At 44.3% G+C, this 71,268-nt stretch overlaps 2 protein-coding genes across 6 annotated transcripts; both read left to right on the top strand.

Annotated features, from left to right (window-relative positions):
- Positions 1-19,460: 19,460 nt before the first annotated feature.
- Positions 19,461-37,095, top strand: PLIN3 (perilipin 3). 2 transcript variants are annotated; one of them, XM_036768454.1, is made up of 8 exons: positions 19,461-19,654; positions 23,556-23,635; positions 25,852-26,047; positions 26,548-26,630; positions 29,588-29,885; positions 32,981-33,180; positions 34,091-34,216; positions 36,183-37,095. In XM_036768454.1, exons 2-8 carry the CDS (start codon positions 23,573-23,575, stop codon positions 36,546-36,548), a joined length of 1,332 nt encoding a protein of 443 aa, XP_036624349.1. In that variant the 5' UTR covers positions 19,461-19,654; positions 23,556-23,572; the 3' UTR covers positions 36,549-37,095. The 2 variants fall into 2 exon arrangements, with proteins under 2 accessions (XP_036624349.1, XP_036624357.1); XM_036768462.1 differs by having other exon boundaries at positions 19,469-19,654; positions 36,186-37,095.
- A 9,730-nt stretch (positions 37,096-46,825) lies between these two features.
- TICAM1 (toll like receptor adaptor molecule 1) lies at positions 46,826-62,541 on the top strand. 4 transcript variants are annotated; one of them, XM_036762588.1, is made up of 4 exons: positions 46,826-47,156; positions 47,741-47,910; positions 49,725-49,919; positions 57,153-62,541. In XM_036762588.1, exon 4 carries the CDS (start codon positions 57,283-57,285, stop codon positions 59,386-59,388), a length of 2,106 nt encoding a protein of 701 aa, XP_036618483.1. In that variant the 5' UTR covers positions 46,826-47,156; positions 47,741-47,910; positions 49,725-49,919; positions 57,153-57,282; the 3' UTR covers positions 59,389-62,541. The 4 variants fall into 4 exon arrangements, with proteins under 4 accessions (XP_036618483.1, XP_036618491.1, XP_036618499.1 ...); XM_036762596.1 differs by lacking the exon at positions 49,725-49,919; XM_036762604.1 differs by lacking the exons at positions 47,741-47,910; positions 49,725-49,919.
- The last annotated feature ends 8,727 nt before the right edge of the window (positions 62,542-71,268 follow it).

Below are 71,268 nucleotides of genomic sequence, written 5' to 3'. Positions count from 1 at the left end.
GGCATATAGTAAGCTCTTAATAAATACTTCTTCATTCAGTTACCTATTTATTGATCCAAATTACCTTCAACTGCAGGGCATGGGGGAGAGAGGGAAAAGGCAGGTGGTGGGATAGAAAAAAAGAGCTTCACGACATTGGGAATTGCTAGATTCTGAAACAGATGACCAAGGGCAATTGATTTCCTGACAGGTGAAAATAGGACAGAATTCCGCCAGAATGTAGTAGGCGCTGGGGGCAAGGGAGTGTTGTTGTTGTATATTAGAAGACTGATAGGGACCATCTAGACCTGCATTTCTCTAACCTCCTGATTCTGGGATGAGAAGGATTGGTTGGTGAATAATAAGGTGATAATTATGGATATTTATATAGTGTTATAAAGTCTGCAAAACACTTTACATATATTATCTCCTTAAGTCCTGGGAGGTAGAGACTACTGGTATTATCCTCATTTTACAAGTAAGTAAACTGAGACTTGCTCCAGAGAGCCCTCCACCTCCCCATCCCCCATAACAATTGGGTAAGTATGGGGGGGGGTCAGGGGGAAAGACAACTTTACCCCTTCTAGAATCCCCAGTTCCTCAACAGGTGTCAGTAAATATATTAAGCGTTAAGGGTGGGTTTCCTGTGTGGTGGGAGCTGGGGTGGGGTTGGTAACAGAGGGAGGCCAGGCACACAGGTGGACCAACTGGAAATCCTTCTGAGAAGCACTTAAGGGACCGGCTTACTTCCTGCCTTCCCTGGAGGGCTCTCACACACTCATTGCTGCCCCCCCCCAACCCCATAAACAGAACCCCCTAAAACCAGAAGTTTTTCTAGAACCACCAGTCAATCCTCTGGCCAAGCACAGATGAAGCCACTGTGTGGTGGAAAGAGAACTGGATTCAAATTCTGCATCTGAGTCTTGGACAAATTCCTTCTTCTTGCTAGGCCTTGGTCCACCCCTCCTCCCCAAATGAAGAGATTCCTTCCAGTTCTAAATCCTAGGATCTGGTATGGTAAGTAATACGTGGAAGAAGTCCCTTTGAATGAGCATCCTGCCCCTCCCCCTTCCCCCATTTGGTCCATCAAACAGACATTGGACAAGCATTGTGCTCTTCTGTCTCAGCACATATAGCCCCTTCTATCACGGGGCTGAACCCGCCAAATTCGTAGGCCCTCTAGGAGAGGAGTCTGGCTTAGCGGTGCCTATGGATGGATCCTTGGCACCGAATTTTCCCTGCCTAGCTCAAAGGAAGGAGCAGCTGCCTCCCTGGAGCCCTGGGGCATCAGTCCTCCACTGATGAAGGGAGAGTGGAGGAACCCCCCCTCCCCATTCATGTCCTGTTCCCCCATAACCAGAAAGGGACGGACGGGACTATCAGGCTCTGAGGTGAGACTTCCTGTCTCAGTCCTCATTCTGAAGTGTGTGTGTGTGTGTGTGTGTGTGTGTGTGTGTGTGTGTGGAAGGTGTGTACTTGATCTAGGCGGCCATGCTCCAGGCACTGAGAACAAAGGAAATTTCCAGGTCCCAGGCTGCCAAGTACACAGCCTGTACTTTTTGGCGGGACCAGGGCAGCTGCCAGTCACCGCAGAGAGAGGAGGGAGGGAGGGCCCGGGAGCAGAGACCTCCCTCCTCCTTCCATCTGTGCACTAAGTCTCCTAGGGAACCGCCAGAAGTCCCCTCTTCTGAGGCAGCTTCTGCGAGGTCTGACCCACATCGGCTGTTCTTCATTCAGGGGTCGGGGTGAGAGTTCAAGGACTTATAACAATGTGGTAGAATCAGAAGATGGGTTCGTTCCCGTTTCAAAGGCTAAACGAAGGGTGAGATGTTCTCTTGTTGCATTATAGATATTTGCATCCCCCTCAGTCTGTCCTTCACCCCCATTTCTACACCATCCAGAGTCGCAGAAGGTTAGAACTGGAAGAGGCCTCAAACCATCCAGTCCAATCATTTTTTTTAAACAGATAAGGAAACTGAGACCCACAGAGAGGAAGCAATGTGTCTAAGGCCATATAGCTAGTAATGGGCAGATGTGACCGGGCCTTCTAGTTAGAATCCAGTGTTCTTCCAACTAATAAAAATAGCTCACATTTAAATAGCACTTTGAGGCTTACAAAGCATTTTCTTCCTAACATCCCTATGAAGTCAGTAGAACAAGGATCACTAACCCCATTAACCCGCTAACCCCAGATGAAACTGAGGCTGAGACTAAAGAAAACTGAGGGCTGGCTTGGGGGTCATAATATAATTTTAATGTAGATATAATTTTATAATATTCATTTTCATTTCATTCTTCATGAAAGCAATTGCTTTTTTTTCCATTTCTCAAAAACAGATCCATGTCTAACAATTATTTTTAATTTCCTAGATCAAGAGTACACTACAATGGTTAAAAAAAAAATGTTGGACTGGGAATCTGAAGAACTTGGACTCAGATTTATCAACTATGCCTGTGATCCTAGGCCAGTCAGGACATACCCCACCCCTCAGTTTCAACATCTGTAAAATCAGGTTAATAGCATCCCCTACCTCTCAGGGTTGCCATAATATATGGATGGAATGCAGCTCTATAAAGAGGAAATGTGAGCTATTATGAAATTACATGAGTGCCTGGCATATAGTAGGTGCTTAATAAATGTTTACTGATTACTGATTGATCGATGAAGGGGGACCATGGGAATGTTTGCTCTACACAAGACTCTGAGACTTGTCCCCAAATATTTCACAAAAGGTCAAGAGTGATCTTTTAAATTCATAGGTTTAGATCTAGGATTTAGCAAGACCATAAGAATTTAACTAAATACAGGGACTATGAGAAAAGAGAAGTATGCTAATGTCTCCTGGGGTAGAGGGGGGAAATGGGAGAGGCAGGGCTGCCATCACAGCGGGGTAGAGTAGAGAGGGGGAGGGGGGTGACAGCTCACTGATTGCTCACTTGGACAGGAAGGCAGCTAGGACAGTCATCAGATTACATGGGCCTGAGCTCATCCGGTGACTAATTGCTATCCCCATGCAATTTAGGAGCACCAGTGGGGGAGAGCTGGGGCCAGATGGGGAATTCTCTCAAACTGGGCCCCTCATCCCAAGCACAGGCTTGACCTTACCCACAGGAATATTTTCATTTTAGAAAACAAAAGATGTCAGTTGGATACAGCAGGATCCAGTGGCAAGAGTATTGGCTCTAAACAGCGATTCATTTGTGAACTTGGTTTTTAAATATCTATATTTTGATAAAAATATTTCAATATAATTAGTTTCCTTTGTTATCCCTTACATTTCACTTTAAGCATTTAAGAACATTCTCCTGAGAAGGAGTCATCCTCTGGGCTTCACCACACTGCCAAGGGGGTTCCATGACACATAAAAAGTTAAGAGTCCCAAGGCAGGTTCAAATTCTGCCTGACTTGTTTGCTCCCTGTGTGCAAAGTCACAAGCTTACCATGCCTCAGTCTAAAACGAGGAAGTGGGAGTAGCTGGCCTCTTGAGATGCCTTCCAGATTTTGATGTATGATTAGGACTGGAAAATTAGGGTTCTGTGGCCCTTTCTTTTCAGGTTTTCACACTTTTTCCCTTCTGGGATCTATGATTTTTCTCAGTGTGGCTATTCCCCTCCACCAAAACAGACTGCAGTCCTAGTCCAACTTCATGGTTGGTCCTTCCAAAGTTGTATGACCCCAACAAAAATATCATGATGCAGCCAATCTGAAAACAGGCCTCCCTGAATCAGCTGGCTCTGGTCCTCTGACAAGACACAGTGGAGTCCTATGCTGTGCCTTTGCCACTTGGCAAGACCTGTTTACAACAAGACATCAGAGCAGGATTTTAGTAGACAAACACTGGCTGGGAGTCAGTAGCACAGAAAAAATCATCTTCCCCTCAAAACCACCTTTACACAAGGACGCTCTCAAGAAAGAAAAAAACTTTTCAGGTGAATCATATCTGCCTCAGCACAAGATGGCCTTTATTCTCAAAAGACTTTATGCTGCTGATGGGCGAAACCACAGATGGCCTTCCCAGGTAGCCCCCGAACCTCTCATAATGGCCCAATCTGCTTCCCTGCAGAAGCCTACAAGTGAGTAAGTTGATTCTGTAGGCAAACATGCATGGCCAGTTCAGATCAATGATCCTTTCTTTATTGTCATCCAGGTAGCCTCAATATCAGGACAGAATCTCTCCTAATAAACCTTTTTTTGTGTGTGAGGCATTTGAAGTTAAGTGACTTGCCCAGGGTCACACAGCTAGGCGTTATCAGGTGTCTGAGGCCAGATTTGAACTCAGGTCCTTCTGACTCCAGGGTGGTACCTTATCCACTGTGTCACCTAGCTGCCCCTCCTAATAAATTTTTAACGAAGCCAGCCATTCAAGTCAATATTAAATATCTACTACGTCCCAGCTCAGCCATTGATTTATCCGTGTGAATTTGGCCAAGCCACATCTACAGATTCTTCATGTGTGTGTGTGTGTGTGTGTGTGTGTATATGTATATATATATATATATATATATACATATATATATATGTATATAATGAGCGTATATATATAATGAGTGGGACTAGATAAGGTGTTCTTACCTTGGGGCCCACAGCTAGGTGGCACCATAGTGCATGGTGCCGAGGCCTAGAGTCAGAAAGACTCATCTTCCTGAGTTCAAATCTGGCCTCAGACACTTACTATCTGGGTGACCCTGGGCAAGTCACTTAATCCTGTTTGCCTCAGTTTCCTCATCTATCAAATGAGCTGGAGAAGGAAATGGCAAACCACTGCAGTATCTTTGCTAGGAAAACCCTAAATGGAGTCATGGAGTGTTGGACACAACTGAAATAACTGAACAACAGCAATAACATGAATCTGGATGGGAAAGAAACCCCATTGTTATTTCAATATAACTGTTTTCCTTTGTATTCCTCAGTATTTTATTTTATGCATTTAAAAACATTCTGGGAAGGGGTCCATAGGTTTTACCAACCTGCCCAAGAGGTCCATGGCAAAGGAAAGACTAAGAACCCTTGGAAGAGAGGGTCCCTAAGGTCCCACGTAACTATGATCCTGTGCCAATCACTGTGCTAAGTTCTGGGGAAAAAAGAAAAAATGAATAAAACAGTCCCTTCTACTAGGATAGGAGAAACAAGTAAATACAACCAGTGAGTGGGATAGCACTAACAGCTTTGTCCCCCAAGCTGCTACTCATCATTTTTTCCTTTTGCTTTTCCTTTAACTTTAAAATTTTTTTTATTTGTTTGTTTTTTGAGAAGAAACAGGATCTGTGATTTCTCTAGAAGAGGGAATGGACATCCTTCCATGTTATCAGCTCAATATGCATATGACCCTGTACATAAATATTCTCTTTCTGTGAAGAGGGGCCAAGAGCTAGAGAAAGATGACTCTTTGGTCCCAGGCCAGATGTTAGAACAAAAATGAACCACTGGTGGCTTGGGCCCGCAGGAGGCCTGAGAGGATCTGCAGTAGGCCGAAAGCCGGGCTTCTCTTTCCTTTCATCAACTGTGGGATTTTCAAAGACCCTGGCCATCCAGTGGAGCTAGTAAATACCTTTGAATATATCTAAACAGACTCCATTCCCCTGCAGAGAGCGCATGTGTCTGGCCAGTCCCCTCCCCCAGCCCCTCATACCAGGTCTGCATTCCTGCCCTGCGGCCAGGAACACACAAATGCTTGGATCAAATGAGCTGGGCGCAGAAATGCTTGCATTAAGTGGTTTTGGCGCCTGCTGCGAAGGAGCTCTGGTCAGTCGGACATTAAAACGCTGGCCTTAAACCGATGGCTGCCTGTCTTACTCGAGCAGAGATGAGGGAATGAACATCATACTCAAAGCATCAGAAAACCACAGACTGGGTTGGCGGGAAGTGAGAGACTGAAGTTGTCCCCAGCCTTCCGGAAGCCTCTTATGGGTTGGGATTGGGAGGGATGGGAGGGTTGAGAGAGGAAGGAAGGGAAGGAATTTGTGTCCCTAAGAAGAAATGTCCTGGTGCACTGGGGAAGAGGATTCTGGGTTTGAGGTCAGAAGACTTGAGTTGTCTCATGGCTGACTCAGCCACTCACCACTAGCTGTGTGACCTTATCTCAATGGGATGTGACCGTGTGTACATGTGGTGGGGAAGTTACAGCACAAAGAGTGTCTCTGTATTAGGCCCTAAGGTTCTTAGTGTGCTACTTTCCAACTCGACTCATCCACAAAGGAACTTATCATCCTCCCTTGAAACTAGCTTCTCCTCCAAACTCTCCTGTTTCTTTTGAGGGTGCCATCTTTTTTACCATACTCTAGGTTACCACATCCTCTTCTGTCTGGCATGGAAAGCCCTTCCAAACCTGGCCCTCTCCTACTCGCTAGACCTCTTACACTTTACTCCCTCCCATACATGGACACCAGCACAGGTCTCATTGCTGCCCCTTGCATCCATCTCCAGACTCCAGGCATTTTTACGGGCTGCCCCCCATGCCTGGAATGCTCTTCCTCATCTCCATCTCCCGGCTTCCTTAAAATCCCAGCTAAAATCTCACCTTCTACAAGAACCTTTTCCCAGTTCCTCTCAATGCTAGTGCCTTCCTCTGTTATGGCCAATTTATCCTGTCTATATCTTGCTGCTACATAGTTATTTGCATGCTGTCTCCTCTGTTAGACTGTGAGCTCCTTGAGGCAGGGAATGGTACGTTCTGTCTTTTGCTTTAGATTGTATCCCCAGAACTTAGCACAGTACCCTGGAAGGAGGAGGCATCTCAGATCAAGAAGATATGAGGTGCACTTCTTTAGAGAGGAACATGGACCCTTTAATAAAGTACCATTGGCTCAGAGCTCTGCCTCAGTTTCTCCTATTGTAAGTTGGATAATTTTTATCCCCACATTCTTCATTATTGTTATTCAGTGGTTTTCAATTGTGTCTAACTTTTTGTGACTTTGTTTGGTTTTTGGTTTGTTGTTTTTTTTTTTTTTGGCAAAAATACAGGAGTAGTTTGCCATTTCCTTTTCCAGTTTATTTTACAGACAAAGGAACTGAAGCAAACAGGGATAAGCGACTTACCCCAGGGTCACCTAACTAGTAAGTGTCTGAGGTCATATTTGAACTCAGGAAGATGAATCTTTCTGACTCCAGGCCCAGTGCTCTATCCACTATAGCGCCACCTAGCTGCCCACAACCTGGCTAAATAAAAGCTTGTTGACTGATTCACAGAGCTACTACCCCAGTGCAGACCCTCATCAATTTCTTCTCATGGCAATAGCCTCCTAACTTATAGTTTTTAACTTATAGTTCACAAACTTGGTTTTTTAAAAAAAATACTTGTTTTGATATGATAACTGTGTTTCAGTATAATTGATTTTCTTTTTAATCCTATATATTTTATTTTATAGGGACAGGCAGGTGGCACAGTGGATGGAGTGCTGAACCTAAAGTCAGGAAGACTCATCTTCCTGAGTTCAAATCTGGCCTCAGACACTTCCTAGCTGTGTGACCCTGGGCAAGTCACTTACCCCGTTTACCTCAGTTTCCTCATCTGTCAAACGAGCTGGAGAAGGAAATGGCAAACCACTCCAGTATCTGCCAAGAAAACCCCAAATGGGGTCAGGAAGAGCCAGACACGATTGAAACAACTGAACAATAACAGCCACAGTAGGCTGTGCCAGATCTACTTGGCTACTTGGAAGCAGCTCTGCTAAAAGGTGCGACTAAACAACAAAAAATTTATCTTATGCATTTAAAAACATTATCCTGAGAAGGAGTCCCTAAGTTTCACCAGACTGCTAAGCCACAAAAGGGCCAAGAATACTTGTCTTAACAGAAATCCTTGCTTCCTACCTCTTCCCTCTCTAAACCATACTGCAAAAAGCTGCCAAAATAATCTTCCTAAAACACAGGTGCAACCTTTCTCACTCATGAAGCTTCAATAGCTCCCTATTACCTCTAAGAGAAAACAAAAACTCCTCAGCTTGGAGATTAAAGCCCTCCATTGTCTGGCTCCAGCCTCACCCTCCAGACATATTTCATATTACTCCTCTTCACATGCACTATGTTTCATAATCAAACTAGAGTACTTGATATTCCCCAGACTTAGTATTCCATCTCCTGCCTTTCAGACCTTAGTACACAGACTTCCATGTGTTCCATGCCTGAGATCTCCACACTTAAAATTCTCTCTCAATTTGTCCTAATCGATTTTTGGCCAACCTGAAATGCTGGTCCAAGATAAACATATTGAGGCACTAAATTGATGGGGTAGCCCATCTCACCACATGTCATAGTCAGGCCAGTATCTGTTTTTCATCCATTTGGCATTTGAGTGTGAATGGTTAGACCACTCTCTTTGGCTTTGATGGGCATTCTGCTGAGGAGGCTTTGTAGTTAGTTGGTCTGGGGTTTAGTCTACCAGCAAGAAACCCTTTCCATTTTGAAATATAGATTCTATCTGGGACAGCTTCCAGAACACTAACAAACATTTTTAGACATTCTTCCTATTTAACAGAATATTCTACAATATAACAGTGGTTCCCAACTGTCAGGGTCTTGGTGTTTCTTAATGTTCTCTCCCACATCTATGAACTATTATTATTCAGATGCAAATGCTGGTGTGATAAATAAAATACAACTTCATTTAAAAGTGTGTTATTGAATTCACAGCAACTTACAATAGGCAGATACAATAGCATCTATTCCATTGTATCCAGGAGAGCTCGATAATACAGCCATCCAGGTCAAACTACTTCTGGGATTCTTTGTCTAGATCTGGGCACCACATTATTAGGAAGGACATCAATAAACTGGATGGCAGTTAGAAGGATGGAGGACTCTAAGATCATGCCATAAGGAGTCCATAAAGGAACTGGGAATGTTTACCCTGGAGATGAGAAGACTTGGGGGAGGAGGGTGGGGCATATGGGATGATATGATAGTTACTGTCAAATATTTAAAGGGCTGTCATGTGAGAAAGGGCTTAGACTTGTTCTACTTGGTCTCAGAGGACTGAACTAGGTAGAAGTTATTAAAGAACCAAATATAGGCTTGATGAAAGAAAAAAAATTCCTACCAATTATTGGTATTGTTTTTACTTATTATAGGCAATATTTTTTAATATCAACAGTCAACATTTATTAAGCACCTACTACATACACTAGGCACTGTACTAAGTGCTGGGGATAGTTGGTTTGTTGGTTGTTGTCCTTCGTTCTTGAAGAGGACCAAAATGACATCACTATGCTAGAGTCAAGTTTCAATGTATCCGACTGTGGCTGATGAGACCAATACGAGCTCGGAATGCTCTACCACAGGTGGGGCACAAACAGTTCATGTGAACATTTGGGATGGATACTCTAAATTGGCATATCTTGCATTTCCCTTGCGCTGTTTCAGTTCTGCTTGGCTCATAGAGCATAGTACCTTCTCTGATGTGGGCAAATAAGATGGTCCCTCCCCTCAAGAGACTTACAGTCTAATGGGGAAGACAACACACAAAAGGAAGCTGAAAGCCTGGGTGGTGAAATGGAAACCAAGTAGAGCCAGTCTGAGCCTTCTATAAAGCAAAGCCTTGGGAGGATTTTTTTGCTCCAGTCTCTGGTCCTCCATTCAGAGAGGAGAGGAAACTGAAGGTATTAAGGACCTGTGGAGTACCGAAGCTAAACCAACTCGAGGATGATGAAATTTCTGGTGATATCAGAAGACTGATATTGGAGGATCAAGCAGAGCAGCTGGTGGGAAATGAGCTATCCATCTATTGACATTAATAATAGCCACTCATTTGGGGGGAGGCGTCACAACCTATATAAGGGAAACTAAGGCAGAGATCAGTGACTGTTCTATAATTTATCATTTTGGACAACTGGCTTCCATATTAGGAGGTTAAGTGATTTGGCCAAGTTCATCTTCCTATCCCCAAACCCCAATGTGTTATAAGAGGCAGGCTTGAAGCCAAGCCTTCTCTTTTTAAAGTTGCCTCTTGCTTTCAGGTCCAGAAGAATGTTTTACATATATTATCTCTATGATCCTCACAGCCCAACTACAAAACATATACTTCTGAAAGACAGAGAATGTTATGGTTTTGGTTTGTTCTTCAAATGTTGCTGGAATAGGATTTCACTGGGCTAGTGGTCTCCAACATTGATTTTTCATCGATTTGAAATTTCATCAAGGAAAAGCTGAATGACTTGTCAGGAGTATTATGGGGAGATTCGTGTCCAAGATGGGGATTGGATGAGATAGACAAGGAGGCCTCTTCCAACTCTCAGATCATGTGGAGAGATGGCCCTGAAATTTTTCTTCACTGAAAAGGGATCTTCATACTCAAACAAGGTGGGGAAACTCCAATATAACCAAAGCTGATAAAGTATTTCTTTGGTGCAGAGACCTGGGCTCTGCTAGAGAGATACTAAAATAGAGAATTCGTGACCAAAGACAGAAGAAGAAAAAGAAGAATAACCAGCATTTCTATGGTACTCTAAGGTTGGTTAGTTGTCCTTTGTTCTCAAACAGGACTAAAACAACATCACTATGTTAGAGTCAAGTTACAGTGTTTCCAATTGTGGCTCATCAGACTAACAGAAGCTCAGAATGCTCCATCATAGGTTGGGCACAAATAGTCCATGGGCACATTTGGAGTGGATTCTCTAAATTCACGCATCCTGCATTTCTTGGAGCAATTTCTATTCTCCCTTGCTCATAGAGCACAGCACCTTCTTTGATGAGGGCCCACCATGCTGGGTGGTCCTTTGCCAGTGTCTCTCACATTACACAATAAATTCCAAAATTTTCCAGAGACCTTGAGAATGTCTTTCTATGCTTCTTCTGATCACCATGTGAGTATTTGCTTTGTGTGAGTTCTCCATAAAATAGTCTTTTAGGCAAGCATATGTTTGGCATTCAAACAACATGGCCAGCCCATCAGAGTTGCATTCTCTGTAGTGCTTGACAGTTCATTTGAAGAAAGGACCTCAGTGTCTGGTACCTTATCCTGCCAGGTGATCTTCAGAATCTTCCCAAGACAATTCAAATGGCAAATGAAAGCCAGCTTACCAAAGTTGGATATGTTTTTCTGGGGTGGCTATAGTGAAAGGGAGCGCACTGTCAAGCTGGCATAGATTTTTCAATAAAAACGAATCTACTGAACAAGCTTGTATACCTATCAAAAGGAGTGAACAACGAGTTCATGACAATTTGATTGCCACCTGCAGAAAAAGGCCAGGCCACCATCATCAGTGGCTATGTTCCCACCATGACAAGCCCTGATGAGGTCAAAGAAAAATTTTATGAGGACCTGGAGACCCTCATCATCAATGTGCCAAAAGAGGATAAGCTTATAATTCTGGGTGACTAATGCTAGAGTAGGCAGAGACTACCCGACATGGCAAGGAGTCCTTGGGAGAAATGGAGTTGGAAACAGCAACAGCAATGGTCACTTTTCGTGGTAGAGACTTAACAGAAAGGCACCAATAAAATTTTATAAAAATAAACAAATAAGACAAGGTCCCTATCCTCAAAGGAGTTCATAGCCTGATGTCAACACTTCCGCTGAAGTCAATACTCAATAGATCTGATTTTTCTGGGACTTCCTCCTCCAATCATGGTAACATTTCTTGAAAGTCACACAAAACTCTGCTAAATGGTTTTGGTTTATTTCAAGCTGGTCTCAGGCAATCTGAAGATTCTGTTGAGAATAAACTTATCTTAATCATGCTTATTATAGGGAGAGGGGACATTGAAGACCTACTCCAATCCCTTGCCCTTCATTCTATTAAGAAGGATTTTCACACAAGACCAATTCAAAGCCTACAATGAGGATGAACAGCAGCTCCCCTGGCCACTTGAACAATCACCCAAGGAAATTAAAGACCAACATCTTGGAACAGAAATAGGCAAAGGTCTGCCTGTGCCTAGTCTCTCCCTTCCTACTTCATCTTCCACAATCTGCAAGGCAATTTTTGGAGTGTCCCTTTGAATGATTATGGCCTGCCCTCCCCTACCCCACAGCTCAAAAACCTTAGTGCCTCCCCATTACCTATAGAATCAAGTCCAGCCTTCTTCATCTGCCACTCAAGGGCCTTCACAATCCAGCCCTAATCCAGCTCCAACTTTATCTCACTCTCTTCCCCTCTAGGTACTTTCCAGCCAAATTGCAGATTGCTAATCTGATATGTTACCCTCTAGGAGAGGGCTAGAGGACTGTGCCCAGGTATGTGTATAGTATCTTTGTGTTCAAATAGGTTCTCTTCCATTTTTAATCTTTTTCCCACTCAACAGTATTTTATTTTTCCAATTACATGTAAAGAGTTTTCAACATTCATTTTTATAAGATCTTGAGTTCCAAATTTTTTCTCCCTCCCTTTTCCCCTCCTTCCTCCCCAAGACAGCAAGCAATCTGATATAGGTTATGTATTCACATACAACTATATTAAATATATTTCCACATTAGTCATGTTGTGAAAGAAGAATCAGAGAACAAAAGGGAAAAAATCATGAGAAAGAAAAAACAACAAAAAGTGAAAACAGTATGCTTCAATCTGCAATCAGATTCCATAGTCCTTTCTCTGGATGTAGACAGCATTTTCCACCATGAGTCTTTTGGAATTGCCTTTGATCTTCATATTCCTGAGAAGAGCTAGGTCTATCATAGTTGATCATTGCACACTGTGGCTGTTACTGTGTACAATGTTCTTCTGGTTCTGCTCACTTCACTCAGCATCAGTTCATAAAAGTCTTTCCAGGTTTTTCTGAAGTCCACCCGCTCACCATTTCTTACAGCACAATAGTATTCCATTACATTCATATATCACAACTTGTTCAGCCATTCCCCAATTGATGGGCATCCCCTCGATTTCCAATTCTTGGCCACCACAAAAAGAGCTGCTACAAATATTTTTGTACATGTGGGTCCCTTTCCATTTTTTATAATATGACTAGTATTTTAACCGGAGCCTTTCTGAAGACAACTGTCCCACTTGTCTATGCCATTTACGTTGCTAATGGGTTTTGATGGTGGGGATTTCAGACCAGGTAGGACAGTGAGCTAGATGTCTTCCCTTCCAATCACTGCCCACACATGCTTTGTTCATTTGCTCATGAGCATCCCTTTTCTCACCTGAAATACCTCCCCACAACCACCTCTCTATTCTCTGATTTGACTTCTCTTCATACTTAACTAACCATTCTTGGTCTCTTTGCCTCCTCCCATTCCTTAGTTTTGAGCATTCTCCAAGGCTCTGACCTTGGTCCTTTTCTCTTACTACCTTATCTCACTTGGCAATCTTAACCCATTCCCATCACTTGGGTGATCCTATCTATGCAGATGACTCCCAAATGCATAGCTGCAGCCCCATATCTCTAACTTCTCACTGGACATCTCCAGCAGGATGTCTCAGTGAATTCTCAAACTCAATGTGTTCAGACCTGAACTCATCATCCTCCCCCTCCTTCTAATTTCCTTCTTTCTGTTGATAACCTCATCCTCCCAAATAGAAAACCTTACAAACCTCAGAGCATTAACTGCCCTCAATGAGTTCAAGTCATCAGAACAAGATGACCTACACGCACAGGCTACTAAAATGGCCCACATCCAGTAGGACTGCAGAGCCTCAATCAGCAATCTTTGAAAAGTCTTTAAGAACTGCAACTCTTCCAATTCTATGACTCATTTGTAACCTCTGATTTTTCTTTGCTTCTTTATTTTCCTGCCAATTCTAGAACCAGAGAAGAATGACACACAGAGGTAAATTGCTTTGGACATTTAACTTAAAAGCAGCTACCTTAAATTCATTCCAATTTCTGCCCTCTGAGGGAGACAGGCTTCCTCTTTCATGGAAAATCGCCCCAGAAGGTATCTGAGGAGGATAATACATGAACGGCATGCTAGAGACACAGAACGGGAAGGAGCAATCTGTGGGCTTCTTTTAGCTGCTTGGCCAGGTTAATGAATCACTCACACCAAGGTTGGAGTGGCAGTTACGACACCTTCAGTTGGATGGTGAGACACAAATGTGGAAAGATGCGGCAGTGTGTGACTGCCTGACACCGTTTACCTTTGCTATAATAACAATAATAATAGTACCAGCATTTATATAGTGCTTTAAGGTTCACAAGGTGCTTTACAAAATATCGTTTTGGGGTGGCTAGGTGGTGTGGTGGATAGAGCACCAGCCCTGGAATCAGGAACACCTGAGTTCAAATCTGACCTCAGACACTTACTAGCAGTGTGACCCTGGGCAAGTCACTTAACCTCAATTGCCTCCCCAAAAAACAAGGAAAAAAAAAATCTCACAACGATCCTGGGATATAAGTACTAATATTGGCCAGAGACCACATTTGAACTCAGGTCTACACTGAATCCAGGCTAAAATGTTTGAGAGATGATTTCTACCCCACCATCACTACCATTATAATCTGTGGGAGTTGCTTTGAAGAACCAAGCCTGGAAGAATGAGGGGATGAATTGAGATTTCAGACCTTCTTAGGAGTAGTGGTCTCACGCCACTCTCCCAATTAGGGGTGTTAAAGCTGGCCTTCTGAAGTTTATTTTCACTGCAATAAGGAGTCCAGAAGAATTGAGAGGTCCAAATCTACCCCCAGTATCTAACCCCACACTTAATGTTTTGTTTTCACAGATAACTTCATTGATTCTCTGTTTATTACTATCAAGGGATATTGGGACTGGACCTGTGATTTTGATGGCATAGGGTACCTCCACGTAAGAAAACTCCCTTTACCAATGCAGGTTGGCACCTTCTCTTCATCTTATAGTCAGAGTAGGGCTTCTTAACCTTTTGGTGTTATGAATCCTCTTTTCCCTCAATTTAGCAGTCTGGTGAAGCTTATGGAACCCTTCTCAGAAGTTTTTTAAAGGCATAAAATAAAATACACAGGATTGCAAAAATGTTTTGTGTGTATATACATATGTGTATACATATGCACACACATATATGTATACACATATTTGCATGTTGTCTCTACTTGAGGGCAGAGACTGTCTTTTGCCTCTTTTTGTATCCTCAATTTAGCACAGTGCTAGGCATATAGTAGGTGCTTAATGTTTATTCATTGATCGATTAATTGAACCTGGGCTGAAAAACTCAAGACCCAGGGACATGCTGTCTGTCTCTATGCAAAGGACTGAAAGGTCTGGAAAGACGAAGACCCATGCTGAAGCAGCTCCAGCTTGGAGCGCCATCTGGTGTCGTATGCAGAGACTGCACCCTCGGTAGCCATGCAGATAAAATTCCTGTGGATGGGGAATCACCTCCCCCTCCTCACTTCCACTTTGTGTATCACTAAAGAAATAATTTATAAATGCTGAAAAAGGGAAGCAATGGTAATTTAGGGCCAGCATGAAACCCTTCCCCAGTCCCTTTTAATTCTACTGCCTTCCCTCTACTAAGTATTTCCAATTTACCCTCTACATAGCTTGCTTTGTATACACACACACACACACACAGTTAGTATGCTGTCTCTCCCATTAGACTGTAAGCTCCTTGAGGGCAGAGACTGTCTTTGCCTTTTTTTTCCATATCCCTAGCTTAGCACAGTGCCTAATAAGGGTTAATTAATTGATTGATTAGATTAATAAAAAAAAGTTATAGCAGAGTAACCTAATTTTCTTTTCTGAGTATAGAAGGCATAGTATAACCAGATTCAGAAAACCTGCTATAATGGAAACCGCCCTAGCTTTAGCTAGAAGATCTTGGTTCAAATCTCACCAGGGCTATGACCTTGTGTAAGTCACTTAACCTCACCAGGCCTCATTTTCCTCTAATGTAAAAAGAGGAGGCTGGACGAGATGGCCTCCATGTTCTCTTTCTGGGGTCTCTGTCTTCAGGGCATTTTACAAATCTTTTCATGATATCTTGGTGGACAAGACTGAGCACTATGGCTGGATGACTGTTTAGTTAGGATGACTCAGTATTTGCTGAATAACCAGAGTCAAAAAAATAACAATGAATCAATCCTAGGAGGTTTCCATTGGGCTCTATCCCTGACCGTATCTTGACCATCATTTTTACCAATGATTTGAAGAGAGACGAAGAAGATATGCTTATTGAATTTATGGGTGACGAGAAATCAAAGGAGTAACTAACAAGGTGGACGATAGAATCAGGGTCCAAAAAGATCTAGACAGACTAGAATGTTGGGCTGGATTAGAACAAAGTTTTTAAAAATACCCAATAAGATGAAATTTAATAGGGATCAAGCAATTTCCAAGTGGGAAGAGAACTTAGTAGTCACCCAGCCCATACCTTAAAAAAAGGCATTTCCTGTAGAAGTATTTAATCAGTTTCCATTCTTTCCCAATGTAGTTTATTCTACTACTGGACAGGTCAGAGGGTTAGCAAGTTTTTCCTTACAGGGAACCCAAATACATCTCTCTGTTACTTCTATCCCTTCGACTCCTTGAGGACCAGCAGCTTTGATTCCAGCTTAAAAATGTTTTAGGAGTTCCTCACTTCCTCCTGATGGAATCCTAACAAAGCTATTGCCAGCCCCAATGTTCTAACTTCCTTATGGGCTTCACCAAACAGGAGACCTGCTGCCCCTAGCTAGCCCCTACCCCTACATTCAAAATAGCCACTTTCTCTATGTAGCTACTGCCCCCTCCCCCAACTCAGTATCCTAACTTCCTCATATATGCCTCACTGCCTCACTAGAACAGCAGCTATGTCTGTGAAGTCATGTGCCACTAGGGCAGCAGGCATATCCATGGGATGGAATGCTAGCCACTGCCTCTAGCCAGTCACTGCCCCCAGACCCATTCTTCATATTTCCCATAGAAACAGCAGCCACAACCACATCCATCTCGTCTTAGATAGGACCATAATAGCCAGCCAATCAGAAAGCAGCACCAACCAGGATGCCCAAATAGGATGTGGACCCCAAAACAATAGAAGGGACTTCCCCTAAGTAGGTACCTATGAAGTAAAAGCAAAAGTTGTCCTTTAGGTGAACTTATGATGTAGACAGCCTTATTATAGCATCACTATCATACATACATGCCCCACCCCTTGAGCTTTTTGGTACACATTATGGATAATTACATGCACAGTTCCACCAAGGCCAGGACCACCCCCCTATTACCTAATCCCTTGACAAACCTCTCCTGCCTTTTTAATATTCATAATTTCTGCTGCATAATAGCATCATTACACTATAAAACTCCCTGTCTTGTCTTACTAAAGTTGCTGGTTCCTCTTGGAACTCAGCCCACTGGAGAGCATCACCCTCAATAAATACCTTTACTGTGATTAGAGGTGGTCTGAGTCTAAATTCCCTGAGACGACCTCCACCACCCATCCTGAAACCACAATAATTTGATACAGGTTATACATGTACAATTACGTAAAATATTTCCATATTAGTCATTTTGTGCAAGAAAAGTCAAAGGAAGGAAGGAAGGAAAAAGAAACTAAGAAAGAGTATGCTTTGGTCTGAATTCAGAAGACAACAGCTCCTCCTCAGGTGGCAGACAGCATTTTTCATTATAAATCCTTTGGGATTGTCTTCCTTCCCCAAACTCTTAAGCTACTATGACTTCTCCTAGCTTGTATTATAATTATTTGTATCTATTCCTCATCTTCACCCCCTACCTGCTGGATGCTAAGCTCCCTTAGTAGAGGAACTGTATTTTATTCCATTTTTCATATCACTAGTACCTAATATCAAGCCTTAATTATAATTATTGCTGACACATAATACTTTATGATTTACAAAGCATTCTACATACGTTATCTCATTTAATCCTTACAAACCTCTGTGGCTAACACTATAAGCATAATTATTCCCGTTTTACAGATTAAGGAAGTAAGATTCTGGGCAATTAAGTATGACCTACCAGAGACCACATAGTTTTAGAAAGTGTTGAAGATGGAATTCAATTGCATGTTCACAGGACAAGCCCAGCATTTTATCCACTATACCAGAGATGTTAAACTCTGCCTCACCCCATCTCCCCATGCCTCCCACAGAACTCCCTAGTGGGTCATAACCAGATTAAAATGTAATTGGGAGATGTTTAACAAAATAAATAAAATATAAGATAGCATAATGTTAATTTGTGGTTTTCTAAGTCAATTTGCAACTGCAGGAATCCATTCCTATTTGAGTTTAATACCACTGTACTTTCCTCTGCTGCCTCTCTAAATATAGTCCTTTTTTTTTTTTGCAGGGGGGGGGAAGGCAGGGCAATTGGGGTTAAGTGACTTGCCCAAGGTCACACAGCTGGTAAATGTGTCAAGTATCTAAGGTCATATTTGAACTCAGGTCCTCCTTTTGGGGTTTTCTTGGCAAAGATACTGGAGTGGTTCGCCATTTTCTTCTCCAGCTCATTGTACAGATTAGGAAAATGAGGCAAACTGGGTTAAGTGGCTTGCCCAGGGTCACACAGCTACTAAATGTCTGAGGCCAGATTTAACTCAGGTCGTCTTGATTCCTGGACAGCTGGGTGGTAGAGTGGTTAGTGTTCTGGGTTTGGAATCAGAAATACTCACCTTCCTGAGTTCAAATGTGGTTTCACCTAGTTGTTCTTTCCCCTCATCGATACCTCATATGTTTGTTTACTCCCTTCAAGGTGAAGCTCAGGCTACATCTTCCTTGCCTTTAACTGCATGATTTGTATTTATTCTGGATATACTTGGATACATAAGCGCTTTGAGGAGAGGGACTTTTTCTTGTTTTTGTATCCCCGGCACCTAGGTATTGGTAAGATACCATGCAAGTCTTAAATGTAAATGCCAGCTGTTATTATTGCTTAGGTAGTAAGTGGCAAAGCTGGCACTTGAACTCAGGCCCTCGGACTGCTTCTTTCACTCCCGCTACAAGGACAACCTCATTCATTCAACATTTATCGAGCACCTACTGTGGGAAGAGTCTTGTGTACGAAGCTCCATAGGGAGGCGGGTGGAGGGGAGAGAGGGTAGTGACGCAAAGTTTAATTAAGATCAGCCCCTGCTCACAGTGTGGTGGGGCAATAAGCTGCCAACAGAGATGAGTGAACACATAGTATTAAATCGCTCCACTCGGTCATTCACCTTTCCCCAAACAGATGCCAGCTGACGAGAAGGCCATACGGAAGAAAGGTGACAAGTAGCCCGGGCTGTGACTGGGTAAAAAGGGTAACGTAGTGAAGGTGCCTCTTTGGCAGCTGGGCCTGTCGGCTGGAGGAGTTGGTACTAGTACTCACTGGCAGGCCACCGAGGGGAAGTCGAGGCACGGGGCGGGGAAAGCAGTATGCCCTCCTCCCCAAGTCGGAAATTAGCTCACCTGCTCACCAGACAAAACCTGCTAAGGGGTCATTGAAAGCATGCTCTGGTGCTGCGGCAGAGTGCGCCCCCATCCTCAACCTAACCTGCCCCACCCGGCCCAGCCCCGCCCCGTCACCGAGTCTCGGGACAGAGCCGCCACCACCTCCACAAGTTGCAACATTCTAACCGTCCCGAACTCGCCATTGGCTGGCGTGGGGAAGGCCCCGATTCCAGATTCGCTCCTAGGTCCTGTCCATCAGGCGTCTCCTCCAGAACTACTTTAAAAGTCCCTCCGCTCGTGACCCGGCCAAGTTGGAGTTCCGATTGATCCGGACAAGCAGGAGTTCTGACTGATCCAGGTTGAGTTTGCAGAATTCCGCCCATATCTCTTTGCTACTCCGCCGGGTGGATAGTACTTGGGGATCAACATCGACCCAAGACCGAACATTTTCCTGGGGTAAGTGAAATGGGGGGTGGGGGTGGGGTGCGTGCCAGAGAAGGTGGAGGAGGGGTCTGAGAGAAGGTGGAGGAGGGGTCTAGTTTGCCTCCCAGGCCAGGCGTGGCTTACTTTGGGTGCCTGTGGATTTGGGTGAAAGGTTAATCGTTGATCTAGGGCCTGGCTTTCTTTGCCGATGCCCCGCGTGCCTAGGTATGGGGCAGAAAGCACGCTTGAGTCACAGGCCAAACCCACTATCGCCACCCCTCTCCTTGTTCTGCCTTTCCTAGGAGTTCGTCCACATACCCTCACCACCCCCCCACCCCCCGACCCGCACCTCCTTAGAGCGTGGGGCTGGGAGGCCGCCTCTCCATCTCAATTTCCTGGGTAAAAGTGGGCGGGGTGCAGGGTACATTGTTGAGAAAGCTATGAACCAGTCCCCTGGGCAGTTTACCCCCCCCCCCATTGTTCATGGCCTTCAATGCCACGTTTGAGGTGAGGGCCCCACCAAAGAAATAGACATATTTTGCCTTTGAGCCTGCCTGCTGACTTCTCCAGGCTCCTTATGAGAAAGGAGGGCAGGAGGGAGAGAGGGTATTTCCCCACTTCGATGGTGGCCTGCATCCTTTCTAAGCTGTCTCACTGCCCTTCCTTAGTCGAGTATTGGAGGGCAAGCCTTCACCTGGGGCTTGAAGGAGGGTCTCGGTGACCCCCGTTATTCCTTCCACTCTTCTACCATTAGCACGTGGTTCCAGGGTGTTTCATTCCTTGCAACTCAACTACTGAAGGGTGGAGTTGAGCAGAGTAAAATCCCAACCGGTGTGAGCCAGACTTGAAGGTGCGGGATGGAGAGTATTAACAGAGGCACCAGGCCCCCTTGAGGCGGAAGATTTTAGGGCCCCACTCAAGTTTTATGGTTGGCTTCCCCAATAAGAAGGGGCTGGGGCTAGATGACCTCAACAAATCTGGAGTCACCTTGCTGAAGTAGAAAGAATGGGATTTGGAGCTCTGCCACCTGGGTTCAAATCCTGCCTGCATACCAGCTGTGTGGGCTGTCCCTTGGGCAAGCCACACTTTCTTGGCCTTCTCTTTTTCATCTGTAAAACAAAAGAGACAAATTAGACAATTTCAGGTCTTCTAAAGGCTTTTAAAGTCATCTGTGGAGACCCTTTTAGCTTTAAGTCTAGGGTCCTGTATTGGTTCTGTGGTTCAGTTGTTTTATCAGTTATGTCTGATCTCTTTTGGGGTTTTCTTGGCAAAGGTACTGGAGCAGTTTGCCATTTCCTGATGAGGAAACTGAGGCAAACAGGGTTAAATGACGCCCAGGGAAACACAATGTCTGAGGCTAGATTTGAGCTCAGGAAGACCTAGCACTCTATCCACTGAGCCACCTAGCTGCCCCTAGTGTTGGTTCTAGGAACCCTCATTTGCTTGAGTGAAGACCCTTGGTGAAGGCTGCCCTAAGCCATAGAGGCCTCTCTGTTTCCCTTTATAACTGAGATCTTGGTTAGAGAATGAACCACTGACCTCAGTGGTCAAAGCAGTGTTTCCAACCAAAACCATTCTAGAGTTTCCATATGAATAATATACCATAAAAGTACTACCTGTACTTTTTTTGTGTTTTTGGCAGGGCAATTGGGGTTAAGTGACTTGCCCAAGGTCACACAGCTAGTACATGTGTCAAGTGTCTGAGGCTGGATTTGAACTCAGGTCCTCCTGACTCCAGGGCCCGGTGCTCTACCCACTGTACCACCTAGCTGCCCCCTGCTCTACTCACTGTGCCACCTATCTGCCCCCTAACTGTATTCTTTTAGTCCCTTACATGGGCTCTTCATGTTAGTTGAATTCAAAGAAAAGTTTCTTCTCCTCCTTCTGAATCCAGATATATTTATAGCCTGTCAGAATTAGGTTGTGATGGCTTCCCTTTAACAGAGGGAAAGGTCACAAGTCTTACTCACAGCCTATTGGGGAAGGGCAGGCCCCCCCACCCCTTTACTTCAAATAGATATGGGGTTGGGGGAGGTGGGGCTGATACCTATAAAGCTTAGAGCTCAGTACCAGCTTATGAAACCACCTCCTTTTTCTCTTTCCCTCCCCCCCTTAACACACTTACAGAAGCTGTAAGTTGAATCTTTCCTACCCACAGACCAGTCAGAAAATGTGAGGCTTGGTTAGCCCTTAGTTGGGCTTTCACTTCAAGTTCTCTATCCTCTCAATAACTGCTTGAATTGAATTCCTTTCCAGGAGGATTGACCTCCAACAGGATGTAGTTGGGCCCCAGGATGGGGTAGTGACCCGAAAATGCGGATTTGGCTTCTGAATCAGGAAAGTGGAAGGATGAGTCAGGGAGAATAAAGATTGAAAAATGGTTCCTTTATTCCTACCGTAGGAGTACTGGAAAGAATCCCTTTAGTTTACAGATGAGGAAACTAAGGCCCCCACGATCACTCAGGTCATAAACATGAGACAAGATTTGAACCCAGGTCCTTTGACTCCAAATTTTGGGCACTGTTATTGTTGTTATTGGCAAATCATTGAGGATTTTTGGAAATACAGGTGATGGTTGGATATGGGCCATGACTTGGGCATTACCTCAATAATTCACTGAATCTGTGATCTCCTCTGATGTGGACATTGCACAAGTGCCCTTCCCAACTTCCCAAGATTGCAGATTACAACCCATCCAAGCCTGGGTCTTAACCTTCTCTTCCCCCACCTCACAAACCACCCTGAGATCATCCCCAGCTCTTGGTGTATAGCCAGCCGACCTAATGGGCACTTGGAAAATGCTTTACACTTTACCAGACCTCCTTCATACAGCTGACCCTTCTGTAGCTGGTACTACTGATACATGGTAGTACCTAATTGAACATACAGTTCCCTTCTCCACTCCTCATTCCCCTTTCCTCTCTGTGTGTGTGTGTGTGTGTGTGTGTGTTGGGGGTGGGGGCTACACCCCCATAGGAGTGCCAGCTTTGAATGATGGGATCAGAGGCAGGAGCCAAATTCAGAAACTGGCACTGGAAGTGGGTGGCAATTTAGAGCACTTCTCAGAGAGGATTCTTGTCCTTCATTCATTCTTTTCTAGGAAGGACTCCTTGAGGGAAGACTCAGGCTGTGCCTTGCATGTTCACAGGGAATGTTCAGATACAGTAAACACCTTTAAGTGACCTCCTGTGGTTATATGGCGTCGAGGTGGATGGGTACCCAGCAAAGAGACAGAAGTGGGGTGTGGGGTTCTCGTAAATCTCAACCTGTGCCTTCAGGCTAAAGGAAGGTGCCACCCTTCCCACCTGGACAAACCAGGCTTTTACCCTGGGGCAGAAGGAGGGGGCAGAGGAGCAATATCATCTTTATCAGGGCAGAGTGTCAGGCCACCTCTATGGTTCTTAGGACCATAGTTCAGATCCTGCTCAGCTAATTATTGGCCACGTGACCCTGGACAATATACCTCTTTTCTTGATAAAGTAGGGGCCCTTGCTTGTGCCATCTGCCTTATTGGGATGGCTGGTAAGAGTCCAATGGGAATATATTGGCTACTGCTTTGGAAGTAGGAGTTCTCCACACTGGCTCCTTTTTGGGGTGGGTCTGCTTGGAGAACTAGCTAGTTAAGCTGTGTCCACCCACGTAGACGGAAGCCACTTTACTGAGTTATATTGTCATCTCCATGCTTCTGGAAATCTTAAGTCTGGAGTGTACAAGAGCCATAGCACTGTCTGCCTAAGAGCTAGGGCCTCACAGAATGTAGTCAGGTGCATCTACATTTGAATGACATCTACCTGTTTTCAGGTGCCCTTAAGAAACCAGGCAGAGGGTAGAAGCAGCCCCAGCTGGGCTGACCTCTGCCCACCTCCTACGTGGTGCTGGACTTTAGCCATCTGATAGATCCATAGGGCAGCAACTGTGTCTCTTTGGTTTCTAGTGCCGTTTACTCTGAAGATGTCTTCCAGTGAAATTGAGAGCGGAGCCAATGACCCAGCTGCTGGGGAGCCAGTGCAGCAGGTATGACCCTCCTGAGAACCAGGTGCAAAGTGGTGCCAATCTGAGATGGCAATACTTCTAGATAGGAAACATGAAGGGCGGGAGGGAGGGGAAACTGCTTCCATCTCCAGCTATGCTGGATACCTAGACCCAGAATCAGGGAGCAAAAAGAACTATGGATTAGGTAGCTGGGATGGAATAGGATCTTCTGGTTCTGTGTCGGGAGACCCAAGTACAAAGTCCAGCTGTGCTATTTATCCTCTGTGGGCCCTGAGTCATTTGGTTTTCAGCCTCTTGCCCCACCCCACCCCACCTGTAAAATGGGTATGATACCAGGATGCCTTACCTCACAGGAGTGTTGTAGAGAGAGCTTCATAACCATGTAGATGCTTGATTCTGCTTAACCAGTTAGCCTTCTCTGGTCTCCAGTCCGCCTTAGATGGCAGTGTTGGGAATGGAAATATTAGGAAGCTTATTTCCTAAAGAATGATTGAGCTGCTTTGATTTTCCCTGAGGAGGAGGGATAATCCTATTACATATGCAGCAAGGGATGGCTGGAAACAAACAAAAAAAACCCAAAGCTGTTCTCAGAGGTCACAGGGTATCCTAGAGTCACAGAATAACCTGCCAATACCAGATGTTATGGTCAAGCATTCATTATGTGCTAGGTGTGGGGAATACAAAGAAAGGCAAAGGGAAAAAAAACCTTGACCCTCAAGGAGCTTGTATTCTAATGAGGGATACAACATGTAAATAACTAGGTACATACAAGATGGAAGGTTACCTCAGAAGAAGGTAAGATTTGACCAGAATTCTAAAGGAAGCTAAGAAGCAGAGATGAGGAAGGGGAAAGCATTCCAGGTAGGGGTGATAGCCAGTGTAAAGGCAGTGGGAGGTGATGGGAGATGGAGTGGCCAGCCTAGCTAGATAGCACTGAATCAAGCACTACGACTGGAGTCTGGTAGACCCGAGTTCAAATCTAGCCTCGGATACTTAGCAGCTATGTGACCCTGGCCAAGTCACTTAACCTCTGTCTGCCTCACTTTTCTCAAAAATGGGAATAATATAGCATCTACCTCCCAGGGTCATTATGAGGATCAAAGGAGATTAATATTTGTAAAGTTTTTTATATTTTACAAATGCACAGTGCCTAGCACATTTGTTGTTCAGTCATGTCTGACTCTTTGTGACCTTGTGGACCACAGAACCCCAATACCGTCCATGGAGTCTTCTTGGCAAAGATACTGGACTGGTTTGCCATTTTCTTTCTCCAGCTCATTTTCAGATAAGGAAACTGAGGAAAACAGGATTAAGGGACTAGTCCAGGGTCACACAGCTTACTGAATATCTGAGGCCAGATTTGAACTCAGGTTTTCCTGGCTCAAGGCCCAGCAGTCTATCCACTGAGCCATTTAGCTGCCTGGTAGATACTTAATAAATGCTTTGTCCCTTCCTTTCCCAAATCGAGTATGAGGAGACTGGCATGTTAGCTGGGAAGAAAGGGTAGGTTAGAGAAATAGGATGATCCTTGCTTTTGATGAGCTTTAGCTTGGCAGAAAAATACATTCAATGGCCTTAATTTCACAGTAACTCCCCGGCCCCAACATAGTCTAAACACAGGTACTAAAAGGCCAGTGTGAAAGAAGGCTAAAGGGAGTAATGGGAGAAATTTGGAAGTAGGGAAAAACTTAGTCTGGCAAAAAAGATTACTGGCTTGGCTTAGACACTGACTCTAACTTGGGACAGTTTCCTTTCCTTCTCTTACCTCCATTCCTTATTCTGTGAAATGAAGGGCTTGACTAAGATCCCTTATAGAGTTGACCTTTTTTGAGTGAGGCAAGTCTAGAAGGGGGTGCCAGACCTCTAAAAGAAACTGCAACCATTACAAGGCTCTCTTTAATCATCAGAAACCTAGAGCAAAAGACCTGGGTGACTGGGAGAAGGGACCTGCCCCTAGCTACGCAGCTGGTAAAGGGTTGATGTAGGCTTTGAACGTAGTTTACAATGAAGTCTATTATGCTCTTTTTCTTTCTCTCTCTCCTTTTTGTCTCTCCCTTCTTCCTCTTCCCCTTTCTCCATCCATTTCCCTATCCGCTCTCTCACTCTCTCCCTTCCCCTCCCTTTCTCTCTGTCTCTCTATCTCTCTGTCTCTGTCTCTCTTTCAGTTTCTCTCTCTCTCTCCTGTACTATGGTGCTTTGATTTACAGCCAGTTTGACGTTTCTCTTTTCTGTGTCAGAGTGTAGTCAACAGGGTGGTCAGTATGCCACTCGTCAGTTCCACCTGTGACATGGTGTCTGCAGCTTATGAGTCCACTAAGGAAAACTACCCTTACGTCAAGTCTGTGTGTGACCTCGCTGAACAAGGGGCAAAGACTCTCGCCGCTGCCGCCGTCAGTGGGGCCCAGCCACTCCTATCTAAACTGGAGCCACAGAGTGAGTAATGGCCCGAGGACAGCTCATTAGAAAGAAACATTGCAACTTCCTCTTGGGTAATAATAGGAAGCCACCCTTAATTCTGTTGTAATCTAACAGTCTGGGTTTTAGACCATGTCAGGATGTCGTCATTGAGAATACCAGCTAGCAAGTCCTATGGGGTCTTATTATTTAAGGGGTCTGATTTGATCATGTCAAGGTCTCTGATGTCCTATTCAGCCTTCAGAGTTTCTGTGAAGGCAGGGACGGGGAGGGGGAACACAGTAGCCCAAGGTTAAACTGGTGATTTTCAGAACTTAGCTAGCCTGGTGATTGGCTGGGACAGCTGGCGCTTAGAATGCCTTCAGAAGATGAGCGCTGGCAGGGCCTAGCTTCTGAGAATCCAAGGTCACCTCCATGCCAGGAAGAATCAAAGGGGGTCTTTAGTGGAAGCTTTTAGCGTCAGTTCAAACTTGTTGCTAATGTTGAGCCTCTCCTTTTTCTTCCTCACCCTCTGCCAGTTGCATCAGCCAGTGAGTATGCTCATAAAGGACTGGACAAACTGGAAGAGAAACTGCCAATTCTTCAGCAGCCAAGTGAGAAGGTAGATAAGTTTCCCAGCTTTCCATCTTTCCTGGACCATGGGGCCAGAAGAGCTAGGTTCTTACTCAAACTCTGCTTTAAACCCAGAACTGGGTTAATACTTGAAGGCTTACTCCAACTCTGGAAGGAAAGATTGTTTCTCCCCATTTGACAATGGGTGAATGAAAGATCATTTCTTAAGGGCTTACTGTGTGCCAGATAAAACAGACTCAAATGGCATGACACTGTTCACCGGATACCTCCACCCTAATTCAAGCCCTCAGCACCTTTCACCTGGATTATTGCAAGGCTCTCCCCTCTCCCATCTGTCCTCCACACCTCTGCCAAATATTTCTAAAGCATTGATCTAACCAGGTCATTCAAATTCCTCTGGCTCTAACTTCCTAGACCTACATTCTCTACCCTCTTGAACTCTTAATCTCAAGCCAACTACTAGGCCTCCTTGCTCCAAACCCTGAAGGGCACGACATTCTATCTTTATTTCTGTGCCTTTATACTGACCAACCCTGTGCCTGGAATGCTATCCCACGTGGCCACCTTCTTGAATTCCTAGTTCCTTTTTTTCCAGTCCAATTCAACAAACATTTAAAAAAAAAATTTTAACTTAAAAAAATTAAAAATGTAAATGTTTAAGTTTAAATTTAATTTAATTTTTTTAGTTATGAAGCATTTATTACTTTTCTCCTTCCCAATTCACCCCACGCACTAGAAAGAAAGATAGAGCCCTTGTTTCATAGATACACAGTCAGGGAAAACGCGTTTCCATGCTGGCCACATCCAAAAACTGCATTCCTTGCTCCTCATCTTAGTCTACCATCTCTGTCATGAGGTGAGTAGTATTCTTTATTGCTCATTTGGAATCATGTGATTGTTTACCTTTTATTCTCCCACACATGCTTTGTTTACTATCTCTCTATATATACACCTGGCTACAAATACTTCGTTCTCCCTCCCCTCACTGTCCTCAGAGTAAAATGTAGCCTCCCCAAGGACCAACAGTATTAAATTGTGTCTTTGTCTCCACGCTCCAGTGCTTATGAGGGACTGGTTTTACTCAACTAATGTTCAGGCCTGGAATTCAGCCTTAGCACTTCCAACTCCCAGTTGGTATTTTCTGCTGTACTGTACTGCTAACCTTGGACAGAGGCTTCTACCCTACCAGATCAGGCTATGCTAGGGGTGGGGAGGATCAAGCAAAAACACCATTGAGGAGAGATCTGTAACATTTAAAGCAGCCACTAGGTGGCGCAACAATGGCACAACTGACCAACAAATATTTATTTCAAGTTGGAGGTGTTTCTCCACACAGTGGAGAAAGTGTATATACCTAGTGATCATTCTGCAGATCTCTTTATGTAATAACCCTTCATATCTTGCCATATTTTTATGCTTCATTTTATTTTTTACATGTTTTTATTTTTTTTGAAATTTGTTATTTATTTTTGGCATTCTTTTCTTTTTAAATTTTGAGTTCCACAAAAACTTGTGGAACTGAGTATTGTAAACTAAAAATAAAAAATAAATTTAAAAAAGAGTAAAAAAACAAAAACCTCTTATCTGAATTTTATTACTGCTGTCAAATACATATTTAGTAAAAATCTTTTATTTTATTTTTTTGAGGGAGGAAGGCAGGGCAGTTGGGGTTAAGTGACTTGCCCAAGGTCACACAGCTAGTAAGTGTGTCAAGTGTCTGAGGCTGTGTTGAACTCAGGTCCTCCTGACTCCAGGGCCGGTACTCTACTCACTGTGCCACCTAGCTGCCCCTAAAATCTTTTTTTTTGGTATGTAAACAACAATGAACATGAATGTATGTAGTTAAGTAAATATGAGCCCTAAAGAATTATATACTGTATCTAAGCAAAAAAAAAAATAAAATAAATTTTGAGTTCCAAATTCTTTCCCTCCCAACCCCTCCTTTACCCACTGAGAAGGCAAGCAATATGATATCAGTTATATGTGTAAAATCATTATGCTTCATTTTATATAAATATTTATTTATATTAGAGTGCTGGGCCTAGGGTCAGGAAGACCTGAGTTCAGATATGACGTCGGACACATACTAGCCGTGTGACTGGACAAGTCATTTTACCACCATCTGCCTTAGTTTCCTTAACTGTAAAATGGGGACAATGATATGAGGATGAAATGAGATCATATTTGTAAAGCAGTTACAACAATGCCTGGCATATAGTTAGTACTGAGTGAATGTCTGTTCGCTTCCCTTAAAGTTATACCAAATGGAGCAAGACTCCAGTCTTGAAGAATTTCAGTGGTGTTCTTACCTCCTACTTACAGGACTCTGCCTTGGTATCTACTTACCTATAGAAGTAAACAAGACTAAAAGGTAATCTACTAGGGCTGAAAACCATTGGAATGAGGTTGTCTAAGGCCCAGCACTTCTTACATGGTGGGGGTCTCAACCCACCATTTAAGAAGTGCTGAACAGGTCGCCAGTGGAAAAAGTTTAAGAAGCCCTGGTCTAAGCAAGGACTGCTCACCAGTGGCTATCTTGCAGGTGGAGCTAGCAGAGAAACATTTGACCTCAATGAATGAGAAAGCATTTAGTAAGCCCTTCCTTACTCTAGGCAGAGTTCTGTGATAACTACTGAGAATTCCAATAAAAAGTAAAACTGTACCTGCTCTTACATTCTAATAGGGGAGTAAGGTGACATAGATTGCATGTGGAAGGACCAACCCCCTTCCCCACCAAGAGACTATAGTAATACATCTAATGGCCTTTTTGTTAATAAAACCACATCAGTTTCAGATGATTCAGAACCATTTGATAATGCCATTTGGTAATGGATGTTGGTGGCAAGAAGTCTTTTTGGGGTCTTCAGTAGCTGTGGATGCTGGGGAGGCAGGAGCTTTAAGCGGCCTAGTTGTCTTTACTTGGGTCTGGGTGGTAGAAGAGGCGCTCTAAATCAGGAATATTAAACTTCATACACTGCCTTCCAGGTTATAGCTGATACTAAGGAACTCGTATCTTTGAAAGTGACCGGTGCCAAGGATGCAGTCTCCAGTACAGTTTTGGGTGCCAAAGATGCTATGGCCAGCAGAGTGACTGAGGCTGTGGATATGACCCGAGGAGCTGTCCAGAGTGGGGTAGACATGACCAAATCAATGATGACCAACAGTGTCAACACAGTTATGGGCTCCAAAGTAGGACAAATGGTCCTCAGTGGTGTGGATACTGTGTTAGGAAAATCTGAAGAATGGGTTGACAACTATCTGCCTATGACAGATGAAGAGCTAGGTAAGGAGCTTTTGCCCTCCTTAGCTTGATTTGGGGAGATTCTTTTAGGAATTAAGTAGCTGGCTATGAAGCAGACTTGTTTTTAGCTCTTAAAACCCCTGGGGGGAATTTTGGCTCACATTTCTCTCTCTCTTTTTTTGACAGGTAAGGCAGGCAATCTTTATTATCTTTCCGCTACAGAAATAGTAACAAGCAAATTCTTTAAAACACGATTTCACAAGGCATGTGTTCCTGTGATTATTTTTTAAGACACTGAGATTCACTAACACCACTCAATTACACTAGTATTTTGATCACCCTAGTACAACCTTCAAATGCAAGAAAATAGCATCAAAGTAATGGTTATAAGATAACTCAAAAAAGTTTAACTTCATTTATTCGTTTGGTCCATTTTAAGTAAAACCACACTTTGCATACTTCTGTCTTTCAGTTCTTTCTCTGGAGGTGGCTAGCATCTTCCGTCATAGGTCCTTTGTGGTTCATTTGAGTATTTATAATACTCAGAATAACTTAGTCATTCTTGGTTATTCTTTGAACGATATCGCTGTTACGGTATCCACCGTTCTCTTAGTTCTGCTCATTTCACCCTTCCTTATTTCTTGCAAGTCCTTTCATGTTTTTCTGAAATAAACCAGCTCATCGTTGCTTAGAGCAGGGCTGTCCAAAATGTGACACATATGGCCTTGCAGTGCGATTTATGTGGCCTACAAGCATCGAAGTTGACAAATGCTTTAGTAAATGAAGCCGAGGTACCGCAGAGCTCCCACTAAAATGGCAAATCAAAATGTATTGTCTGTTGTTTCAATAAAAACCTGAGGTTGGACTGTCCCGGCTTAGAGCACAGTAGTACTCCATCACAGTGACGTAACTTTTGATGTACCAGAAATGGAATCCTAATGCATTTAAACTGAACTTTTTCTAATATTCGTCTTAGTTCTTAGCTGTCCTTGTTATGCAGCTAAAATACAAACACACAAATATTACCACCTTATGCCCCATTACCATTTACTATATTATCACTAAGCCTTTCTTCAAAAATTCAGTGTATTGGTTTCACTCTGTAGATTGACTCAGTCTTAAAAGACTTTTCATTTACAACTTCATTTCCTTGCTTAGGCAGCAGATTGGTAGCTCGCTGTGAGTATACTAATTTAAAGTCTTTACTTCTTGATATATTTTTCAATATTTCATAAGCCCTGCTAATGAACATATGCTTTACATTTATATATACATATATATGTATATATATTAAAAACACATTTACACTTACTCTGTACATTTTAAACTTCATATAGGTGGTTTACAAATCCCAGTTAATAAAACAACAGACACAACTTACTAATTATGAAACTAAGAACAAAATCCAATGTGCATATTTATCCTGACCAACTTTCTTTACATATTTCTCTAAGTCATCACATTTCTCATCCTACCCCTGACCTCTAAGCCATTGATCTGTATACATTCAGGCAAAGGATCTGATTTCCTCCATAGGAAATTTCCAGGAAGAAAAGTATTTCACCCTGGGTCACAACCATCTCTTCCTTGGTCCTAGAGCTGACCCGAATTAGAAGAGGTTTCAGTGACTTGCCCAGGGTCACATAAGTAGTAGTCTAAGACAGACACAGGATTTGAACCCAGGCCTTCTTGATGCTGCTGACTTTTCCAAGTTGTCTCCCCTCTTTTAATCTGTTAATCCTAGGATTGTAACAACGTTTCATTGAAATTCACTGCTGATACTTACTTTGTTTCCCATGACAGTGGCTTTGGCAAGCTCCTTAGGTTATGATGTTTAGTATGACACAGTAACCATCTTTTAACTCTACCGCCCCTTGCTGATACTTGAATACATGACTTTCCCTAAGGAGGTATTGCTTCCCCCACAGATCACATCTTCCCTCAGCTTAATAAGATTGCTTTTGGGTTACTTTGGCCAAAAGCTTATCCCTGATAGACCCCTCCTCCTACTGATAAATCCCTCTGCATTTGGAGAGGCCTTTCCCAGTATTGTAATACTGGTCAAATCCTACACTGTCACCTTTATCCAGCATCCTCTACACACCAAGAGGCACTGAATGGAGTACATTCTGATGGAAGAACCTTCTTCCTTTTGTATTTTATAGATAAAGAACCTGAAACCTAAGAAGTGACTTTTACAAGATCACATGGCTATTTAGGCAAGCTGGTCCTAGAAGTCAGGGTTCTCTTACACTTTGATTTTTACTGATGTCCCTTTTTTATGTCATTCATTTCCAAATGTAACCTTCCCCTACAAAGACTTAAAACACGACTTAAAAAGAAAAGGCAGTTCAGCAAAAATTAATATTTAGTGACATTGTATCCATAAGCATAGTTCCCCCATCCCACCCCTCAACCCCAACTCTGGAAGGGAAGGAGGGAACTAGAAGCTGGACCTTCCCATCTGTTGATTGCCATACTCAGGATTGGCTTATCCAATTCTAGTTATCGGCCCTACGGGGGGACATTCTGTATAATCTGTGACCTGACCAGACGCTGGGGCTTCTGAGTATGGATCAGCAGTAAGCCCTGCTTCTTAAGTCAGGAAGCTTAAAACTATGGCTGTGGGGGAGAAAGTACCCTCCTCCCCCTTCCCCTGCCCCTCCCCAAGCCCTTCTGCTTTCTGTCTTTTAGAATCCCTCACCCACTTCCAAGTATAGTTCACTGTCTTCTGTGCGTATGAGAATTTTGTTGTATCATCGCACCACCTCTCACTGTAAGGTTTCCCACGTCCTGAAATTACTCTTGATAACTTTTAATTCCTTCTTTGTGTTTACTTGTCTGGGGACACTTCTGTCCCTGCATAGAAAAGAATCTCCCAAGGGATTGTCTTTTTGTCACATCTGGCACTTGGCGGATTGAGTTGACCCTTTAAAGTTGCTTCAAATGACTGTAAAAACTTCTTCCCCTTCCAGCCATGTTAATGGTGATGCACTCTGGCCTCACCCCATGAGATGAAGAGGCTATCCCTTGCCTCCCCCATTAGATTATGAGAGCAGGGACTATCAGTGCCCAGCACATAGTGGGTCCTTAATACATGTGGATTGATTGATGTTGAACTTCTTTCTTCCCTGCAGCTAAGATTGCTACCTCCCTAGAAGGATTTGACATGGCCTCCGTCCAGCAGCAGAGGGAGCAACAGGGTTACTTTGTTCGCCTGGGCTCCCTGTCCTCCAAGCTCCACCAACGGGCCTACCAGCATTCCTTGGGTAAACTGAAGCAGACCAAGCAGAATACCCAAGAGGCTCTTCTTCAGCTCTCTCAGGCCATCAGCTTGGTAAGGTTTCACCACCCAGCCTAGAGGCTAGACGATAGGCATTAGGATGGATTTGATTCTGTAGGTCATCTTCATTAATCATTTTAACTAAATCATAGAAAATTAAACCTTCCACACATAGAAGACTATTCAATCAATCATTGAATCAAAAAACATTTATTAAGTATCTACTGTGTGCCAGGCACTGTGCTAAGCACTGAGGATACAAAAAGAGGCAAAAGACAGTTCCTGCCCTCAAGGATCTTCTTGTCCATAATGTAATTTTGTAGCTCAGAAGCACTCTAGGGCTCATCTCCTGGAATTGACGAAGGCCTCAGATAAGATTCCTGCATGTGAAGAAGTGCTATTCTTTTTTTATAAGATTTTGAGTTTCAAATTTTTCTCCCCCCTCCTCCCCTTCCCTTCCCCCTCCCCAAGATAGCAAGCAACCAGATGTAGGTTATACATGTACAGTTATGTTAAACATATTTCTATATCAGTCATGTTGTGAAAGAAGAATCAGAACAGAAGGGAAAAACCATGAGAAAGGAAAAAAAGTGGAAATAGTCTGCCTCCACCTGCATTCAGACTCCATAGTTCCTTCTCTGGGCTTGGATGGCATTTTCCATCATGAGTCTTTTGGAGCTATCTTAGATCCTTGTATTGCTGAGAAGAGCTAAGTCTGTCATAGCTGATCATCGCACAATGTTGCTGTTGCTGTGTACAATGTTCTCCCGCTTCTGCTCCCTTCAGGGCGTTGTTATTGTCTATCTCCTTCTTGGAGGTCTGCTGTGTTTTTCCAAAGTTCTTCAGGCTATTTAGACTTATGCGGTACTCTCTGTTCTCTCTGCTGGTTACCCAGTTGTTTTGTACTTAGGAGTTTTCTCTCTCTTTCTCATTCTCTCACCTTCTCCCTTTCTCCCTTTTCCAGATTGAAAATGTAAAGCAGGGTGGTGTTCAGAAATTGCTTGATGGCCAAGATAAGCTCCACCAAATGTGGCTAAACTGGAACCAGAAGGAACTTACAGATTCTAGTGATGCTGCTGCTAAACCTGAGGTAGGATCGCCCACAACTTCTGTTGTTGTTGTCGAGCTTTTCCATTTGGGGTTTTCTTCACAAAGATACTAGAGTGGTTTACCATTTCCTTCTCCAGCTCATTTTACAGTTGAGGAAATTGAGGCAAATAGGGTTAAAGTGACTTGCCCACGGTCACCCAGCTAGTAAGGGTCTGAGGCCAAATTTAAACTCACAAAGGTGGATTTTCCTGACTTCAGGCCAGGCCCTATATCCACTGCACCATGGAGCTGCCCATTGGGGCACCCACAAGAGCACCTTCTTAATCTTTTTCTTATATCACTACTTTTTATTGTTCCTTGCTCTCTTACTTCTCCCTTGCCTCTGAAGATGAGCACCAGGAACTAGCATGGGTTTGCTAAGAACAAGTCATAGAATCTGAGAATGTCCCAATTAAAAGGAGTCTTTGATCATCTATCTAATCCAGGCCCCTCAGTTTACAGGTGAGAGAACTGAGACCTAATAAAATAACCCTCCATTCTTTTTTAATAAGCCTTCTAGACCAACAAATCTAGGTCACTCTTGCCTTACTATCCCTATAACAAGCTATTCTCATTGAGAAGTTGTAGTGGAACTTAGGAAGTCGAATTTCTCACATGGCTTTCAAATGGTAATTCTGACATCTAAAAAATGTTAGATTTCTAGACCTCCTGAGGATTGAGGTTGGACAAACTGAAAAGCAGACTTTCACATGTTAAGAAAGGACTTCTTAACCAAAATTGTAAGCAGTAGGATTATTGAGGGAAGTACCTTGTCACTTGAAGACTTCCAGCTGAGGCTGGGGACTCCTTAAGGTAATTTTGGAAGAGGTCCCTTCCTAAGGGCAGAAAGTTGAAAATCCAAGTCTGATTCTCTGACCTAGCAACCTCTAAACAAGTTAGCCTTTGTCAAATCTCCTCCTTAGAGATAACAGCAGCAGTTGTTGTTCAGGCCCCTCCAACTCTTTGTGACCCCATTTGGGATTTTCTCGGCAAAGCTATTGGAGTGGTTTGCCATTTTCCTTCTCCAGCTCATTTTATAGATGAGGAAACTGAGGCAAAGTGGATTAAGTGACATGCCCAGGGTTGCACAGCTAATAAAACAAATGTCTGAGGCCAGGTCAGGAAGATGAGTCTTCCTGACTCTAAGCATGGTATCTATCCCCTGAGACCCCTATGTGCCCATGAAATCAGGCTAAATACATCACAGGGATATTCAGGATGAAATTAGAATATAGATATCTTTAAAAGTTTTGTAGTGTGACATCAGGGTCTTAACATAGTCATTGTGGAGCTAGAATTAAAAATTGTGTCTCCTAAATCCTGGTCCTTGCAAGTGATTTCTGTAAGATACATTTTAATTTCTCTTTTGTTCCTAAGTCACCTAAATTTCCTATTATTCCTCCCCCACCATCTCTTGTAAGTGTCTACTAGTACACATCTTCCTGCCCCCACTTTCTTGTCCCCTCAATTCCACCCTTCATACCACTGCTAGAGAAGTCTTTCTTAGTCACAGATCCAGTGGAGACACTGATCTGTTTTCTGTGTCTCTCCTGTTGATTACTAAAGAAAGGTCAGATTCCTCTGCCTGCCTGATTTTTCCTTTACCCAAGAGATACTTAACCTGGGGCCTGTCATCACCATTTTTTAAAATATTCTGATTTATGATTTAAATGTAATTGATTTTGTTCATAAACCTCTGTACTTTTTAAACATGAGTCTGAAAAGGGGTTCCTTAGGCTTCCTCAGAATGCCACAAGGGTCCAAACCACTAAGACAGTTGAGAACCTCTACCTTATAATAAAGACAAAAAAGAAAATCCTGCCAAACCATAATGTGTTTATATCCCGTATTATATGTGGTGCTTTCCTCTCCCCTGCACCCCTTCTAAAGAATCTGGGGTCAGTCTTTCAATCTTTTGGGTAGCAGTGGCAATGGGCTAACTTTTCCCTACCTTTCCCTCCCTTCAGCAGGTTGAGTCTCGTACCCTCACCATGTTCCGGGATGTCACCCAGCAGCTTCAGGGTAACTGCTTACAGCTTGTATCCAGTATCCAAGGCCTTCCTAGTAACATCCAGGACAAGGTACAGCAGGCTCACACCCAGATTGAAGAGCTTCGGGCCACCTTTTCAGGAGTCCAGTCCTTCCAGGACCTCTCCAGTAGCGTCCTGACCCAGAGCAGAGAGCGGCTCAACAAGGCCCGAGAGTCCCTGGATGAGATGATTGAATATGTCACTCACAACACACCCCTCACGTGGCTTGTGGGACCCTTTTTTCCATCTGGCCAGACCTCTGGTGAGTCAGAGAAAACTCCAGAGAAGATGGAAACCAACTAGAGACCCCAGCCATGGCGAAGACAGGAGCTGATAGGATTATCAGAAAGCTCACTTATATTTAAAACCTAACTCTTAGCAAGTGCGGTTATAATACTTCCTGATCATTTTCTCAGCTTAAAGAAACCAGCTGGCCAGAGCTGCCTACATTCTACCCCAGTCTTAGTATTAGTTAATAGGTGATAGGGGAAATGGACCTTCCCCTCACATCCCTAGGGTCGGGATTTAAACAGAAAGTAGGAGCATAGCTTCCCTAGACCTCATCCCTGAGTAACCAGAATGTGTCTGAACTCAAACCAATAATCCATTCTTGTCTTTCCATGAACCCTTCCCTACTCCTTGTAGAAATTTACTTTGCTAATTAAGCCAGGTGGTGTAGAGGCATAGACTAGTAGTAACCCTTCCATAGTAGTAGGAAGTAAACTCCCTGGTTTTTGGTGGGGAGGAAATGCAAGACATAACATTTTTCTTTCTCCTCCAAGCAGTGTTGTAGATAAATTGTTTTTTGTACTAAGCTCAATTGCCTCAAATAAATCTTACCTGCATTTAACAATGTGTGTTCCTGAGAGGGAAGTGTTAAATATTAAAACAGAGTAGCATCCAGACAATTTATTTAGCAATGCAGGCGGCTGGTTGCAAAACAAATCAGGTTCAATGCTCTTGATAGCCAAGAACCCTGAACTTTGGTCTTTACTTGCTTAATATACAGTTTGGAGGGAATGAAAAATAGGATGAAAGGATTAATGTGCTTGGTTTCTTACTGGAGGAGGAGAGAGAGAGACAATGAGGAGAGATTGAGGAGATCGAGGAACAATCAGGAGACACTGAGGAGAAAATGAAAAAGGGGTTGGCTTTTGACATTCTTCAAGTTGGGGAACACTTGGGAGGGGGAGTAATCTTGCAACTTCTCCAAAATCAGGGGACTTTGAGATTTAATTTCACAAAATGGTAGATAAAGGCAGAATGGGGTCACTAATGCTGTTCAGTATTACAAAAGCAACCTAATGGTCTGCTTTCTATGTTTGATAGTTTCCTCTTCCTTTAGCCATTTCTTTTGCATGTGTGATAAAGATTTATACTGTTCTTCAGGCTTGTGAAGTGGGTACTTAGAAGTATTAACATTCTCATTTTATAAATCAGGAAACTGAGGATCACAAGAGACCAGCATTGTGCCCCGGGGTCACAGAGCCTACAAATGTGAGAGTTCACGTACATTTATTATGTGCCTTTGGAGTACTGGAGATGACAAACCCAACTCTTACTCCCAAGGAGCCTACCTTCTAGAGCCATGTAGAAAAGAAAATAGAACAGATACTAAATAACATGGGCTGGGATGCACCTAGCAACTTAGTTCAAAGAAGTGTCATCAACCCTGTGTGTTCTCCCCATTTGACAAGTAAGGAAACTGAGGTCCCAACTTTAGAGTCAAGGTAGTGACAAAGAAACACTAGTTGGCCCAGAGCATAGAGCCCAAGCTGGTCTTAGAGCAGCTTTCTCTTCCCACTATAGGAGGCTACACCTTTGTCTGAAGTCATGGTGTGCCTTTATGGAATGGGAAAACTAAGTCATGGTGGTGGTAGTGGAATAAGCATTTGCATAGTGCCTACTATGTGCCACTCTGTTAAGTTCTTTACGAATATTGCTTCATTTGATGCTGTGGGTAGCTGAGAAAGCTAAAGAAACTCTACTTCATAATTCCTCTATCTTGCCCCTGACCCTGTTTGTATGCAAACCCCCCACCCCTACCCGAGCCACTCTGGGGTTACAAGAGATTGCTGATCTGAAGAGTCTTTCTTGTTACTAGCCCTCTAATCACAGGACACCACAAGCCCCCAGGAACAGCCTTGTCCAATCCTGAGGAACCCCATACCCAATTCACCTGCCTAAAATGAAACATAAGTTTTGTCCTTTTGTTCCTTTGGGGAGTCTCTGTTTCTTTCCCCACTGTGTGGGTGGGTCTCCTTTGGGGTGAATACAAGAAACCCTCATTGGTTCCTAAATTTATGGTATTGGGTTTGGGTTATGGTTTTAGTCTTCTGGTTGTGGTTTGTGGCAGCACTGACAATTTGTCCCACAGTGAATGGTGGCAGGCAGTGGGAATCTCAAATGGGCTGCCCTATGGAATTCCAAGGATCATGACCTGGGAATGCCATGGACTCATCCATTCAGAATAGTTCTTATGGGTTGATACTGAGAGCCTGGTGAGTATTTGTACTACAGTGGACGAGGATTTGCCATGTTGCCTGCAAATGACAATAGCCCCTCCTTCCCACCCCCCACCCCCTGTATTATGAAGGCAGAATTTATGATTTCAAAGAGAATCATATATATGCCTGAAAGGTTCGGAACCGCAGGATATTAGGAATTCTCTAGGTAGAAGGCAGAAGAACTAAAGCATGTATTTAAGCTCCACAGTAACAGACCCACAAACCAGCGTCCCCATTTTGATATTTTGATCAAAAGCTTCCAGGCCCAATAAATCCGCCTCACAAGAGTAACCAGGAGGCCACAGAGAAGCATGATGGTATAAAGCAAAATCGTATACATGCTTCCCCTCTACAGTAAGATTACCCACTGGCCTCAAGTCCTTGCTCAGCACTCCTCGCTCCACACGTGGGTCAGCTCTGCTACCGGCAGCTCCTGTGTCAGCTTCCAGCTTCAGCTGTAGGTGTCTCTGGCTCCAACGGAAAGGTAAAAAAAAGGGATCTTCAAGCTGTCTTCTCTCCTCTTATAGAGTTTTTGACATCATCAAGCGCCGCCTGAATGACCAGGGCCGATTGGTTCTTGAGTTGGCCCCTCCCCCTAAGATCCTGGGAGGTTCACATCCGTAGACTAGGTTAACACCCAATAGGGCGTGGCTCTGGAGTTAACACCTCCCCTCAGCCAGCCCCATGAATCGTCACACAGGAAGTTCTCTGCTCCCAGGCATGGGTCTCTGGGCTTCCTGCCTTGGAAGAGAAGCGGCAGACCCAGCACCCAGCAAGGCTCAATGAGATAAACTGAGTCACTCAAAGAAAACAAAGGCCATTCTGGTCACACCCCTGCCCAATCCATCAGTCCTGAGTGGCAGTCCTGGGGCACTGGTGTTGCAGAGCTTGTGGCAGCAGAGGAGAGGGAATCCTCCTCACAGTTCCAAGACAGAAAAGAGTGCTTGTGGCCACTCACAGACCAGGAGAAGAGTAAACACCTCTCCTTTGATTATACAACCTTGGAAGAGATGAAAATTTACAGGTTCCTACAAGTATCTCTGAAAATAGCTGCACAAAACCCCTGAAGCTTGGGACAGTTTGCCCTCTGGAAGCAGAGGCCTACCTTAACAAAGAGCTAAAAAGTCAAGTAATTGGCCGGAAATTGGCTGCAAACAGCAGAAAAAAAATCAGACTATAGAATCTTACTTTGATGACAAGGAAGATCAAAACATACAACAGAAGAAGACAACAAAGTCAAGGTTCCTATGTCCAAAGCCTCCAAGAAAACTATGAATTGGTCACAGGCCATGGAAGAGCTCAAAAAGGATTTTGAAAATCAAGTAAGAGAGGTAGAGGAAAAATTGGGAAGAGAAATAAGAATGATGCAAGGAAATCATGAAAAACAAGTCAACAGCTTGCTAAAGAAGACCCCAAAAAATGCTGAAGAAAATAACACCTTATTGGCCCTTTGAAAGAACTTGCTAAATGTTGTGAAATTCCAAAATAATGAATTGGTTTACTGAGAAAATGGGATTCCTCTCTTCTGTCACAAACACTCTTTGCCAAAGTGAGGAGAGAATTTACAAGTTTGCTTGTAGTATAGAAGTAATTTATATGATGATTTGTGATTGTGAAAATTATTCAATTATACCTGAAAGTTGCCAGTGTTTTTCTGGATTTAGAGGGAACTATCATATAGTCACTATTTATGTGGAATTCCAGTATGTAATTGTTTTCTTAATTTCTAATGAATTTTTAAACCAAGATGAGTTTAAACTCAAAATAAAGGGATAAAAAGAAGAAAAGGATGTTGAGTGAATTTTTTTTGAAAGGCCTGGCAAACCTTTTATTTTTAACTGTTACTACAACAACGTGAGAGGAATAATAACTGTATCTAGCCTTAAGCTGTGATTAATGAAACTTGCTATTTGAGGTAAAATCTCTTGGGACTGGAACTTGATATTGTTCTGAGTTTTGAACTTGGGAAAAAAATGTCTGAATTATCATTGTCAGTAATGCACCGTTCAAGGGAAAGGCCATGAGCTGTCCAAATTGACTGTGATCTAAGAACTGCTACAGGTGGGAAATTTGAAAGGACGACCTTTCATAGGTGAACATAGGATCCTTTTGACTCAGCTATTTCCTTTTTGAACAGGAATGTTTCCTAACTGGTTAATCCTCAACCTGGCTATGATAGTCTGTGAGTAATGTGGAACTTTTCTGTATGATTGGCTGTTCCAAAATGTTAACTATGACACTTATCTGAAATCAGACAGAACTAGGGATGCTTTACCTGTTATATCTATATTAAGTCACTCTGTACCCTTGTGTTCGTCCTTCGTTCTTGAAGAGGACTGTGACATTGGGGAAAATTATGACATGACTTTGATCTGAGTGAGGGAGGGCCGTGCAAGGTCACTAGCCTCACTTTCTCCTCTAGAGCCATCTGGGTCCAGTGCCCTGATATTCATCAGGATGAGTGGAGATGGCCCAGGATGCAATGGGAGACCTTGGCCCCATTCAGTGAATAGGTCTCTTTAAGAAGTGAGTCAAGGAATAGCCCCTTTAATTAGAAAAAAGAGAAAAAAAATCAAACTGGAAGGGGAAGACCCTCAGGGTTGCTAATCAAAAAAGAAACAGTAACCATTGACATTCACCCTGAGTCAGGAGGGTCCAAATTATAGCCATTAAGTGGAGCTTGGGCAGGGACCTATTGTGGTCCAATCTATGAGCTGCAGAGTGAAATGGGTCAGAAAAAAGAAGGAAGGAAAGAAGGAAAGGAAGGAAGGAGGAAAGAAAGGAAGAAAGGAGGAAAGAAAGAAAGAAAGAAAGAACGGACTATTTGCCCATTGTGTTAGTCCTTCATTTTCGAGGAGGAGCATGATACCAGGAAACTGATGACATGACTTGCAGTTGACTTTGATTTGAGGGAGGGAGGGCCGTGCAAGGTCAGCAGCCTCACTTTCTCCTCCAGTCTGCACCCTTAGGCTTAGGCCTGGAGGTACAGTCTTGATGTTGTTGCAACCATATCCCTCCTTTTTCCTTTCACAGCGAATCTCTCTAGCCATGGCAGGTAAAACTGTAATTTTTTTTAATGCAATTAATCTCGTTGTTGCAATACCCCACAACCTCTGAATTGCTATAGTGGGATGCAAGTAGAAGGTAACTTACTGGGTAGACTACTTTGATGTTCCTCCTGTGTGGGATGAAAGACCCTCACCAATTAAAAGTTAATAAGGAGCCATCTCAGGGTGGGAACAGAAATAAATTTTATCCATTTCTCGAGAATTGGGCGTCCTCTGCCAGCACAGAGCACAACCAGCAAGGGAGTGGCTTTACACAGGGCAAAGCACCCATAATTATACCTAACACAAGAGAATTCCCGCCCACCTCTGACCCTTCTCACCATTGGCTGGGAGGCAGGCTTACAATCTGAACACAAAAGCTAGACAAAGAACCGGGAAATTGAGGCACAGAAACTCCAATTCCCATTCCCTTAGTTAATGATTACAACTGAGGTGACATCTATAAATCTAAAGAAGGAGAATAGGATAAGGGGAGGGGGAGACCCTCTCCCTTCTTCTACAGTACTTTTACAGTAAAGGAAAACAGGTCACAGTGACCCTATCCTTACTGAGCAAATCTTTAAACCAGAACCAGAAGAAAACAAAAAGTTTCAGGGTAAACTTTTCCAGAGGCTGAGCCATCAGACTCTCATGGCCTCAGAATTTTTCTACTTCCCTATTTTTTGATACATATCTTCCCTGTGAAGTCTTCCCATTTTATTTACCTCACATATTCCTATAGCTCTCTTGTTCATAAGATTAAGTTCCATAGGTCCATCCTGGGCCATCTCCAGTCATCCTGATGAATATCTGGTCACTGGACCCAGATGGCTCTACAGGAGAAAGTATGGCTGGTGACCTTGCACAGCCTTCCCTCATACAAATCAAAGTCAACTGCAAGTCATATTATCATTTCCCTGATGGCATGGCCCTCTTCGAGAACAAAAGACAAACACAAGTTCCATAAGGTCTAAACTGGTTTTCGCTACGTGAACTAATTTCTAGAAGGCCAATCTGATTAGATTTTGTCAAGTTTTACTAAATTAGATTCTAAGTCCTGTCACTGGCAGGTTTTAAAAAGCATTACCTAGAGAATGTCCATAAATGACCTGAACCTGGAGATGGTCAAGAAAATACCTGCACAAACCTACCCTGATCCATGCACAGATGTTTGAGAGATGTGCAAGAGGTGCCTGCCAGATACCTGAAGATCATACACACTGCCAAAGGAATTGACACCTCCTAAAGCTCCAGCTATATTGGATTTCTTTATTCACCTTATTGTAATTTTGCTTGTTTTATTAGTTCTGTGTGTGTGTGTTATGGATCTGTTACCTGTTCTGTAAGCTGCTTATCATTTCTGCTTGGACTGATTTGGGATTTTTTTTTTAATTGGGAGACTGCTAATAGTCTCATGGCTAGACAAGAAAGCTAAAGCTGACTCCATTTTGTCTGTAGTTCCTCTATCTTGCCCCTGACCCTGTTTGTATCACAACCCTTCTTCCCTTCCTTAATTTAGCAAGGAGAGTCCTGTCTATTAGGGCAGGGTTTCAAGAGATAGCTAAGATACCTGAAGAAGAGCCTTTCCTGTTTCCAGTCCAGCGACAGCCCTGTTCAATCACAGGATACCATATCCCCTTTTCCTTCTCCACAAACCCCCAACAATAACCTTGTCTACTCCTGAGTTACCCAATTCAATTCCTGCCTAAATTGAAACCTATATAAGCTTTGTCCTTTTATACCTTTGTGGAATCTTGGCTCCTACAGGTGGGGCTCTTTTGCTGACCAACTCAATAAACCCATTGGTTTCTAAATCTATGGTATTGGATTTGGGTTACGATTTGGGGGCTTTGGTTCTGGTTTGTGGCAGCACCAACAACTTTACCCACAATGCTCACAGCAGTCCTTTGAGGTAAGTGCTGTTATTATCCCCATTTCATAGTTAGGAACCTGACAGGGTAAGTGGCTTACCCATAATCACACAGCTAATAGGTATCTGAGGCTGGATTTGAACCTGGGTCTTCCTGACCCCAGGCTTAGCTACTGATGGAGACCTAAGTAGGTCTGCTGAATCTCAGAAGTAGGTGTAATGGTAATTTAAATTTGAAGATCTTTCTCACCCATTAATAGGCCCATGTGACCTTACATCACAAGAAGCCTAAGTCACATGTGGTGGGAGGAGCTTGCTGAATGAGAGGAAGAGGAAAGAGTGGAACAGGAAATGCTCAGAGTAATTAGAGCTGAGGGAGAGAGCAGAAGCAGGCATGCTAGCTATGCTGTGAGTGTGTTTGTGGGAAGGCCCCAGCAGGGGGCAGAAGGCTAATGGGATAGCAAGGCTCCATGCTGTGATATTATATTTTAAGTTTCTTGCTGTTATGACAAAGTGGGCTTACTGGTTTTGGGAGCTGGTTGCTGCTTGGATGGGTTGGACTTATTGGTTATGGGATTTGGTCCTCTGGTGTCTGAATAAATGTTTTACTTCTCCTACCTTCTATATGGAGAATCTCTCGTATTTTGTGATACAGAACTACATAGGCATATTCACAATTATTGTTGATGTTGTGTTTATTGCCTTGCTGATACAGTAGGATGAACGAAAGTTAATTCAAGATGAGTTTCTGATTGTCTTGGTTGGGTTGGCATTTCTCATAATGAATTCAAACTTTTTTATTTTAAGGGCTCTGGCCAATGAGGCATTATAGCCCTCTATTTTTCCCTTGTCCAGGAGAGGATGCCAGCCCTGAACTGCCTTTGGGAATTAACTGAATGCTATGCCCTTGTTTAGGATCTGAATTGAGCTTAGGAGCTGAATTGAGTGGGATCGAGGGCTTCCAGACAGTTTGGGGTGGGAGGAGGAGAAGGGAGAAATACTAGGTTCCTCTTGACCTTAGGACCCTGATCTGATGCCATCCTCACCTGCTCTGCTGTACCATTTGATCTTCCCAACAACCCTGGGAAGAAGGTGCTATTCTTATGCTCATTTTACAAATGAGTAAACCAAGGCTGAGAGAGGATAAATGACTTGCCTGGAGTCACACAGCTAGTAACTCAATCATAATTCGAACTCAGATATTCTAGACTCCAGGCTCTGCATTCTACCTGGTACCTTGTGGCAAATTCGGGCAGACTTCAGGTTTCTCATCTGTCCTCTTCAGACATTTGTTCAGCAGCAGACTTTCCATAGAGATTTTCCACGTACCCTAACCCATCCTGCCCTCACTGTCTTATTTACTTCTTCAAGAAAGCCCTGTGGAATGGGCATGCATAGCTTCTGGTACAGAGAGATGGCTCTGAGGACAGGCTTGAGCTTCTTGTCCTTCCAAAACCGGCCTAGTGAACCAGCCCAGGATAGGATGTCCCAGAGACAGTGCTATGACCCTATGATCTAACCTGCCACTCTTCACAATTTACAGCTGAAGAAATTGAGGCCTGAGAATGGTGAAATGATTTCCCCAAAGTTGGAGACAAATTGAATCTCCCTAATTAGTTCTCGTTGCCTCCTCTCATAACACCCCATGCTTATCCCTGTACTCCTCCAGTAGAATGTAAAATCCCTGAGGGCAAGGGGATGTTTTGTGACTTTTATCTCAATGTCTGGCACACGATAAGTAGGCACTTAGCTGCTTAGTGGGTGAGGGAGATAGGATGAGAGATCAGGTCAGTTGCTCTAACATCAAACTCGTAGGAAGTTTGAAAGGAAGAGGTCTTGCCTTTGGTATTTTCAGGCCCATTGCCTGCTATAGAAAGCATTCTGGTTTTTATGAGTCTGTCCAAGTTTGGCAGAAACAACGCTTTAGGGAAGCAGATGGTGCTGAGAACAGAAGTAAAAATCTTTTTTAGAACTCTCAGTGGGGGAGGGGAAGAGTTGCACTTAGATTAGACGATCATAAATTAAGACCTAGAAGGGACTTTAGCTATCAGATCCAACCTCCCTCATTTTTACAGATGAGGAAACTGAGGCAGAGGGAAATTAGGTGACTCATCCTGTTAAGGCAGAATTTGAACTCAGGTCTTCCTCACTCTAAGTCCAGTCCACTGTAGGGAGGGATGGGGAACTCAGGGGTATTAAAAACAGCCTTAAGAGCAGTGGTGTGGAGACAGTTCCAGCTTGGAGTTGTTTCTTTACTACTTTTAGCTGTTGTAACCTCGGGCAAATTAATTCCACCTCCCAGAGGACCCTTCTCGATCACCTGCCTCACCTGGCTTCTCCCAGAACCTGTTTTGCTAGGGGGAGTTTAGGTTCTAATGCAGCTAGGTAGGCAATGTGGTTTATGAGAAAGGGAGTGGATTTGGAGTCTGGGAAGCTAGCTTTCACTTTCAACCTTGTTGTTTCCTGGCCCCAGGCCTTTTCACACACTTCTGGAAGGACCTCTTCACTTGTGACTCAGAATCCCGCCCCCTTCCTTCCTCCTCCCTTCCCTCCCCCCCCCCCCCAGGCATCCGACCATTTTCAAATTATCTCATACCTAACTAATAACAATAGCTAGCATTTCTATAGCTGAAGTAGGTGTTATTATCATCCTCATTTTACAGAAAAGGAAATTGAGGCAGACAGAGGTGGTGGCTTATCCAGGGTCACTTAACCTAGTAAGGGACGGAGGGGAAATTCAAAGGCAGGCCTTCCGGACCCCTGGCCCATCGCTCTATCTACTAGTCCCTGTTACAACCTATTTATCATTTTACATAATGTTGTACCGGAATAAGCTCTTTAAAGGCAGGGACTAGTTTCCTTTTTTCATTTGTTTATGCAACCCAGCACCTAAACTCAGCTTAACTGAATGATTGTGGTCACTTTCCGTCTATGGGTCTCAATTTACCTATCTGTAGAATGGGGTTGTTCGGTCAGGGAGAGACTGGGGATACATTAAGAAATGAAAAAAAAAGTAAGAACAAAAAAAAATCAATTAAACATTAGCCTGAGTAAATTGTACTTGTACTACCCCTCCCCCATCCCTTCCCCTCCTCCAGGTTGGTAGTAAGCGGAGGAAATGGTAGCGAGGGACAGACTGGGGGCTTTTCCCTAGCTGGGGATTGGGGGTAATTCTGTTGTGTATTTTTACACCCAAATTTCAGGTCCACTAAAGCCGAGAGCGAGGGCGGAAGAACCCCAACGAGCTCTCTCGAAGGCTCAGGGGCGGTGCAGCCTGCCTGTCCCTGGGGCGTAGACCGATCCACCCCTTCGCCAGACCGACGAGGCCAGCAGCTCCTCCCGGGGCTCCGAATGGGTGTAGGTGGCTCCGAGGTTCCAACCTCCGCCTGCGGTCTGCCCCCACCTTCAGCCTGGGGAGCTCGGAGGCCGAGGGAGCCACTCGGAAGGGCTGCGGAATTCCAAGATCTGGACACCCCACTTCGGGCGGGTATGACTGTCTTAGGCCAGTTACGAAATTTTCTCTGTTCTTCAGTCTTGGGAGCTCCCCCTAGCAGTGTTCGGAACTCCTTGTTGAGTCCCGGCCCATTCCGAGCTTTCCCTGTGCTCGGCATTCGAAATGACTTTGTCACTAACCCCAGCGTCACCCCCCATCCTTGTTCTAAATTCCTCTCTTCTCCACTTCGCCCCATCACACCCTCTTCGTCCTCGGAGTTTCTAGCTCTGCACCCTTTGTCTTCACATCCCCGTTCCCCCAGGGTTTGGAGTTTAGGAGTTGTCCCATTCCTGGGGTCCAGGAGACCCTTCCTGGCTCAGCCTGCTTGGCTTGCCAGGCAGCAAAATGCCTGCCAGTTTGCTTTGAGTACCCATTGGAGAGCAATACTCGGGTGGCACTGCCTCCCCTATCCCTTCATGCCCCGAAACGGAGCCTTCTTGTGGGGAAGTCCCAATCAGTCCCCTCCTGTGGCTGGGAGAAAAGGGAAAATCTTCATGCCACTCTAACTTCTGAGGGAGGGGTCGGGCCGGACTCTGAACACGTAGCTAAAAGTTTCCATAACCCATCTGGTTGTCCAGCTTCCGCATCCAGCCTCCTCGGGGGAGCCGCCTAGCCTGGCAGTCCTGAGACGGGTACCTTCATTCTGGGGCAGCTAGTGGCCCCCAGGTCCTGGGAAATTCTTTGGCACCTTCCCTCTGGCTTCTCTGTATGTTCCAGACTAAGCGCTCTGGTACACTTCTAAAGAAAGGTAAGGGGAGGGTGATGCTGTGGAGTCCAGGGAGGGGCAGGGAAGTCCACCATTTCCTGGGTGACTTTGAGCCCAGGACACCACGTGGATCCACAGTCTCTTTTCCTTGTGGTGGTAGTTGACTGATTCCTCACTCAGGGAGAGAAGTTGGGAGAAAAGAGGAAAGAGGTAGGAGGTTGTTATTAAGTGCCTATTAGGGCAGATATTACTGCCTCCACAATCTTAAGTCACAGATCTCGGCTGAATACTGAGCAAAGGTTAAACGATTCTCCCCGACTCTCCTCTTACCTTAGGAGCTTTGTAATCTATTTTGGTAACTGTATTTCAATAGAATTGGTTTCCTTTGGGATCCTCTGTATTTTATTTTATGCATTTAAAAACATTATTCTGAAAAGGCACCCATAGGTTTTCTTCAGATTGCCCAAGGGAACCAGGACCCCAAACACCGAAAAAGTTAAGAACTCCTCTGTCAGTTTGTTCAGCCATGTCTGACCCTTTGTGACCCCACTTGGGGTTTTCTTGGCAGAGATGCTGGAGTGGCTGGCCATTTCCTTTCCAACTCATTTTACAGATGAGGAACTGAGGCAAACAGAATTAAGTGAATTGCCCAGAGTCACATAGCAAGTGTCAGATTTGAACTCAGGAAGATGTCTGTCAGTTTACACCTTACCTTTTCCAGTATTATTTCCTACAATCTCTCAGCTAACTTAACAGCTCTCTGTGCTCCAAACAATTTTTGAGCTTTGCCACCTTGATGTATTTGCTTACTCTGTACCCTATGCTTGAAATGTCTTCTGTTGAATTCTGGACCATGCTCTTAAAAGCCCAACTCAAATGCTACCTTTTTCCTTTGTTCATTTTGGTTTAAAAAGGAACTCGAATGCTAGGACAATCATATCTCGGACTTCATATTTCTAAAATATTTCAGATCAATATATTTCACTTCATTATTTTTAAAAAACCAAACTGGTTTTATTATTTTATCAAAATGCCTGCTAAAATCTAAAGGGTCTTTTGCTTTGTACTCAAGGAGTAGGAGGATAACAAGTATCTGTTTTCCCTTCAGTCTTTACCTAGCTAAGAGAGAACAGGGAAATATTGGAGAGACTTTCAATCAACAAAATTGACAACTTATTGCTTATTGGGAGTGGTGTAAGTGAGCTAAGGGTCAAATTCAAGTTATAAATGTGAGTGGCTAGAATTTATATTTTATTCTAAAAACACTAAAAAGCCACTGAAGAAGCTTCTTGAGCAGAGAAGTGACAAGGTGAGATCAGCTCACTGTTAAGTGCTTGGTGAATTGAATTGGGGACAGAGACCTATCAGGTCTTAACTAAACTCTCTATCCACCCCTGCTCTTAGTAATGAAACTGTTCCTGTTTGCTGGTGCTGGACACCAGATGGGGAGAAAAATCATTCTGGTCTTTGCCATCATAGATGAATTGATAATTTACAAAATTATGAAATGGGGGCAGGCATGCCCAGTTCTTTGGACACTCTCCAAGAGAGATCCTGATTGGCAGCCAGAAAAAGGCCAGCAGTCACACGTTAATGAAAGCAAACAGTACAGAGAATAGAGACAAGCAGCAAAAGGGATACAGAGGCAAATGGTGGTATGAGGACAGGGGATGGGATGGTGAAGGCAGGCAGCATGGGGAAGAGGATGGGAAGGGGGAGAGGCAGAAAGTATCACTCACATAACCATAATAGATTTGGAAGCGCTAGACAGCATGGACCCATCGGAGCTGGAAGAGGGCTCAGGGGGCATGAGTTTGAGGTCTCATTCTTATAGGGTCTTTTTGTTTTTGAAACAGACCAACTCTTATCTGTGTCACCTTGGGATTAGTTAATTAACATCCACATCATCTCAAAGTTATCATCAACTTTTGATGTTCTGCTGATCTGAAGCTGTGGAAGTCTAGATTTTATGTATGGACCAGATATCATAGGACCAGAGCCCTGACAGTACCACCTATGGCTTTCCCTGATTCAGCAAATACTACCAGGAGGTGAATTTTGGTTAACATATGACACAGTTTGTAAATTATGCTTCTTGGATGTTTGGGATGATTTGTGTGTGACTTCTGCGTTCCCCTCTGTGATCTAATTTTCTGCTATTGCTCATTTATATTGGCTGCTTATAAACTTGCTATACTGACTAGAAGTGGGGTGATGGTAATCAGGGGGACCAGAACAAGATATAATTTTAACACAATGGGATTATCTTTTAGAGCAATGAGATATAGACCAATAAATAACTATACAATTCAGGAAAATTCTGAGGGCAAACCTTATAATGGGATGAGTGATTAGAGGAGAGGTGTCCTTCATCTTAAGGCAAATAGGAAAGGTTTCCTGAGGGAGGTAGCAGTTGAGCTGGGCTTTGAAGGAAGAGGGAAGGATTTCGATAGGAAGAGATTGGGTGATGAGTATGGAAGGGTTGCTAGTAGCTCAGCCTAAGTGGGCCATAGAGTATGAAAAAGGGAGGAGCATAAAATAAGGCTGAGGTGGGTTGGAGATGGACCACGGAAGGGCTGGAACTGCAAAGCAGGGAGCTGGTATTTTATCTCATAGGTAAGGGGAAATCACTGAAGATGTTTCAGCAGGGGAGTGATGTAGTCAGAGCTAGGCCATAGGAAACTTATTTTGGCAGCTGTGTGGTGGATGGCTTAGAGAAGGGGGCACTGCATCTGAGAGATCCTATTAGGTGGCTTTTGAAACTGCCCACATGAGAGGCAGTGAATGCCTTAACTAGGGTGGAAGCCCTTGAGTAGTGAGAAGGGGATGGATGTGAGATGTCCCAGAGCTAAGATGCACAGGACTTGGCAACTAATGGGATGAGGGGCCTGGAAGAGTTAGAGATGATTTTGAGGTTTTCCTCCTGCGTGAGTGGGTGATTCTATCAACAGAACTAGGAAAGTTGAGAGGAGCAATAAATTTTGGAGAAAGGTTATTTAGCTCTGTTTTAGACATATTAAATACAATTCAAGAAGCATTTACTAATTGTCTTCTTTGTGCAGGGCACTGTCTACTAAGACAAAGAAAAAAAGAATCCTTGCTTTCAAGGGGCTTACATTCTACTAGGAAATTATAAACAAATACAAGGTATATTTACAAGCACAAAGTAATTTCGGGGGAAGGGAAGGACAATCAAGGGAATATGGAAAGGTCTCATGTAGGAGTTACACCAGAGCAGAATCTTGAAGGGCATCAGGGCTTCCAAGACTTAGAGATAAGGAAGGAGAGCATTCTAAGAATGGAGAACAGCCGATGCAAAGGGGTGAAGGTGGCAGTTGAAATATCAAGTGCAAGTAGGCCAGTTTTGCTGGAAAACTGGGTGCATGGGGAGAGGTGGGGTAGAAATTTGTAACTGGCATGGAAATTACACTTGATCCAGAATGTGAAGGGCTTTAAATGTTGAATTTGAGATGCCAATGGACTGTTTAAGTGACAGCGTCCTATAGGTACATCCTAGGGTCTAGAGCTCCTCCCCTAGAAGTCATCTAGCCCAGGGCTTCTTAACATTGTGACATAGACCCCTTTGGCAGTCAGTCTAGTGAAGCTTATGGATCCTTTCTCAGAATCCTGTTTTAAAATACATATGATGATAAAGGAAACTGACACAAATACAGTTATCAAAAAGCAAGTTCATGTATCCCAGGCTAAGAAGCTCTGAACTAACCCAATCTACTCATTTTATCTTGAAGAAACTGAAGTCCAGAGAAGAAAACGACTTACCCAGGGACACTTAGGTAGTAAATAGCATGGGAAACTGGATCCTCTGATCCCAAATTCAGTGCGCTTTCCACAATACACAGCTGGAACTAGGATCTAGAGCTCAGGAGAACATTCAGAACTGGAGAGCTCTCCAGACATACACATTTGCAATTAATTGTGCCATGGTTTCCTCTTGTTAATTATTATAAAATTACATTCATTCATAATACCTTTACTGAGTACCTACTATGTACAGGGCCCTATTCTAGGCTCCAAAAGGGATATAAAGATGGAGAAGATGAGGTTTATAGTTTATAGTCTAGTGAGGGTTGAAGAGGGATGGGAAGATAAGATGTGTACATAAATAGCCAGAATACAAAGTAGACTGTGATGGTCCCACTGCATGGAGGTGATCATAGAGCCTTGAATGCTGTGCACATCCCATGAATCTTCAAAGGCTTCAGCTGTGGGCCAGGTGAAGCCTGTCTATGCCATGAGGACCAACCTGTTAAGTATGGAGAGGCTCATTGACAGAAAGCTGGCCACAGGGGGATGGGTTGTCTCTTTTATGTCAGTGGAAAAGCCCAGAGTGATGGATTTTGTTTATATATCTGTGCCATCGGTGTGCAGGGAGGGAGGGCTCACTCCAATAAGACCATGCTTGTGTGTCCTTGACAAAAAGAACATGATGAGTCTTCTAATGGAAGTACTTCTGTTGGCCGAAGAGATCACCTCTAGATGGGGGCTTCTGGGAAGGCTCCTTGGAGAAGGTGACATTCGGGCTGGGCTTTGAAGATTAGGGAGGATCTGCATGGGAGAAGGAAGTTGAAGGGCTTTCTGGGTGAGGTGAATAACTCGAGCAAAAAGATACAGATGCTGGAAAGCACAAGGTATGTTCAGAGGGTAATGAGCAAATTCTAGTGGATTGAGTGCTAGACCTGGAGTCAGGAAGACCTGAGTTCAAATCCAACCTCAGACATTTCCTAGCTGTGTGACCCCGGGCAAGTTGCTTTGCCTCTGTCTGCTTCACTTTCCCTCATCTGTAAAATGGGGATAATAATAGTATCTACCTCCCAGGAGAGTTGAGAGGATAAAATAAGATAATATTTGTAAAGCACTTTGTGAATCTTAAGGTGTTGTATAAATGCTGGCTATTAGTGGGTAAAATACTGGACTTGAAGTCTGGATTTGAATTGTACTTCCAGACCTGGAGCTGTGTGCCTCTGGGCAATTCACTTAACCTCTCTTACCCTTAATTTCCTTGTCTGTAAAATGGGTGATTTGAACTTAATGATCTTGAAGGTCACTGAGGAACCAGCGAATAGGACAGCATCACTAGAACTGGACCCAAGAGAGAGGAGATGGGTGGGAGGGGAGGAATCAGTGATAAGGTAGGGTAGAACCCAGGCTAAGGAGTTTGGACTTTGGTTTTTGACCACATGGGAGCCCTTCTTTAGGAAGACTGGTACCATGGAAGGCTTAGTCTCTAGTCCTTGCTCACTTGCTCTGTGACCACAAATAAGTCTTGCTCCTTTTTGAGGCCTCAAGTTTCTTTATCAAGTAAAATGAGGTTGAACTTGGTCTCCATCTCTAATATTTTGTGAGCCTGACTGCAATCAGATCGCTGACAGTAGAAGGGACACTGGGGCCAGTGTACAGAGTCCTGTACTAGAGCCATGTAGGTTGAAGTAGGAACGAGGAGGAGGATGGGAGTGATTCATTTCAAAGGAAGAACTGATGGGACTTTGGACTGGAGATGGAGAGGGAGCAGTCAGAGACAATTCCAAGACCTGAAGATTAGAGAATATTGGTGTCATTGACAGAATTAGGAAGGAGAGACAGTCTGTTGTGACAGGGAAGCTAAGCGCGCACACGCGCGCATGTGTGTGTGTGTGTGTGTGTGTGTGTGTGTGTGTGTGTGGATGACAGATTTCATTTTGGATGTCCCAAGTTTGAGGCAAAGGTGGGCAGTTGGAGATGCATGAGCTTAGGAGAGACCCAAGTTGAGATATACATTTTAGAATTATCCCCATAGAGGACAGAATTACATCCACGGAAGCAGACAAGAGGGAAAGAGTAGTGAGAAGAGCAGAAGGCCAATGACTGAGCTTTGGGAACACCCACAGTTGAGGGTGGGAAGAAGAGCCATAAAGTAGAATGAGAGAGAGCTCCCAGTGAAGTAGGAAGAGAACCAAGACAGTCGCCATCACAGAAACTAAGGGAGAAATTAATATCCAGGAGGAATGAGGGTGGTTAGAAAGACTGACTGCTGCAGAGGTTGAGGAAGATGAGTGTTATAGTACATAATGGCTATTTGATTTGATGGGGGCAGCTAAGTGGTCAAGTGGAGAGCTCCGGGCTTGGAGTCAGGAAGACCTGAGTTCAAATCTGGCATCAGACACTTACTGGCTGTGTGACCCTAGGTAAATCACCTAACCCTGTTTGCCTCAGTTTCCTCATCTGTAAAATGAGCTGGATAAGGAAAAGGCAAAGCACTCCAGTGCTTTCTTTGCTAAGAAAACCCCAAATGGGGCCGTGAAGAGTTGGACACAATGGAAAGGACTGAACAACCACAAAATTTGATTTGATGATTATGGAATCATTAGTCCTCACTTGATACATATTTTAATCCCTAACAATCTCTTAGAGATAGAAGGGACTTGGTCAGTCATCTGGCCCAACCCTCACTTCTCTTATGAATTCCTTCAACAGCATCCCCAAGAAGTCCAACCTAAACACCTCCAGTGAAGAGTCACACATTTCATATGTGTGCGGCCCCACCCTATTGTGATATTTCTTTTTTTGTTTGTTTTTTGTTTTTGTTTTTTGGCAGGGCAATTGAGGTTAAGTGACTTGCCCAAGGTCACAGAGCTAGTACATGTATCAAGTGTCTGAGGCCGGGTTTGAACTCAGGTCCTTCTGACTCCAGAGCTGGTGCTCTACTCACTGTACCACCTAGCTGCCCCGATATTTCTAATAATGATAATACAGCTGACTTTTATCTAATGGTTTCATGTTTCTTCTTACACTCACTAGCTGTGTGTAAGAACTGAACTTGATTTAACTCAATAAACATTTATTAAGTGCCTACTAGGTGCCAGGCAGCACTGTGCTAAGTCTTGGGGATTAAAATAAGAAAAAGGAAGCACTCCCTTCTGTCAAGGAGCTTATAATCTAACCGAAAAGACAATACACAAAAGGAAGCTGAAAAGGGAAGGGTAGAGGGGGACCACCCAGAACAAGGGTGATAGAAAATAGTTTCCTGGAAAATGAACCCTCTATAAAGGAAGGCTTTAGGAGGAGTTTATTGCTTGCCCTCCAGTCAGAAGGTGGGGGTACTGTGGGGGGGGTGTGGGGGGCGGTACGGGAAATGAGAAGATGTTGAATATCAAAAGCTGAGTCAGTCTGCATGGTGTGATTTGATTTCAGGTGATGGGAGCAGCTAGGTGGAGCGTTGAGTAGAGCACCAGCCCTGGAGTTAGGAGGACCTGAGTTCAAATGTGACCTCAGACTCTTGACACGCTTACTAGCTGTGTGACCTTGGGCAAGTCACTTAACCCCAATTGCCCTGCCTCTTTCTGGAAAAAACAAAAAAGATTTCAGGTGATCAATTTGTCGTGGGGGAGGCATGATGTTCATGGAGTGCAACCAAGCAGAGTTGCCGATGAGACCTGTTGGGCACGTGTTGGCTCTCTTTAAATATTTGCAGGGCTTTTGGTGAAAGATGGATTAGACTCATTTTGCTTGCCCCAGAGGATACATCTAGGAATGATGGATGGGAGCTGCTGGGAGACAGATTTAGATTACTGTAAGGTAACATCCTAACAGTTAGAGTGGTCCAAAAGAGGCGTGGGTTGCCTCATGAAGTAGTGAGTGCCCCATAATTGGAGGCCTTCAGGCATTGGCTGGATGATCCACTTGTCAGATAAGTTGTTGAAGGGCTTCTTGTTCATGGGTTGGACTGGATTGCCTGGGAGCTCTCTTCCCATCCTTCTACTCTGTAGCACTCTGATTTGTCCAGCTAGGTCATTGAGGGCAGCTATTACTTCTCACAAATTGTTGTTCAGCCTTCATTCTGGAAGAAGACTTATGACATCAGGAGGGTGATGTCTTGACTTGCAAGCAAATTGGATTTAAGATCACATTGCTAATAAGAGGGCTGGAATGGGAACCCAGAACACCTACGTTCAAGAGCAGGGATCTATCTGCAAGACTCCAAAGCTTCCCTTGATAGTAGGAAGAGAAAGAAGCAGATTTTTCTCTTTCCCATGTTAGCCATTATGTTGTTCCTGCTACAGGACCCTATACTCACACATTCTTTAGATCAGCCCTGTGCAAGAGGCAAGAAAGGAGGGAGAAGAAAGAGCAGCCCCAATGCCTGTCCTCAGGAAGTTTTCAGTCTAGTTAGCTCAGACTTACACACAGAGGACAATTATGTGCCAACCTATGGTATGAGCTGAGAGAAGGAAGGGCAAGATAGTGTAGGGGAAAGAGTCCGGGGACTTGAAGTGAAGACCTGAAGTCACATCCTGACTCAGCTGCTTCTTACCTATGTCACCATGGGCATTGTTCTTCTCTGGGCCTGTTTCTTCATCTGAAAAATGAGGACATTTGACCAGATGATCTGTAAGGTTCCTTCTGGCTCTAATTCCTATGAATCCCAGCCCTTATACTCGCTAGTGTGGGACCTTGGATAAAGTCACTTTCCCTTTTTGAGCCTCAGTGTCCTCATCTGTGAATCGGGGGTGATCCTCCTCCTAGTGCTCACCCTGCAGAGTTGTGAGGAGAGCTCCTGGTCAATTTTAAATGCCCTTAGACATAGGGGGCATTGTTATCAGGAAGGGCTGGGATAGTCAGAGATTTCCTGGAGGGAAGCTGCTAGGGTTTGAAAGAAAGAAAAATGGTTTATTTACTGCAAAACACTGTGGATACAAATAGAAAAGCAAGCTAGTCTCTGCTGTCAAGCTACATTTTAATGTGAGTTTGACACAGATAGGTTTCACCTTCAAGTCACATGGAAAGGTCCCACAGTCTTTGGGGTGCAGACACAAAGCATATGCTAATGTATCTTTAATGTTTCTACTGATGCTTCTGTCATTTCCAACGCTGAGCCATTCGAAGGACTGCGGGGGGCAAGAATTTGACTTTTGGAGGCAGAGGTTCTTCACCCAAAGAAGCCTCTGCCAGGTTATATCTCCATAGGGATTGCTCCCTGGGATGATGACTGCCAGGGCTGGGCTGGAAGCAGAGCCATTGGTATTGGAGGCCAGTTATTCCTAAGGTTCTGAGGGCCAATATCCTGGACAGACACTGTTGGGGTGTGTCTGAGGGGAGAAGTGGTGGCTGAGATGGTGGTGGTGGTCTCCTGGTACATACCTCCTGTCTCTCTCTCAGGGTACCTTCCTCCTATAGCTAAGCTGATCCACCCGAGAAGTGTAGGAAAGGGAATGTTATGGGGTTGGGGAGGGGATGGGGAGGAAGAACATGAGTAAACGCTAACTCTGCTTCTATTCTGTTTGTGGCAGGTACAGTTGAAATGCCTGAAGGCAGGATGGTGGAGGCCTGAGGTACTGGGGTGAGAGCCGGAGGGCCCTCCCCATCTCAGGTTGACAGAGCAGAACATGCCATGTCTACCCCTTCTCCAGGAGGCCAAAAATGGCAGAGGACACCCCAAGCTTGAAGGGAGCCTTTGACATCTTACACCAAGCTGGGCAGGACAAACTCCTCTACCTCAAACACAAGTTGAAGGCCCCTCGGCCAGGTTCCAAAGCCAGCAACCTCCTATACGCCATGGTCCTCCTGACTCTGGGACAGAAGACAGAGGCCAGGATAGTCTTGGACTCACTGAGAGGAGATAAAGTGGCACTCTCTGTAGCTAGGACCTGGGAAGGGACTGAGCCCCTCAACCAAGAGGACCTTTTGCCATCTCAAGAGCAGGCAGACATTCCATTGGCTGTTGCCCGCATTTACCAGTTGCTTGAAGAAGAGAAACTATGTGAGTCTTCATCCCGGAACCAAGCCTACCAAGCTGCCCTGCAGGCCCTCAGCCTGTGTCACGATGCCCGGCTGCCCAGCATCCTGGCTGAGGCCCAGTCCCTGTGTGGCCTTGATATCCATGGAGCTGGGAGTTTCCAGATGCTCAGGTCAGATGTGGGCTGCCTTCCAGTGTCCTCAGCCCCAGCCTCTAGGGTCAGTAGTCACCCCTGGCCTATCAGGGCCAGGTCAGATTTATTGGCAACTGAGTCATTTCCTCTGTCCTTACGCTCTACTGGTAGTCCTGCCTCTTTTGCCAGCAACCTGGATATCAGTCAGTCCCCCACTTTGCCTTTCCTCACTCACCAGCTCCAGAAAAGGAGCCCCAGAGGCCCCAGTAAACTGTGTGGGGACCCTCAGACCAATTCTAATCAGGCTTCTGAACCACTGGCCAGGCAGGAGCCAGAGGAGATGAGCTGGCCTTGTTCTGACCCAGCCGCCTCACTCCCTGTACAGCTAAATAGTTCGGCCTCAGTGATTTCTGATCATCAGGCTCCCAGCTCCTCCATCCCCTCATCTCCTACAATCCCAGTGGCCCCTGAGACCAGCGTACATTCTCCTGTGGAATGTTTGGAAGCACTTTCTGATGCCATGTCTCTGCAGCCAGCCTCAATGAAGCCTGCAGAAACTCTTGTGTCCAGTGAGGATTTTGGGGCTCTCCCAGGATTGTCCCCCATGTCAGTCCCTCCTTCTGGGGAAGGGAAGGCCACCCCACTCTCTGTGCAAGAGAGTGATTTTCCAAAGAAGGCTGCAGGTCCAAGGCCTCCAGTCTCCACTCAGGATCCTTCTCCATCTCCATCATCTTCACTGTCCTCAGGACCCGAGCTAGACACAGGACAGCGTTTCTTCAGCTTTGTGATCCTCCACGCCCAGGAGGATGAAGCCATTGCCCTTAGAGTCCGGGATACCCTGGAGAGCCTGGGTGTACCCGATGGCACTACATTCTGTGAGGAATTTCAGGTACCTGGACGTTTTGAGCTACGATGTTTGCAAGATGCCATTGACAATTCTGCCTTTACAGTGCTCCTCCTCACTAGGCACTTTGATTGCCGCATGAGCCTCCACCAGGTGCACATGGCCCTGATGAATTCCCTCACGAGGAGTGAGAAGGAGAACTCCGTCATCCCCTTCTTTCCCCGGGAGAGCACATTGAAATCTGCCAAGGTTTCCTCGTTGCTGACTGGCTTGGTGAGCCTGGATGAGAGTTCTCCTGTTTTCTCCAAGAAAGTCAGTAGCACCTTCAACCGTCGAAGGCTACAAGCCCAGAGGGAAGTGTGGAAGAAACAACAGGAAATTCGGGCAATCCAGGAGCAGACCCAGCAGATGGCAGAGGACAGGGAGAGGGTCTTGCAGAAGGAGAATGCCCTCTCTGACTTAGCATACCACTATAACCTTCTGCATAAGCAGCTACAGAGTCTCACCATGGCTTTCCCAAATCAGATGTCCTTTGCTCAAGGCTACAGGATGCCGATGTCACATCCTTGGGCACATAGTCTCTCCCCCCACTTTGCCACTGCTCCCTCTGCTTTCCAGCCCAATCAGTTTATCCCATCTATGCCTTTTCCCCCTGTCCCCAGTTCAGCCCGCCAGCCGGACCCTCAGAGTGCTGGAGCCCAGCCTCTTATCATCCATAATGCTCATATGGTACAATTGGGTCTCAACAACTACATGTGGGGCCGGAGGGAAGGGCAGGGTCCCAGTGAGGAGGAGAGAACTGAGAGAGAGTGAGAAGACCCTGGAAAGGTCTGGAGCCTTTGCTCCATTGTCCAGCCATCCCTGCCGCCACCACTGGTCTGAGGATCCAGGAGAGCAGGCATGGGCCTGTGCCAGAGAAATATCCACAGCTGGGATTACAAATTTAAAACTGAAGGGCACTTGAGAAGCCCTTCAGTTCAACACTTTCATTTTACAGATTACATAACTGAAGCCCAGAGAAGCCCAGACTTCCCTGATATCACACAACTAGTGATGGCCAGAATTGAGAATTTAATCTCGAGGATGGCATGGAGCGATAAGAGCTGAAGAAAGCATAGCTATCATCCCTGTTCGTTGTCTGCTCCCTCTTTGTGCCCCTTGTGGGACTTGGAAGTCACAGCATTAAAGAGAGCCACAAAATTGTGCAGGTAGAGAGATGCAGCATTTTCCTCTTCTTCATTTCTTTCCAGGGTCTGGAGAGGAGCCTTAGTTGAGAGCTTCCAGCTCAGAACCTCATCATGGAACCAAAATCTGATTTTAATCTTCCCTATGGCATCCCCTTCTCCTTTCCCTGATTTTCCACTTAGACTCCAATCCTTGTGACATGGATGCTAGGCAAGTCGGTCTCCCTCTGCTTGGGCCTTCTGGGTTTGGGATTTAATGTATTCGAATGTATGGGGAGAGGAAGGAAGGAAGGAATGATGGGAGAGGTCATTACCACCATCATCAGAAGACACAAATGGATTTTGTGCCTAGAACTAGGCACTAGAACAGGGTTAGTTTTCTTTGGGGGGTGGTGTCTTTGGATAGATTTTGGGCGATCCATGAATTTGTATGGAAAAAAAATGACATTTTTATTTTCACCACCTTCCAACTTAAATGTAGCATTTCCTTGCATTATGAATGCAAGCAATAGATGCTGTTCTGAAAAGGAATCCATAGGCTTCACCAGACAGTCAAAGGGGTCTGTGACATAGAAAAAGGGTAATGAACCCTTGGACTAGATGGAGGGGAGATGAGGGGAACAGATAGAGTCATATGTATACACACACACACACACACACATATATATATATCTATATGTCTTCACCTATATTAATCTCATCTTCCCAGCTGACTGTGTCTCATATATATGTGTGTGTGTATGTATGTATGTATATATGGAATCTGAGATCAGTATAGTTGAAGACGTCCTTACTTCCTGTAGGTCGCTTTATAGAAAGAATCTGAGTTAAAGGCTCCTGAAGCCCATCTCGTCCAATCCCCTTTTGAAGATCACAGAAGAGGAGAAGGAACCTTCTCTTCCCAAGGTAGCCTTTTCCACTTTGAGATGGTTTGGATGGTTGGGAGGTTTCTCCTGATGTTAAGCTGAAGCTTAGCTCTCCGCTTCATCCACCTGGTTTAGATCGCTGAGGCCAAAGAGAACAATGCCTCTTTTCTCCGACAGCTCCTCAAATACTTAAAGCACGTTTTAATGGCAGATGACAGTTGCCACACACTACATATCACTTTTTGAGGCCCCCCCCCCACCCCTGAAGTCATCTTCAGGCTAAATGTCACTGATTTTCTTATTGGATCCTTAAAGGCCCTTCACCATCTTGGCTGCCCTCCCGTACATCCTGCAGTTTGCTAACGTCCTTTCTAAAATGTGCCTCTGAGTACAGAACCCTAGTTTCAGGTTGTACTCTTGATTTTTCCTGACTTTACCATGCCAAAGAAACCTTTTCACCCTGGAAGCTTACACTGGCCCTAGACTTCCCACATTGGAAGTACCCCCTGCCCCTGCCTCCTCTCCGTCTGATGTGCTGCTTCCTCCCTGAATCCCCATGTGAAGGAGGAGGTGCAGGCCAACCATGTCCTCATTCTTCTCCACAGTGCACTCCTGACTCTCTGGACTTTCTTTCTAACATGGCCCTCGGCTTCGTATCTCCATCTGTCTCCCTCCTTTCTTGCTTTTCAGTTTCCTTTCATGGGTGGTCTTCCCCCATCAGAATGTAAACCTCTTGAGGATAGGGTCTATCTTTCTGTTTGAACTTGTATCCCCAACTCTTAGCATAGTCTCTGGCATACAATAGGTGCTTAATAAATGCTTGTTGAGTTTCTGACTGGGGAAGGGTACAGTTAGTGCTATCATGAGATCACATGAAGGTTCTGGGGGGCCATCATAACACAGTTGACTCATTGAGCTTACAAACGGATGAAAAGCCCAGATCTTTTATCAGATGAACTAGCTAGGCCTCCCCCATCTTATATTTGTGAAGCTGATTTTTGTTTAGAGAGCCCAAGTATAGAAGATCTTACAGAGCTTGGGTAGTAGAAAGAGCTCTGGCTTTAGAGAATCTGGGTTCAAATTCCCCCCCTGTCAATTACTGTTAGTAAGTAGGGCAAGCCTCTTAACTTCTTTAGGGCCTCTGTTCCTTATCTGTAAAACGGGTGTTTAAAAGGCCCAGGGTAAGCACAGATCTCTGGGGTGCTCCACTGGGCATTTCCTATTTTTTCAGCCGCCATCAAATCATTAATGACTTCTCTTTGGGTCCAACTATCCAAGCAGAACTGAATCCACCTAAATGTATAATTGTGTAACCCATATTGCTCTATCAGGGAAGAAAATTATTCCTGTTTAATATATAAGTTGGACTTGAGGTCTCTTTCAACTTTGAGAGTCTAAGATTCTGTGAAAAGCACATGGGAATCTTTCTGTCCTTGAGTTTATAATGACCTGGGAAGCCACAACTTACTTTAGTACTAAGAGGACCAATAGTTTTATCAGGGTAGGCACTCTCCATGGACAGATATAAATCCCAGCCTTGCTTCACTCAACCTTAGCAAATAGTTTCATTAGAAGCTGCAGGTGAAAAAAAAATGGACCTGATGTCCATCCTGTGGTGATGGACTTCTCCAAACTCAGCCAGGCTGGTCTTCTGGTGACAATCCTATCCCCCAACCAATCCTTGAAGTCCTTACAGGAAGGCCACCAGACTGGCCAGGGCTGGTTAACACTCTGGGCAGAGCCTCGGTGATGCTAAGGGTACCATGATGTTCCTATGAAGAAATGGAAGAAGGCTTTGGTAGAACTTGGCATAGGGTTGACAAATTCCCTTTTCCTTCCATGTTGGTGTTTGGGGGCAATGGATGGTTGAACTGAAAGTTGAATCAGCTCTTCTGTAATAAATATTTATTGAATAATTCTTTGTGTCTCCCAGTGTCCCTGCCCTCTAAATATGCACTAAAAAAGGGAGAAACCCAACTTCTCAAGCAGGGAAGAGCAGGCCCAGGCTCAGGCATGAGCTAGGTGAACTGCCCATGGCAGGCTAGTAAGAGAGGGCTCAACTTTGGCTGAAGAATGTTTTGGGTTTGTTTTTTTTTTTAAATATTGGAGGTGGGAAGGACAAAGAAAGGAGGAAGTACCTTTTTAAGCCCTTTTGAATATAGGAGATGGAGTCATGATACTTGGCTTCAAATCCCAACACTTACAAGCTTACAGTCCCAATGGGCCAATCATTTAACTTCTCTGTGGTCTCACTTATAAAACTGAGTTGGAGGCGATAATCCCAGTAACTACCCACATCAAAGGGACATTTTTGGGGGAAGTCACTTATAAACCTTAAAGTACTATATAAATGTGAATTGTTAGTATTAATAAGTAGTACCAGGTTGCCTAAAATGGTCTCTGTAGATTATTAGAGATTAATTGATTATTAGTTATTAATCAGGCATTTACTGTGTCAAGCACTGTGAGGTGCTAGGAATACAAATGCAAAAATTGAAACAGCCTTTAGAAGTGCTAACGTTCTCTTAGGGGAGGTGACAAAATGTGTGTGTGTGTGTGTGTGTGTGTGTGTGTGTGTGTGTGTGTATTCATTGTAAAGGTATAAAGGTATAGGTTGGCTGTCTTAAGAGGCCTCTTTCAGCCATGGGTAGTATGACATGAATAGTGCAGGGAAGGTCCCTTTCTCCATAATCTTTTCCCCCTACTGGCCTATTGATATCAGAAATTCCATCTCTAAGGTGTCATTCCTTTGCCGTTAAACATTGCATTTTTCCTATGACTCTTTAAAAACATAGCCCAGACCTTGGTGAATTTTTTGTAAAAAAAATCACTGGCTCAAGAGTCAGAAGACTCTAGGTTCAGCACCAGCCTCTGGTTCTTAATAGACCCAGGTTACCTTGGGCAAGTTCAGCTTCAGTTTTCTGCTAAATGACACAGTGGATAAAACACCAGGCCTGGAATCAGGAAGACCTGAGTTCAAATATGATCTCAGGCATTTGCTAGCTGTGTGACCCTGGCTAAGTCACTTATCTCTGTTGGCCTCAGTTTTCCTCATCTGTAAAATGAGCTAGAGAAGGAAATGGCAAGCCACTCTAGTATCTTTGCCAAGAAAACCCCAAATGGGGTCACCAAGAGTTGGACATGACTGAAGCAACAAGCCTGATTTCAGAAAGGTGGTGCTGAGGTGGTGAACCTTGGAGTGAGGAAGCCTAAGCTTTAGCCTCGCCTTGGATATATACTAGCTGAGTGACCATGGGAAAGTTATTTAACCTCCCAGTAGCCCCAAACAACTTGAAGACTAAGACTAACAATGGAGAGGAATTACTGACTTGGATCCCTAGGTGTTTCTATACCAGGAGTTCTGTGTGCTTTGACTTGTCAGGACCAAAGGTGCCTGGGGCCTATTTTAAAGACAGGTAAGTAAGGGCTTAAGGGAAGTTAGGAGAATTGCCTCTGGTTATATCTAGCAAGTGCTGGAGGTAAATTGAGAACTCAGGGCTGACTAAATTGATGCTCTCATACCATGCTGACTCTTACCTGGAGAGGAAGAAATGGACTTTTGATTGTAGGTGAGAAAATGCATACATTGCTGGGCTTGGGAGTCACAAAGACCCACTTCAAATCCCTACCCCAGATTTTATTGGCCTAGGGACCTCCCAGGGGAGGAAACTCCTTCTACTAATGCAGGTTGGCACTATGTGACTTGAGAGTCTTAGAAAGCCACCTGGCACAATTAAAGGTTGAATGACTTGCTCAGAGCAGAGCTGCCTATCGTCCGCTAAAATCCTGCCTTCTGGGAATAGCCTGTCCCAGTCCTTGGTCTTAGTGCCTTCCCTCTGAGACCACGCCTAATTTATGCCATAAATATCTTGTTGTAGTATGTTGTCTCCTCCATCAGATTGTGAGCTCCTTGAAAGCAGGGATTGTCTTTTGCCTTTTTTTTTGTATCCAACAGCACTTAGCACAGTTCCTGGCACATAGTAGGCACTTCATAAATGTTTATTGACTGACTGGCACATAGTAGGTACTTCATAAATGCTAGTTAATCGCTGACTGGGAAGTTGGCATCAGAGGTAGGATTTGGGCTGAGGACTTTACTACAGTAGGTTGTTAGGCTCTCTTTACAATAAGATAGGATGTAGCTTGTTGTTTCTGATTGACATTCAAAAATAACCAGACACATCTCCTAGGAAGTGGGTAGGATGAGTGATAAAGCAGTTCCCCTTTCTGAGGCCCAAAGGCCTTATGTGACTTGTCTGAAGCCATATCAAGTCCCTGGCAGGCCAAGACAAGAAACCACAGCTCTTTCTACCAGATCATGCCTTTCTCTAGTGACATAAATGTTTTTTGCACGCTAACCAATCTCAGCCACCCTATAAAATTCACAAGCTAGAAATATCTATAAAAGAGCCAATAAAACCACACCTTCTGCCCTAAAAATAAATGAAAGGCATTTTAATTTTTAAAAATTATTTTCAATTAATAAAAATATTTTCTCCAACCTCCTTCCAGTTAAAACAAAAAAGAAAAACAAAACCCTAGTAACAACTATGCACAGTCAAATGAATTCCCAAATTGTTTGTGTCTAAAAAAAAAAGTGTGGCTCTTTCTGCACCCTGAGTCTATCGTCTCTCTGTGAAGAGGTAGAGAGGTAGAATAACATTGGCCATTGATGAAAAGCATTTCTTTTTTAAAAATTTAATATTTTATTTTTTCCCCCAATTACATGTAAAAACAATTTTTTTTTACAGTCACTTAAAAGATTTTGAATTCCAAATTCTCTCCTTCCCCTCATTGAGAAGGCAAAGCAATTTGATATAGGTTATACACGTGTGGTCATGTAAAACATATTGAAAAGCATTTCTTAAGTGCTTACTCTGGGTCAGACCCTGTGCTAAGTCAGGAACATAACACACAGAAGAGAGGGGAGGACAGGGGTGGCCTCAGAAAGGAGCTTTGGTCTAGGAAGTTCCAGGGATGGGAAGTGGAGCCATAGGGAAGTCTGTTGTTACACGCTTTCCAGAAACACTGGTGGTATTGATTTGCTGGCCGCTGGAGTGACTGCCAAGTTGGAATGGAAGCATGGCCTAGTCTGATGCTAGGAAGAGATGGTGTACTTTGTGAGTTTGTCCTTTTGACTCACCAATCGGGATTCCTTGGGCCCAGGTAGAGAGTTCCAAAGTCAAGAAGGAGGCCAAGATGGAGAGTTTGTAATGGTTACCTCATATGTGTGTCTATAGGTATGTGTGTTTTCACACACACACACACACACACACACACACACACACACGTACCTATATTTGTGGGTGTGTATGTATGTGTGTGTGTGTATATGCCCAAGGTCATGCAGGCACTGTCAGAGCCAAGATTAATGCCTACGTCCAGTGATGTTATGTTCAGCACCATAGGTTGGGGGCTCTTTCCATTTCCTCATATTGCCTTTTATACACAGTTCAGGTAGTGCAGTGGATAGAGCTCTGGGCCTAGAGTCAAGAAGACTCATCTTCCTGAGTTCAAATCTTGGCCTTACTAGCTGTGTGACCCTGGGCAAGTCACTTAACCCTGTTTGCCTCAGTTTTTTCATCTGTAAAATGAGCTGGAGAAGGAAATGGCAAACCGCTCCAGTATCTTTGCCAAGAAAACCCTAAATGGGATCATGAAGAGTTGGACAGGACTGAAAAAATAACTGAATAACAACATGTCTGTCTCATTTACTACTGGGTGAAATGAGGGGATCAGTCTAGAATGGTCTCAATAGAACTTTCCAGTTCTGAACTGCCTTTCAGACATCTTGAACTGGATGTCCAGTTGACATATAAACAGAACCTATTATCTTTCCCCCTAAACGTGGGCCCCTCCTGCCTTCCCTATTTCTATAGAAGGCATCACCTTCCTCTTGGTCCTTCAGGTTCACAATCTAGATGTCATCTTTATCTCCTTTCTATCTCTCTAGTGCTTGCTCGAGCGCTCTCCCTCCCCCCATCCAAGCTGTTGCCAAGACCTGAAGATAAACACCTTTGAAACATCTCTAGAATAAGGCCCCTTTCCTTCTCTGCCACTGCCACCACCTGGTGCTTGTCCTCATCAACTCCCACCTGGACTATTACAGTAGCTGCAGTTGGGTCTGCGGGCCTCAAGTCTCTCCCCACTCCAATCCATCCACCATTCAGCCACTAAAGTGATTTTCTTAAAGCACAGGTCTGACTATGTCAACCTCCTACTCAACAAACTTTAGGTCTCCCAATCTCCTCCAGGATCAAATACAAAATGCTCTATTTGGCATTCAAAGCCCCCTCCTACCTTTGCAATCTTCTTATGTGTTACTCCCTAATCCATACTTTTTAATCTTGTGATGCTGGCCTCCTGGCTGGTCCTCAAACACGACACTCCATCTCTCAACTCTAGGCATCTTCGATGGCTGTCCTCCATGCCTAGAATACTCTTCCTCTCCATATTTACCTTCTGGCTTCCTTGAAGTCCCGACTAAAATCCCATCTTTTACTGGAAGCCTTTCCCAACCCCTCTTAACTCCAGTGTCTTCGCTCTGACAATTATCTCCCTTTTCTCCTACATATAACTTCTTTTTACATATTTCTTTGCATGTTGCTTCCTCCATTTAGATTGGGAGCTCCTTGAGGGCAGGGACTGTTGTCGCTGTGTTTTTTGGTTTTGCCTATTTTTGTATCCCCAGTACCAAGCACAGTCCCTGGCACATAGAAGGTGCTTAATAGATGCTTCTTGACTGACTGTTCTAAGCTATAGTTGTTTGTAGCACCAACAATGCTGGGATATTCATTTCTTCCAAAGCCCTTCTGCCTCTAAATAGAGATTCTATACCCTGCTATCCTCATCGCCACTTGCTACTGCAAGGCTACTGGGAGGATCTAGATTTGAATTCTGACTGCTGCTTACTGTATGACCTTGGGCCCTGGCTCCCTCTCCCTTAGGATCTGGAGGTGTGTTTGCAGTTGGGGACAGGGAGAGTAGGGACTGCCCTGAATAACCTCTAATGTTCACCTTGAAATTCCATCTTCTACTGTCTAGTAGAAGACAGCTGTGATGTAGTGAAAGGAGGATACAGAGCCAGAGAACCTGGGTTCTAAGCCTAGCTCTGCCCCTTACTGCTTCAGCCACCTTCTCTCACCCTCAGCTTCCTTATCTGTAAAACGAGAGGGTTTGGACTAGATGATGTCTGGGATTCCTTCTAGGTAGGATCTTATAAAACCTGAGGCTGATTCCTAATCCTATTGCCAGGGGCGATATCACCCCGGGTAAATTACTTAACTTCTCTGAGACTCAGTTTCCTCTGCTGCAAAATATGCAACCTTGTGACCTCATAGGAGCGTTGTGAGAAAAGTCCTTTGTAAACCCTAACATTGAACAGAGAAGTGAAAATATCCCTTCCAGCTGTGTTCTACAGTTTAGCCAACGTTCTGTTGCTTTGGGTCTGAGATTCTAGGATATCCGGAGTCCTAGAAACATTGATGTTCTAGGTTCCCTGAACCTACCTGGGATGTCTGTCCAGGTAGGGAGTAATGTTGTCTTCGGGAAGACATTAAGGTCATCCATTGCATCCCGGGCCATTGCCAGTCATCCTGACTTTTGTCCTACCGCTGGACTTTCTCTCTGGAAGAGAGAGTGAGACTGATGACTTTGTGCAACTCTGCCTCACTTCAATCCAATCCCGGCACAAGTCAAGACATCACCCTGTGGTGTCGTTGGTCCTCGGTGTTATAGAAATCCCTGTTGTCACTCTCCCCCTGGTGGAGCCTATGGAGGTAGCCCTGAAGCCAGGACAGGAAATGATGGAGACAGAAACCACTCAGTACCATCCTGGAGTCTTGGCCACAGAGCAAGGCTGCTAAGTTCTTTCTTGGGAAATTCCCTGGTGCTCTGTCTAGTTATTCTCTGTCTCTCTGGGCCGGTTTACTAATATATCTTGTAAAAAAAAAAAGATTACTAGGCCATCTCTTTTTTTTCCAATTAAACTTGAAATAGAATAGCCATCAATTTACCTAGGTCCTCAACATTTAAGGTAAAGATAAAACCTTAGAGCTGAAGAGGCCAGCTAACCATCTGACCCAAAGCTCTCCCGGAGGAGCAGTGACTTATTCAAGGTCAAATGATGAGTTAGCAGCAGAAGTGGAAGCCCCCATCTGGGGACCTTTTCATTGTACGAGGCTGCCGCTTCTGCATACAAGAGTCTCTCTTCCCTACAGATTTTTGGAAGGTGTTGAGTCTGGCTTTTAGGACAATATAAGCCATAACGAGCAGACCCTGGGTTCGAGGAGTGGCACTAACCACAGGCTGCAGCCACCCAATGTCCTAATGATCTCATTTCCATTCCCCAACTTGTGTTACCATAATCTCCAAGATCCCTACTTTAGGGAGTACTCTGGGGGCAGGGTGGTGTAATAGAAAGAGAGACCAACTTGGAGTCAAAAGGTCCGGTCTTCCATCCAGGCCTTTGGATGCATGCCTCTCATGTATCAAACAGAGTATCCTAATACTTTTCACCAAGTGAAAGTTTGTCTTTCTGTTCTCCATCTGAAACATATAGGGATAATAAAACCTGCTTGTCTTGAAGGTGGTGAGGAAATATAAATCTGAATTTGTTTTTGTTCATTTATGTCTGATTCTTTGTGACTTCCTTTGGAGTTTTCTTGGCAAAGATACTGGAATGGTTTGCCATTTCCTTCTCTAGCTCATTTTTATAAATGAGGAAACTGAGGCAAACAGGGTTAAGTGACTTGCCCAGGGTCACACAGCTAGAAAGTATCTGAGGCAATATTTGAATTCAGGACAATGAGCCTTCTTAACTCCAGACCTGACACTCTATCTAGCTGCCTGTTAAATTTGAATATCTCTCTATAATGTTATATATGTATATATGTGCATATATATACACATACATACATATATACATATGTATCCATATATGAGACTACAGAAATTTTAGTCACAATGCATCTTTAATCACAATTATTATATGTGTCCATTCTTTCTAAAATGTCTCAGTTCTGCCATTGATTTCTTGTGTTACCTCGGATAAGGTCCTTACCCTCCCTGGTGACTGAGGAGTGGGTAAGTAGAGCTGCTGCATCTCACAGAACTGTGATCCAGTTCATTGTAGTGGAAAAATGGAAAGAAAATCAGCTACAAAGTCAGCAGGCCTGGGTTCAGATCTCACCTCTGACATTACCTATTTGACCTTAGGCAAGTCATGTAACTTCTCTGGGCCTCCATTGCCCCAAATGCACATGAAAAGACTGAACTGCAAGAGTTCTGAGATCTGTTCCACTTCTGACATTCTATGTTTCCAGGGGTTTCCCAAGATCACCAGCTGTGAAATCAAAGCTTCTTAGGACCTTTTAAGTAACATCTCCTGTAGGATCCTGAGGGATGAGACATTGGATAAAACCCAGCATGAGGAGGAAGGGCTTAAACCCTTGTTCTGCCACTCACTGGTGGCATGCCCTTAAGCCTCTCAATTCCCCTGTGGGAATGGGGAGTGGGAGGAGCCTATCAAATTTATATTCCTAAAATCCCCCAAAGCCTAAGAGATAATAAATTAGAAGCATCTCTTGATGAGAATTCAGGGCTATGCACTGTGTCCAGTAGGCAACGTCTCCCAAGCTTAAGGGGCGTTGAAAGGAAGTTGATGGGGACTTTCCTCATTGAATGGAGTCCCAAAAGATGGAGCTCTAGGATGGTGGTGACAGTGAGCTGTCTGGAGGTGAGGGGGTCAGAGAAAATTCAGAGTTTACGGACCCTACTTCCTCACTCTTGATGGGCGTGCCGGGCTTTGCCCTTTCTCTTGCTGTTGGCTGAAGAAGTACAGGAAGGAAGGCTCATACTACAGGGAAATCCAGACTCCTGGATCCCAAAACAAAAGAGCCAGGGTCTTTGCTCCACCCTCATCTCAAGATCATCCTATATCTTTCTAGGAGAAGCTGCTCTCTGAGTTCAGCCTCCAAAGCTCCCTAGGGGAGGTTCTTTTCATTGCCACCTCATCTGGAGCCCTGGGGTTTCACTTGGTTGCTAGAAATAGAATCACATGCCAGCAGGAAAAAAAAAAAATAGCAACCCATTGTCTTATCTTCATTTCCTCAAAAATGCTGTTGCTCTCAGAAACATCCACAGTCTTCAGGGCTGAAGCCCAATCCCCTTTCTCTCCAGTCTCCCAGTTGGCTTTAGAGAATTCTCTTCTCCAACCCACCCCTTTGGCAAAGTAGGAATCTGCAGTCTAGAGAGGTTAGGTAAATTGTATGAGGTTACGCAGGCAGGTCAGAGGATTTTGAGTTGGAAGAAACTATGAAGATGCTCTCATCCAAGCACTTCATTATAGAGAAGAGAACTGAGATTCAGAGAGAAGTGCCTAGTCCATCAGTGATTGGTAGCGATGGTTTTCAACCCAGGTTCTCAGATGTGCTTTCCACTACCCCATTGTCCTAGGCCCCAGACTAGCCCACACCACTGAACTGTATTAAATGGTGATCTCATGATGAAGAAACAGGCCACGGGAAAAAAGAGGCTGCTGGGTGCTCATCCATTTTCCATTTGGAGAGGAAAGTCGTGCAGTGTTGGGAGTGTAATCCAGATCTGGGCTCCCTTGTCTTAATGGGAAAGGAAGAGCAGCTATG

This window comes from Trichosurus vulpecula, chromosome 1 (assembly GCF_011100635.1).
Source record: "Trichosurus vulpecula isolate mTriVul1 chromosome 1, mTriVul1.pri, whole genome shotgun sequence".
NCBI lineage: Eukaryota > Metazoa > Chordata > Mammalia > Diprotodontia > Phalangeridae > Trichosurus > Trichosurus vulpecula.
This window is presented reverse-complemented; position numbering and strand designations above follow the sequence as displayed.

What these genes read in the sequence shown, in the direction of transcription:
- PLIN3 (XM_036768454.1), top strand. Translation starts at nt 23,573, where the DNA reads ATGTCTTCCAGTGAAATTGAGAGCGGAGCCAATGACCCAGCTGCTGGG. An exon ending in TTCAGCAGCCAAGTGAGAAG is followed by an intron (nt 26,631 to 29,587) that starts GTAGATAAGTTT and finishes ACTGCCTTCCAG; the next exon opens with GTTATAGCTGATACTAAGGA. An exon ending in ATGCTGCTGCTAAACCTGAG is followed by an intron (nt 34,217 to 36,182) that starts GTAGGATCGCCC and finishes CCCTCCCTTCAG; the next exon opens with CAGGTTGAGTCTCGTACCCT.
- TICAM1 (XM_036762604.1), top strand. Translation starts at nt 57,283, where the DNA reads ATGGCAGAGGACACCCCAAGCTTGAAGGGAGCCTTTGACATCTTACAC.